The sequence below is a fragment of the Diceros bicornis genome, chromosome 34 (assembly GCF_020826845.1).
Source record: "Diceros bicornis minor isolate mBicDic1 chromosome 34, mDicBic1.mat.cur, whole genome shotgun sequence".
Taxonomy (NCBI): domain Eukaryota; kingdom Metazoa; phylum Chordata; class Mammalia; order Perissodactyla; family Rhinocerotidae; genus Diceros; species Diceros bicornis.
In genome coordinates, this window is record NC_080773.1 from 853,410 (window position 1) to 925,498 (window position 72,089).

Sequence of the window (72,089 nt, forward strand, 5' to 3'; positions counted from 1 at the left end):
AACAAGTCATGTTAACAATTTAAAGTTGAATGTTTGAATAGACACTACTCTCTCTGTTCAGAGGAAGAATGACTTTTTCTTGTCTAGAAAACATCTGACTCCAGGGGCTCTCAGTTGTGCTTCAGAGAGGGTAAGATATTGGTGTTGTATCTGTTTCTCTTCAGCTGTAGGCTGCATCTTCTAAAGATCATAGAATTGAACATGGTCCAATAAATGTATATGATTTGGGTCAAAAATTCAAAGTAATGAACCCAAGATAGGAATCCATAACTTTGGTTCTTAATAAAGAATTTCCTTTGATATCCTCAAGTCTCTGTGATTACTGTGTATACATGAATGAAGTATCCCTCTGTCCATTTCTTAAGTTGTTTCCATTGACTTTATGGATTTATCCCCTAATCCAGATTCTAAGTGTGAAAGAACATCTTGGTCCTTCAAAGAAAAGAAGCCATTGAAATTTGATTTTCTTTTAGCTCGCCATCCTACAAGTTTGAGGAATAAATTATCATGTAATGGTACAATGATTCTGAAATCTAATTTTTAATTAGAGGGGTGTAAGGTATGAATGAATGGTGGTTCATCCCCATGGTCAAGGGTATTGTATACGTGGACGTGTAAACAAGATTCAGGAAGCTGCTTCAGCCCTGTGACATCCCTGAGAACCACAGTGCAGGAGGATCTAGGCACACAGCCATCTGCCTAGATCTCCTGGGTTACATGTAGATCCAGGGGTCTTGAGAGTGGTGTCAGAGCAGCTAGCTTTTATCTATTTCTCCCCTTCCTTCTCTCCAGCTTATCTCAAACAGTCCTGACTATCATATTTTAAAGACCAATTATAGTTATTTACATGAGCTGCTTGTTCATTACTGCAGAGTAATAATCAGGCATACCATTAAATATCATTTAATCTACCTAATTAAATTTGTTGTACCTTTTGATTGATTAGAACACTAAAGTTAATTCAGAGTTTGATATTCACCAAATGTGTTAATCTGCTTACAACTGCCATGTGCCTCATTCCTCTTAGAAGTGTATCTTTGGCCCATCACAAGATTTTAATGAATCAAATCATCATAAATTAAGATAATGTACTGTCTTTTGGATGATCGGGAGGCATATGGGTCCATTTTGGAAATATGCCCATCTGTCTTTGCTCCCCATGGGAAGTTTCTGGTCACTAGGTCTCCAGGTGGCTTGCACAAGCCCTAGGTCTATAAAGCTTGGTGCCTCTCCTTCTAATTGAGGTAGAAATAAAAGAGGTCAGAGAGACTTATTAAAGTTTTGGTTGTATGAAGTCTTCAATGAAGACCATCCATGCATATTGTTCTGGATAGCTCTCTGTTCCTAAGACTACTAGCTACTTTAAGGGCTTGTCTGGAACTGTCAATGGTCTGATATTTTACCTTACCTGCAAACGAATAAGTTAGCTACCATGGTCTTACAGATGCTGGCAAAAGATACGAGACCCATGGGTCAGAGACACAGGACTTAATGACACAACAATGGCAGTGGCCAGAGTATCAACATTTGCACTGGTTCACTAAATCCCACTTCCTGCAGGATGATACACAGTGGGTCAGGAGACATGCAGAGGGTTGCAAGAACTCAGAGCTTAAGGAACTCAAATCTTCAATAAGAGGCAGGAAATCTGCTGACCTTTGGTTTGGGGAAGGGTGTTATTTTTATTATACTGGGGAGTAAGCAAGCCTGCCTTTTGCTCCAGAGGAGGCCACTATTTCTATCTTCCAAGGTTGTCAGCTCTACACACATTCTTGAAAAGATAACCTGGTTTTACTGGCTTTCAAAGGTAAGCTTGAATGAGACTTCATCATCATTCCGTTCTTCTGTTACCTTTATTGAGATTGTCCAAATATGCTTTTTTCTCTGTAAAGTTCACTAACTTTATTCATACATAAGGGTTGCTTTTGGTTTTATTTATTAAGTTAAAATTTTCTTATTAGAGCAAATGAGGAAACTATTATGGGTTGGATCTGAAGGTATGCTTTTCCAGGAAAAATGTGAAAGAAGATCGGTGCTCACAGAACTTTGCCACAAGGAGTTGATATCAACTTAAATGATTTTGATTTGAATAGTGTTTTGTACAACTTTCTTCCATCTTACTTCATCCTCTCTGCTTCCTGTAACTCTCATATGGGAATGAGGCAGTTTCAGGGATTCACTGAACTCATTTACAATATTAAAATGGTTTTTTCTGTTGTTTTTTTTTTTTTTATTGAGGTAAAGTTAACATACAACATTAAATTAGTTTCAGCGGTACAACACAATAATTCAGTGTTTGTATAAATGTTGAAATGATCACCACAATAAGTCCAGTTAACATATGTCCCCATACATAGTTACAAATTTTTTTCTCTTGTGATGAGGACACGGCGTACTTCAAGGTGCAGAAGAATCAATGATGATGTCATACTTTTCCATATACAACTTGATGAATTTGGACATAAGTATACACCCTTGAGACTGTCACCACCATCAAGGCCACAAACATATCCATCACCTCCCAAAGTTTTCTCTCACCTCCTTTATTACTATTATTGTGTAGTAAGAACTCTTAGTATCTACACTATTAGCAAATGTGATGTACGCAATACAGTCTCGTTAGCTGTAAGCACTATGCCATATCCTAGATCTCCAGAACTTATTTATCTTGATTACTGAAACTCTGTATCCTTTGATCATCAGCTCCCCATTTCTCCATCCCCTTAACCCCTGGCAACCACCATTCTAACCTCTGCTTGTATAAGTTTGACTATTTAAGATTCCACATATAAATGAGTATTTGCCTTTGTCTGTCTGCCTTATTTCACTTAGCATAACGTCTTCTAGGTCCATCCATGTTGTCAAAAATGGCAGGAACTCCTTCTTTTTTCAAGGTTGACTAATATTCCATTTCTTTATCCATTCATCCGTCAGTGACATTTAGGTTACTTCCATATCTTGGCTATCGTGAATTAGCTACAATGAACATTAGAGTGCAGGTATTTCTTTGAGACCCTGAGTTCAATCCTGTGGGCATATACCAGAAGTGGGATTGCTGGATCATATGCTAGTTTTCATTTTTGGAGTAAGCTCCATACTGTTTTCCATAATGGTTTTACTAGTTTACATTCCCACAAGGGTTCCTTTTCTCCACATTCTCAAAAACATTTGCCATCTTTAGTTTTTTTGATAATCGCAGTCTTAACAGGTGTGAAGTGATAGCTCATTGTGGTTTTGATTTGCATTCCCTGATGATTAGTGATGCTGAACACCTTTTCATACACCTGTTGGCCACTTGTATGTCTTCATTAGGAAAAGTCTACTCTGGTCCTTTGCCCATTTTTTAAATTGATTTATCGTCTTGTTATTGAGCCAACACGAAAAAAGAGAACAAGATTTCCAGGCATTATGGATGCTTCCCAGTTGATACAGATGGTTTTGTATTTACAGTGGTACCAAAAGATCATGTTTCATGCTTTTTCTTCAGCTTGTTATAAGACCAGCAGTAGCTGCGGCATGGCAGATAATTGGGATCTTCTGGGTTTGGAGGTTTACAACATAAATGAGTGGTAAGGAATTTTTTATTATTCCAAGGAAATTATTGAGATCATAGTCCGTGGAATTCAGGATTGATAGGTGTAGGAGGAAATTAAGGTGAGGATCGGTGATCTGGCACTACTTCTGATCATGAGGCACAGGTATCTACTGTATGAGTGTTTGAATAAAAATATTAGAGATCAGGAATTTGTGGTGGGTGAATATGTTTTCTGAATTATTTACTTTTGAACATAACCATTTGGATTATGTGAACATCTGGGATATGGGAGTAAGTCGTTAACAGGGGGTGGTTGATAATATCACTATTGATTTAACTTCTATGAACACCAAGTGGTCAATGGATTAAGCAAATGAGTAATCAGAAAACACAGAAATGGTAGGATTTGGGATTTAGTAAAGGACTGGGGACCGACTGTCCTGAGAGAGAGTGCCAGGACTTATGAGGTTGAGAGTGACAAGGACAAGAAAAGAATAGAAACACACTCAAACAAGGAGGGGGTGTTAACAGGATGGGGGAGGAGAAATGATCTGGAGTAGCCTTGAGTTTTGACCTTGAGCTTTCTGTTCTTGATGCAAATCTGCCTGATGACATCCCGGGACACAGGTCAGATCTATTCCCAGAGGATAGAGGGAGGGTGGAAGTACAAAACAGCCAGGATAATTGTCCTAAAAAGGCAGGCTTCCTTTATCATTTGTCTCAATTTCATTATTTACTTTTGTAGGGTAAGAGGAAAAGAAGGATGATAGCCACGTCTTCACAGAGGAAGCAGCATAACTGTGGGATCCAGTCCAAACCAAAGCCTGGTTTAAACATCTCCATCCCTATAAGGATGTCCAGTGACATATTCAAGAGGCTGGGTACTAGAATTCCATCCCATCCTGGCAATGAAGGGTCTCTGGGAGGACACCTTGGACCAGCCCCACCAGGTCTGCTGGCCAGAGAGACTGCAAGGACTCCAGGCCTGCAGCAATGCAGGACAACTGGTAACTCCTTTCAAGCTTGCCAAAGGGTTGCAAAACCTAGCACCTAGTCACACAGGTGAATCCCTGCCAGGTGTGCTCGCAGGTGGTCTGCACTTCAGGTCCCATGCCCACTCCTGCCGGTCTTCAGATTTGGCAGGGATGATTCCAGGAGCTGATCTGGGCATTCCACAGCTCCACTGCCAACAATTTCTGGCGACTGAGGAAGGTATCAGGAAGGAGGAAAGGGCAGTGAAGAGCACAGGAGAGAGACTGGTGATAGCACTGATGGCGGACAGACTTGCTAGTGAGGCAGAGAAAGTGAGGGGCCAAGAAGGCCGTCTTGACAGCAGATGAAATGGAGCAGGCACCTCAGTGAGGTCTCTTGGTAGCATCCCAAATGTTTTTGTGCTTTGAGCTCTTGAAACTTTGAAATATAACAATACGTTTCTTTTATTAAACTCTGCTGCGTGAAATAGAAAATATAGACAGTGGTTTCTTTCTGAGGTGAGAGGTTGAGTTGCAGGTGAGGAGAGAAAGATCTTCCTTTTTCATGCTGTTCTCTCATTTTCCTTTACTATGTACTTTATTTATTTGTACTTTCAAGTCAGCAGCGAGTTATCAACGTCACAGGATGATTCAGTTTTTCCCCATACAGTCACAGTAAAACCTACTTAAAGTGGATTATTCTTTTTGTGTAATATTCCAATAGATTCCAAAATATTATTTCCAAAGCACTTCGATGTCTATGTTCTCAAATTAGATATTTACTTCTAGGTCTCCATTTTTGTGTTCCTTCTTGCATGCTACTTCAGAGTTGCATCTAAGGAAATACCAGATTTCCCTCAGTTTTTTAGATCCATATGTGTTGGAAATTTGATTCATGAAGATGGACATGGCAGCTGGGGGATTATGCTATTATCAAGAGACCATTTTTCGGCATCAGTAATCTGACAAGAACTCACTGCTTGTTGAGATTTAATTGACTATTTGAGGAATCAAGCTTTCACTATTGGTACTTCTCTTTCTCTTTGGAGGGGAAGTATTGCCTTCATAGTCTTTCCATTACCAAACCACTTTCCTGGGTGGCTGTGCCCTGTCAGGAAGGGCCTGGGATGCCGGGAACCAGGATTCATCCTCAGCTTCTGCCTGTCCTGAGAAGGCTTCCCTGGCAGAGTCCAGCCTGTGTGTCTGGGTGACACTTGCAGCCATCAGAAAGGAGGCGATAACTCACAAGTGCCAAGCGATTCATCTGGCTCTTGTCTTACAGGGTGTTTCCAAGGGATGAGGTTCAAAATGCCACTTGGTAACCCCTTGAAAGCTCCTGGTCACGGGGTGGGTTCTCGGTGTGAGGTCAGAGCAGTGTCTATTCACCACCAGATGGGAAGCATTTCAGTATTTTAATTGCTAAGTCTGTGTTCATGCACGACCATGGATCATCTGTTCCGTGGCATTTCCTGCTGGACCACCCCACACCCCTGTCATGCCTCATCTTTCAAAGCTCCAAACAGGGTTCACAACCCATCAGGTGGTTGTAATGTAACCACAGCGCAAGACAGGGGAAAAAAACACAACCACCCAAGGGTGACACACTTTAATGGTTCGGGCCAAATTGCCCCATTTGGACAAGTTGGCAACATCAACACTGAGTATGTAAACTGGAGGACTGTCTAAGACCATGGACCTCAGAATGACACGGCCTCAGATGTCACCTGGACAGCAAGGGACAGTGTGGGGTCACTCACTGGCCAGGATTATGGTCCTTATCCTGGTAAAGCAGAGCTCACCCGGGATCCATCAGACCAAGCCAGGGAGGAGGCTGGGGGCCTTCTAGGGAATTTCTGCCCTAAAGTGAATGGCATAAGGAAGGCAGAGGTGCTGGAAATCCTGGTTCACAGAGAGCGGTCGGTCGTGTTTATGGAATGAGGCCCAGTGGTAGACTTAAAGCTGCGTCACAGATCTTTCCCATTGGATACAAAACAGCAGGAAACAGATTTCACAGTCCTGGACATGGACCCCAGCAGGATTCAATTCTAGGTCAGTGGTGAACATGGAGGCACTAGAGGGGTATCAGGAGGGAAAGTCCTGTCTGCCTTTAGTCCATTTGCAAATCACCTTTGCGGGCCTTGTCCTCTCCACATGCATGTTTTGATCTTTTTACATTGTTTTCCCCACTTACAGCTGATGCAATTCCAGAGATTGAACTAGAAAACTACAAGTTCCTAAAATTTGGTCAAAAGAAACCTCAACAGGAGAAGCAGAAAACATTCCTTCTTCCTCCAGAATGTAGAAAGGCACCCCCTGCCTATGGCACGACCTGGTCCTGGGTAGTGCTGTTTTAAAGACATCCACATTTCAGTGGTTGTTGCTTTGCCTGTGAAAGTACCATTAACCTTTAAATCCCAGGAGAACTGGCCGGGGACCGTGTCCGCCCCTGGAGCGGCTGAATGATACTGAAATGAACTTGTTCTCGGAGTTAGGGGGAATTGGGAGTGATGTCACTAGCCAAAAAGGGGGCTGGCCTTTCTCCCTTCTCCAACATACAATAAGTTGATGACTCAGAAGAGTTCTTTTTTTTTTTTTATAATTTTATTTATTTATTTTTTTCCCCCAAAGCCCCAGTAGATAGTTGTATGTCATAGTTGCATATCCTTCTAGTTGCTGTATGTGGGACGTGGCCTCAGCATCGCCGGAGAAGCGGTGCATCGGTGTGCGCCCGGGATCCGAACCCAGGCCGGCAGCAGCGGAGCGTGCGCACTTAACCACTAAGCCACGGGGCCGGCCCAGAAGAGTTCTTGATTCAAGGAGAAATGTGAGATTCTGTGTCTCACTCACATGCCTACAGAAAGCGACAGAACCACACCACAACTCCCAAGCTGTAAAGGGAACAGGACTTTAATATAATATTCAAATATGTCATTTATTATTTACAACAAATAACCACTGTCTCTCCCCAATGGGTGAGTAGGTGCTGAGGTAGAGATGTCAGGGAGCTGGGATGGGGTCATCCCTTCTCTCTTGGGCTTCAGGGGACCCCAGGAATCAGCTTACAATGCTCCCCTTCCCATCAAATGGGAGGAGCTGACCCTGTGCATCGCAAGCATCCCAGCTGTGTCCCCGCTGCTGAGGATGGGGCTGTGATCGGCCACTGGTATGGGGTTCGGGGTTGGGGCCTGGGGGCTGAGTAGAAGAGTCGGGTTATCTTGCGTGGCCTCCCTCAGAATCATGGCCCCCCACCATGTCCCCACTGCACTGGGTGCTCCAGACCCTGTGCTCAGTGCTGTCAGCCACCAGTACCCCATTTGTCCCTGCCACGTGAGCGATCATTTAGTATTACCTATTTCACAGAGGGGGAAACGGAGTCTCAGGAAGCTGAAGAGAGTCACCCCAGTCACAGGACTGGTCAATAGTGGAGCTGGGATCCCAGTGCCAGCTATCCGACTCCCCAAGACCACGCTTAGCCCAAAGCCTTACTGAACCCCTAGGAGTCAGTCACCCCGGCCCAGACACTCACTCACCCCTGACCTTGATGATGGCCGGTTCTTCTTGGCCTTGCGTACTCTGCAGGCCAACTAGGTCTAGCGCTCTGGCTGGCAGGACAAGGTGTAGCTACAGGACAGAGAGGCACCTGTGAGCCTACCAGGAACCACACCTCAGGGGTCCCCCCACTGCCTGCCCAGCAGCTGGAGTCTGGGTGTCCCAGAGATCACCATGTAATCAGGCCGGGGGATGAGTGGGGCACCATGGAGACAGGCTCTCTGGACTGGCCAACAGGGAGAGTCCACCCCTGCCCTCACCCAACTCCTGCCCGGCCTCACCTCTCATTCTCGTTGAGCAACTCCATGTCCTGGAACGAGGCCCCAAATGGCTCCCTCGGGCTCTAGCTTGTAATTCTTTGCAGCCTCCTGGAGCAGCAGGATCTCCCTCATGACTCGGTATTCCTGGGACCAGAGGGAAGGAGAGGATGCAGACAGGGCCTGGGTGGGGGATGCTGCAGGGGTCTTGTTGGAGGTGAGGAGTGGGGCAGGGGACCAGTCCTGGAAACCATCCTTCCCTCCAGTTCCATCCAGGATCTACCAGTTCTCAGAATGGGAATAATCAGCCCCTCCTCCAGGAAGATTTCCTTGATGCCATCCTCCCCTCAACCCACCCGCCAATTGGATGGGTCTCCCACTTCTCTGGTATCAAACTCTTCCACTCAATGTAAGATACAGCGGGTGAAGCCAAGGACTGTTCTGCCCAGAAGGTCTCTGATTTCCACCTCCTTCCTCTCCCCTGCAGGGAGTGCCACAGCTGCTCCTCAGTACTCTTCTCAAGGTTGATCCCATTCCCCTGGAAGGTAGACAGCCAGAGTACATCAGACAAAGACCCCTAGCCTGACTAGCTCCCTATGCCCACCCCTTCTCATGTTGCACTACTGCCAGATCCCCAGAGGGGGCCAGGCATGCAGAGAAAACAGGACTTGGACCTAGGCTTGCCTCTGGGCTCCAGAGGAGGAGGACATGGGGGTGTAACTGAGGGACCTGGCAGCACAACTCTCTCTGATGACAGACTTGGAGGCTGAGGCTTCAGGCAGAGGGGACTGCTCAGGCACTTATGTGCTTCCTGACTTGGGGGGGGCCGACTTCTTTCTCCCTTCATGGGCAACATGGGAGTTACAGGCTGAGTCCAGCTCAGATAAAACCTCACGCAGCTCTGCCATCAGGCAACTCTGAGCTTCCCCAGCCTGGGTAACTGGAATGGGTTTCTCTGGCAGAAACTCTGTTCACTCATCGCTAAAATAGGCCTGATGCCCCAGCTGCCAGCGGTGGCTGCAAGGCTTTCATGAGAGGAGAAGTGCCAAGTGCTGAGAACTCAGAGCTCAGTTCGGGGGCTCCCGCATCCCAAGGCTCAGAATCCTGGTCCTTCCTGCCTAGACCTCAGGTGCACCCACCTCGAAATAGTCACCCATCACCAGGTGCAGCATCAGCAGGTCACTGAGCAGAGTTCCAAGATAGGGGACAACACCTTGTGACATCGGGGTGTGGGTGGGATGAACCTTTGCTCTCAAGTCGACCCCATGTAGACCCTCTCCTGAAAAGTCCCCACACTCAGCCACCTGGCCCACCCCAGGGTTCCCACGAGGAGCAGCCTAGGACCCTCAGCAGCCTCCCGTCAATTCCTACTCCCTTCACACCCCAAGAACACCACACTCCTCCTCCTCACCTCCCAGGGCCGGCTTCTGGCAAATCACAGGGTGTGCAGTCCCTTGCCCTCCCCAAAACACACTCATCCTGCACCAGCTCTTCCAGGCCCTCCTCTTGGTCACTTCTACTGGGGGATTCAGACACTGTGGCACCAAGATGAAGGGCCCTCATCTTTTGATTTCAGGCCTCCAGCTGGGAGCACAGAGCCCCTCCCCCACAGGCACACTAACCTGCCGCTGCTGCTGCTTCTCCTGCACTCTCTGGGGGTTGCTCTCTGGGGGAGCAAACGTGGAGGGCCCCTCCTGCCAGGGTCGAGGACAGTGTCAGTGAGGCCATACTCCCCTCACCCCATTTCTCTCCAGCACCACTGGCCTCCGACACTGGACATCTGACTTGAGTCAACTGGTACCAATGTCATTCCATCCTCCAAGGTCTTGTGATTCCAGAACAAGCCCAGCTCCAACTCTCACTCTGGGTGTGAGCTTGGGCTTGTGGCCTGGCCTCCTTGAGCCTGTTTCCTCATCTGGAAAGTGTGAGAACTCCGGCTACCACACAGGTTCTCATGAGGACTCAGTGTCACAAGACTGTCATCATTGTTCTGGCCCTCACCCCTCCAGGTGGAGTAGGCAGAAAGCTCCCACATTCCTTTCCTCCCTCTTACCTCAACACCACCCTGTGAGGCCTGCACCACACAATCACCATCCCTCCATTTCCCTGATGAGGAGACAGAGACCCAAACATAGGCAGTGTGTTGCTCAGGGGCCCACAGAAGAGAGGCCGCTTGCCCCTCTCAGTCAGAGGCCCTGTTCCAACATCCTTGCCTAACCCCCAGCCCCACCACTGACAAGAGTCCTGTCCCTTGAGCTCTCAAAGCTTGGTCCTGGGCTGAGTCATGGATGGAGAGGACGGGGTGTCTTGGGAGTCTGGTTGAGTGGCTCCTGCCTGCCCCAGTCCCGTGGAGTGTCTGGGCCCCAGGCTGGGCCAGAGGCCAAGCCAAAGCCTTCTCCTCCCCAAGGAACGCCTCAGGACATTCCCCTGCACTGAATCCTTTTTTTTTTTTTGTGAGGAGATCAGCCTTGTGCTAACATCTGCCAATCCTCCTCTTTTTTTGCTGAGGAAGACTGGCCCTGGGCTAACATCCATGCCCATCTTCCTCCACTTTATATGGGACGTTGCCACATCATAGGTCGACAAGCGGTGCGTCGGTGCGCACCCGGGATCCGAACCGGCGAACCCTGAGCCGCCGCAGCGGAGTGCGCGCACTTAACCGCTTGCGCCACAGGGACGGCCCCTGAACTCTTTCTTTATCCACTCAAGAACTGGACCTCCAAGGTGCCACCTCTGATCAACAGAGAAGGGGATGACAGGACATTTTGATTCCCCGTTTACATGAAGCTCCTAAGGTCCTTTCAGCAGGATCCACTAAGAATCCATCAGTTGCCTAGACGCTTCTCATAAGCCACTGGGGGCATATGTCATTGCCAACCAGGCACTCAGGTTAGACTCCTGTGGTTGATTCAAGTGAAGTGACTGCTCTAGGGGTCCAGTGGGGAGTCCCAGAATGCACACACATCTCTCACCTGAGGATGAGCAGCCTGTTTTTCCACCTGGGCCATGGGAATCCTCTGCCACGCACATCCCTGGGGCAGGCAGGATGCAGCCCCTTGGAGATGTGGTGAAGATAGAAGGAGCAGCAGGGTCCTGGCTTCCTGAGGATAGGTTTAGGCTGAGGGCTAAACCCACCCCAACCACCCAACAGCCTGGAAGAAGCTACATCCAGCAGGATGGACATACATGGAAGCCAGAGACCTGTTGATGGCGCCAGCTCGGCAACTCCTCCTGGAACAGCCCAGCCAACACCATTGTGTCTCATGACCAGGGCCTCCCGCCCACAAATGGCACCCCACCTTCCCATGGGCAGAACAGATCCCTCTGCTTGTTAATCTGGATGAGATAGACGGGAATGTTTCAGAGAAAGTTCAAGGGAGAAACTATCAAAACCACAGCCTGCCCAGTGCCCCTCCTCCGCACCCCTCCTCTCTTTCCAGACCCCCAGCCTCCACTCTACCTTGATCATCAGTTCTCTGCTCAAGGACTTGTCTTGACTATTGAGTTCCTTAAGATTTTCAGAGCTCTCTCTCAGGGGAGGGGAAAGAACGAGGGATAAATTTAGGAATAATGTGAGGGGTCTGAATGCAAATCCCTTTTCTTTGCAAACCCAAGAGATTCAAACTGCCTGAAGGAGTGTTCTCACTGGGCTCCTCTGAGCGCTAAGGTCTCATGGTACTGGGAGGGGGCTCTCCTGTTGGTCACTGGGGTCTCCACTCCCCAGTTCTACAGAACAGCTCTGTTTTGACTGCTTTGAGTTTCAACTGGGCATGGGGTTCTGTTGCTATAAACACTTGAAAATCTCCAATTTGGCTCAACTTAGTACCTGACACTTAGGGAAGCCGAGTCCTAAAGCAGAACTGGTGCATTAAGGACCCCGGAAGGTTTAGAGACCCCCTGCCGAGGCCCAGGCCCTGTCCCCAGCATTTGCTGCCTCCCAGGAGTTCCCAGCTGACTGAGGGGCCAATGGCAGACATACAAGAGATCCCCCATCCACCCTGGTCCTCCTATGGAGAGAGGCCTACCCACCGGGAAACTTCCCCCGTGTGTTCTTCAGGTGGCTTGTGAAGGTTTTCTGCAGAGCAGAGTTGACAGTGCAGGACGAGAAGAAGTTCTTCAGGATCTCGAACTCCTGGGGAAGGGAAGAGAATGAGCTGTGAGGTGGGGCACTGTAGCCCAGCTTGCTCTAGCTTCAGTACCCTTCTATTTAAATCTCCCCTCCTGGATGAGACAGATGCTCAGGGAGTCCCAGAAGGGCACATTTAGGACCCAAAGAGTAACACTCACAGGGAGCAGGATTTTAGCTCAACCCAGGGAAGGAGCCAGGTAGGAAGTGAGCATCCTCTCACTGGGACCTGGAGTTAAAGTCAGCGGGCCCCTGGCAGGAAGGTCCTAGGGACTGTGCAGGGGCTTAGACCACACACTGCAATCCTGGGAGCTGATAAATGTGGAGAGGCAGTTCCCAAGGCTTCAGAGAGGGGCTCCACTGGGCCTCCCACAGCATACCTGGGCCACCTGGATCCAGCGCTCCACCACCCTCACCCTGTCCTGGGCTGTCTTGCTCGGGTCCCCGAGGCAGGGGATGATGACGAAGCTGGCCACCCTTCTGACGTGGTCGACGGTGGCCTGGACGTTGGGTGTCTGGTGCTCATTGCCGGGCTTGTTCCTCTTGCCCCAGGTGGAGCCCAGACACGGAGAGGACACCACCTTCTGGAAGAGCTCCTGGAGAACAGGGGGAGTGTCACCGAGCCCTGCCACACCCCAAGTCTGTGCCTACAGCCCCCAAAGTCCCACACAGGAGTCACAGTTTAGAGCTGGAGCTCAGAAAGCTCAGGATGTGGCCTGAGCCTTGTGACAGTCCCTGGCTTTTCTTCTCTGTCCACTGAGGACACCCAGCACAGGATGACCCAGGACCCAATACTGGCAGGGAAGGGAGAGGGGCATTTGAACCCAGCCCGTGCTGGCTAACTCCAAGCTCCAGATGGTGGCTCAACTAGGCTCATCCCAAGGGGGCATCTTCCAATACCCTGATCCCCCCTCTGGTCCCACTCCACATTCTGATGCACATCCCCGCGTGGCAGCTACACCCACAGGCCTTGTCTATCTCCCTTGTAGTGGAGTACACATCAGGCGTCTAATAAGTCCTGAGGCTGTTGAGACTCCTGAGCAGACGGTTGGGCCACCAGGGTCCAGGCTGTACACAGTGAGCCCTTCCCTGCACAGATGGGCCAGGGCCCACCCAGCTTTCCATCTCTTCTACCTCATGGAGTTGGCACAGTCACTCTGTGCAACAGGTCCTCTTAATGTCCACCTCCACGGTCTGCAGGTGGACAGCAAAGGCTTGGGTGTTCAGAAAGTTGCCCAGGTCTTATGATTGGTAAAGGGTGGAGCCTGGATTTGGGCCCAGATCATAGGAGTCTGGATCAGGTCTGGGGCAACGATAGCAGAGGGAAGGCCTGCCCCACACCACCCTGAAAGCCCAGCTGCTCACCGCATCCATCATGGTAAACTGCTCCACCACCAGCTTAGGAGGGAAGGCCATGAGATTAAGCTTCTCACGCTCCTTAAGAGCCACAGGTGGAGATAGACTTCTCACTAGAAATGATGGTCCAGGTGACTCTAGCTAAGCAGCTCCTACTCCTGCTGGAGCCCATGTTGGCCCTTGCTCCACCTCCAACACTGCTGGTGGAGGGGACACTGGCTCCAGTGCTAGAGGGGGTGGTGTCAACGGAGCTGGAGCCAGCTCTACCTCCACCACTGCCCACTGCTCTTCTTCTGCCGCTGGCTGGAGCTCAGCAGCTGACGCTGGAGTGGGATAAAAACAAAGATTCACCCACATAGCTGACTTTCCATGTGACCTTCTAAACACAAGAAAGATCCCACTCCCTTCCAGGAATACCCAGCCTGCAGTCCCCCTTACCATCTGGCTCTGCCTCAGTGGCCTCCAGAAGCTCACACCGGACAAGGGTAAGAGGGTCACGGCAGCTCATCTCCTAGCCAGGCAAGGTGACATTCATGTACATCCCCTTTAGCTTCAAAAAGGGACAGCCTGAGTCTGGTCCCTCCCTAGTTCTAGTCCAACCTCATCATCTCAAGCTCCTGAGTGTGGAGACCCTCTGCTCCTGCTCTCATCTCAGAGCAGCACTGGAAAGTGTGGGTGGCCTCATGTACCTGCCCCTTGTCTAGTGAGTTTGTGGAGTTGAAACCATTGGGCAGTTACTCGACAACCTAATGAGTGGAGTTCTGCAAAGACTGCCTGGGAACTGGGCCAGAAGAAATCAGGGGCTGCCTGCACACTGCCACTGGGGCCAACCACCAAGAGAATATCTGTTCCTCAGTTCAGGCACAGAGGGGCATCTCTGCAAAGAACTCTGGTCAGGGAGGGAAGGAGATGAATCCTCTAGTGCTCGGTAACAATATGAGTAGAGGTGCTCACCTTCTCATGCTGCCAGGCATGGCCTGAAGTATGAACATGACCTAGCTGTTAGGTTTCCGACACCTAACAACCAGCACCTGCTCAGGAATGACCCGCCCCTTATGTCCTGCCTTCTCTCCTCCTCACAGACACATGCACACACACACACACACACAAAGAGGGGCAAGGGGTGTGGGGCTGATCAGGTGGGATCACAGCTGTGCCCTGGCCTGCACTAGCCTCCCCTGGGCTGCCCCGTGTTACCTTTCACAGCCTCCTGCCAGATGCCCAGAGGCGTCAAGAATTAAGGCTGAGCCAACATCGCCAACTACCAAAAAGATTCTCTTTCTGGGATTTTTTGAGCCCAGATCCTCCAAAAGTTGGGAAACAACAACAAAACATCTTTGCCTGTTGACTGTCTCCAATCAAGTGAGGTGGATGGGGCAATGTGGGTGCCTGGTTACCAGAGTTCTAAGATCTGTTGAGGTCTATGACCCCACGTCATCTCTTGAACTGTACACAATGAGACCACATAGCCCTACCCACAGGTCCCTGGAAACCTAACTAGGGACCTAGTTTTGAGGAGACAGAGATGAATGCAGACCTCCTTTTCCTTACTATTTCTTCATCCTGGGATAGTCCCTGTGCCTCTCAGGTCCTCCCCAGTCTCTAAACCTGCACCATGGGAATCAAGCTAGAATCTACTTCCTAGGGACATCACCCGGTGTATATGAGATAATATCTATTACCCCTGTGGGCTGGTGTCACATGTACCTAAGGCACAAACTTAGAGATGGAAGAATAACAAGGAGGGGTGGGATGTAGTACAGAACACCACTCAAAACAGGCCTGGGCTCCAAGAATGTGATATTGGGACAGTCACTTCCAACTTGGCCTCATTTTCAGGTCAACACCATGAGGGGGTTGCAACTAATGGAAATTCAGATATTGCCATCTGTGGCATAAAACCATTCAATTGTTTCCTGTTTTATGGAGAATGAGACCGAAGTGCCTCATCTTGGCCTATGAGGTGGGCAGCCTCCACAGTGGTACCCAGTAAGCCCCACCCATGTTATACACTTCCCCGTGGAACCACAAAGAGGTTAGTAACTGGCTTCTGAACATAATAAGAGCCAAAGTGATGGGATGTCTTGTCTAAATTTTAACTAAAAATGTCTCTCACTTCCTCTTACTCCCTCTCTCATGTGCCATCTCTCTCTCTCTCACTCTGTCAAATCCCTGGAAGTGAGGAATCAAATACCGGTGTATTGGGGCTGCCCAATGTGGAGGCACATTGAAGAGAGAAGCAAGGGAGTGCCTGGGCCAACAGACAGAAAGGAACTCAGGCTCTCAATACAAAATGAATTCTGAAGGCTGAGAGTGAACTTGTGGGCCAGTCCTCCCCTAGTCGAGCCTCAGTTGAGGCCACAGCCCCAATCTGTTAAACTCACTGAGACAGAGGCACCCAGCTAAAACATGCCTGATTGCTGATCCACACAAATTGTGAGATTGTCAACATTTGTTGTTTTGAAATGCAAGGTTAGGGGCAATGAAGTCAGAGAGGGAAAGGTAACGAACACAGCCTACCAGGCCCTGGCCCTACCTTCCACCCTAGCTCCTGTTCTCTTCTCCCAGCCTCCCTCCAGTTGCATTGGCCACCTTTCTAACCTCCTCTGGCCAAACTCACTTCTGCCTGTGAGACTCAGGACCAGTGGTGCCATCTCCCTGACACACTGCTCCCAGACTTGTGCAAGGCTGACTCCCTCTTGTCATTCCGGTCCCAGAAAATGTCACCCTAGAGAGGTCTTTCAGACCCTCCTACCCAGTGACGCCCAGCCCTCCCTCACAGCCCCCTGATGTGTTTCTCTACAGCACTTGCTCTTTTCTTTCTCATGTCTTTGCTTTTGTCCATTTCCCCTCTAGACTGTGAGCTCCCGGCAGGCAGGGACCACTTGGTCATTTTCATCCTGCACTTCAGCCCACCAGGGCACCTGGCACAGGGTGAGTGCTCAGGACACAGCTGCTGAATGAGTATATGGGTAGATCTTGCACCCCGCCCCCTGCTTTTGACCAACTTTCATTGTGGAGATGAACACTAGTAATAGGAGGTACAAGTTGTTTCTGAGGCAGGGGGACAGCCAGAAAGACCTCTGGTTGACTCTTCGCTGCTCCAGGAGCTCAAGAATAGTTCAGTGGACACCAAGTAAATTCCAGGATTACAGCAGAATGACTTGATATATATATATATTATGTAATGGTTACCAAAATAAGTTTAGTTAACATCAATCACCAAACAGAAAAAAAGATTGTTTCCTGATGATGAGACTTTTTAGGATCTACTCTCTTAGCAAGTTTCAAATATACCACACAGCAATGTTAACTTAGTGCTGTATATCAAGTATACCTCAATACAACTGAAAAAAAATAAAAGCAAAAACTCACTGGCCACCACTGACACAAGAGGCTGCCCGCCCCCTCGTGGCCAGAACTAGCACTGCTGCCCAGGCAGGAACTCCAAACAGAAAGGAATCTTTCTTCAGGTGTCCTCAAGGCAGATGCTCTCCAGGGTCCCAGGGGTAAAGCAGCAGGACCTGTCAGCTTCGAGGGAGTGGGAGGAATCTCGGGAGCCTACCGTGCACCTCTCTTGCTTTTCCCCACCAGGTGTCCTCTTCACTCCTAAGGCATCCTAACTGCAGCCATGACAATGATTTCCCCTACTTCCAGATGAGGACCGCAAGGGTCCAACAAGGATTAGTCTTCTCCCTGGACTCTGGACTTGGTGTCCAGTGCTCTGGCATCTTCTTCCTTATCCTCAGTTCTCATCCACCCAAGCCCCCTAGCCTCGTCAGTTCTAAAGGATCTCCAGGGGCTGGAAATCATTTTCTCAGGGTTTCAGAGCACAGTAGGTCATCAACAGAGAACCTAGTCCAACAGACATGTAGTGAGTGCATGGAACACTTGGAGTCACTCGCTGGATGCACTCCACTTTATACAGGAGGACCCTCACTGAGATCTTCTCTCCTGTTCCCAATGCCTACACAAAGGGAGGATGGGCTCATCCCAGTTTTGGGTGCCCACAGAGGTGGACTGCAGGACCCCAGTCCTGTGATCCCCAGGCTGGGCCAGGGATGGATCTGGAACAGGTAGACACCTAGGAACCTTAGGGATTCCTCTTCCCATCTCTGGGCCCCTGTGCACGAATCTAGGAGAACGGATGCTACTGCCCCGTGGGAGAGCTGCCTCCAACCTCTCTCCCTCCTGCCTCTTGTCACTTCCCCGGTGTCAGCTCTTTCTTGACTGCACCTCAGTGTTCTCCATATGAGAAGTCAAGTGTGACGGAGTGTGCCTGTGCAGGTGTGATGATGAGGAGAGGAAAATGACCCCATATGGAAAAGGGTGCGCAGCAATCCTCTAGGATCTTAAAGCCACTCATTGCCAAAGGAAACCTGAGGGAAGAGGTGGAGCCTTGGCCAAGTAAGCTGGAGCTCTCTCTAGTCTTCAGGACTCTGACGACCTCCTGTGGTCTGGGACAGTACCTGCCTCTTTCTAGGCCAGTTTCCCAACTGCACAGTGAGGGGTAAGATGTGCAACAGCACAAGCATGTGCTCGGCCAGGACAAGTCATCAGGCCCCATAGATACATTAAGTATGTTTTAATGTGTATTGAAGTGTATTGAAGACATTAATATTGCTGTGCAATCATCACCACGATCCATCTTCAGAACACTTCTCATTTTACAAAACTGAAACTCTATACCCATTCATGAATAATCCCCCATTCCCCCTCCTCCCACCCACTGGCAAACACCATTCTACTTTCTGTCTCTCTGAATCTGGTGATTTCAGGAAGCTCTAGAAGGGAAATCACACAAGGTTGTATTTTTGTGACTAGCTTATTTCATTTAGAGTAATATCTTGAAGGTTCATCCATGGTGTGCCGTATATTAGACTTTCCTTCATTTTTCAAGGATGAATAATATACCATTGTATGTATATAGCACATTTTGCTCATCCATACATCCCTGGACAGATACCATAGCAAGGCCCACAACCAAGCCCAAAATAAAATGGGGCCCCAGCCAGATTTTTCTCAACAGTACCCTGGAGACTACTTTTTTAAGCCATATCCCATATGATATTTACTAAGGATTTAATCTTGGGCCGAGAGTTGCTTTTCAGAAACTCCATTTCTCTTCCTTAAGCAAGTTTCAACTACTTTGAACCAATGAGACAACAAGACGGCTTGCAAGACTCAAACTGCAACTGCATAAGTGACTGGAGGATGAACTGGGGGACCAAGAACTCCCCTGCCAATCATGTTAAGGACACCGTCTTTTGAACGTGGGATGTGTGACAGAACATGAAAATCTGTGCTTGCACAAAATAAGTGACTGGAGGATGAACTGGGGGACCAAGAACTCCCCTGCCAATCATGTTAAGGACACCATCTTTTGAACGTGGGATGTGTGACAGAACATGAAAATCTGTGCTTGCACAAAATGCCTAGGACTGCTCCCAAACTTACTGCACCCGCTCCTTTGCCCTTTTCAAGCCCTTTTCAACAGCCCATTGGGGAGAAAGATTTAACCTTCGTCTCTTTGCTGGCCAACCTCGTAATAAAGCTTTTTCCCCTTCTACAAGAGCGGGTATCCTGTTTGGCTAATGGGTGCATTGGGCTGTAAGCCCTTCCTTGATTACAATACTTGTGTGGCTTCCATGTTTTAGCTATTATGAATAATGATGCCATGAACATGAGTGTTGAAATATGTCTTTGAGAACATGCTTTCAACTCCTTGGTGGGGTATACACCCAGAATAGGAATTGCTGGGTCCTATATAATTATATTTTTAATTTTTTTTAGGAATTGTTATACTGATTTCTACAGCAACTATATATTCCCACCACAATACACAAGGGTTCCAACTTCTCCACATCTTGGCCAACAGTGGTTCTATTCTTTTTCTTCTTCTTTTTTTTTTCTTTTTGATAGATGCCATCCTAATGAATGTGAGGTGGTCTCTCACTGTGTATCTGATTTGCATTTCCCTAATGATTACTGATGATGAGCATCTTTTCATATGCTTATTGGTTATTTGCATATCTTCTTTGAGCAAATGTCTACTCATATACTTTGTTCAAATTTGATTTGAGTTGTTTGTTTTTTGTTGTTGAATTTAGGAGTTCTCTAACTATTCTGGATATTAAGCCTTTGTCAGATACATGGTTTGCAAATATGGTCGCCCATCCTATGGGTTGTGCTTTTACTCTGTTGATAATGGCTTTTGAGGCACAAAACTTTTTAATATCCATGAAGTCCAGCATATGTATTTTCCTATTTTATTGGCTGCTCTTGGGTGTCAGAACCATGAAATCATTACCAAATCCTATCTTGTCAAGTTTTGCCTTATGTTTTCTTCTAAGGGTATTATAGCATTAGCTCTTACACTTAGGTATTTGATTCACTGGGAATCAAGTTATGTATACAGTGTTAGGTAAATGTCCAAGTTGATTCCTTTGCATGTAGATATCCACTATTTCCAGCACAACTTGTTGAAAAGACTTTTCCCCATTTAATAATCTTGGCACCCTTGTCAAACATCATTTGATCACATGGGTGAGGGTTAATTTCTGGGCTCTCAATTCTGTTTCCATTGCTCAATATGGCTGTCTTTATGCCATGACAATGCTGTTTTGATACTGTAGATTTATAGTAAGTTTTCAATCAGGAAGAATCAGTCCTCCAACTTAGTATCTCCTTTCAAGATTATTTTTGGTATCTGGGCTTATTTGAGATTCCATAAGAATCTTAGGATGGGTTTTTTTCTATTTCAGCACAAAATGCCCTTGGGATTTTGATAAGGACTGCACTGCATTTGTTGATCTCTTTGGATAATGTTGACACCGTCACAATAAGGAGTGTTCCAATCCACGGTGATCGGATGTCTTTCATTTCTAATAGTGCCGGATGGCTGTTCAGGTGGGGGGGGGGCCCTCCTCGAGGTAGTCGTGAAGAAACCCACAGTTCCTCCTCACTGTGCCTTCACCATTTCCTTAGAACCCATCAACAGTCAACAGAGGTCAAAATGCATGTAAAATGCACGCAGGAAGTTTTCAAAGATTGGATGTGCATGGAGCACACATTTCTTCCACTCCTCTCCATTAGCAAGAACCACGGACTGAAGCAGCAGACCCTAACACATGGAGACTGCAGACTCACCCAGCAGACCCCAACAAACGGGGACTGTGGACTAACTAAGGGCCAGGGACTCGGGTTCCTGGCAGAACCATCTGGCAGCTCAAGCTGAACCACTAAGCCTTTGCCTGGCACTGCTGACTAACCAAGTGCTAAGACTGATGCTCTCTTAGAGCATCCTGTCAGTCTAGACTGACCCACTGACCCTGGACTGGAAAGCCAGGTAGATCAGGAGGTCAAGGCAAACAGAGTGGATCTCAGATCCAAGAGAAACTTACCCACAGCCCTCAGAAACAGTGAAAAAGATGGAGAACTCAAAGGTTTTGCTGGTACCAATGACTGTTTCTCATCCTCGAAGCCATCAGGCGTCTCCTTTGGATCCCACTGCTGCCACCAAACTGGTACAAAACAAAATAAAATTCAGTAAATTTTAAACATCTTATTGGCTTTATTCAACAGTTCATGAATCAGGCAGCATCCAGTCTAGCAGAGAGAAAGGACCTCCAAGGAGTTCTACAAAATGAAGGAATTTATAGGCAGAAGGGAGCAAGAACAAGGAAGTTACACTAGATAAAAAAGCGGGTTGGTTACTGCAAGGTTACTTTCCTTTAGAGGATGGCAGGGTTCTATCAGGAAGATGACCTACCTGCTGCGCATGAGGTGATTCCTGATTGACTGGTTTAAGATTCTATTCCTGGGCCAAAAGTCTAATTAAGTCTCGACTTGTTTATGTGAGGCATAGCCTAAGCGGCTCCATTTGGGTCTGGTGTCTTGTTTTAAACACATGACTTCTGCTGGTCCCTGCTTTCCCCAGTTACCCCCCGGCTGTCCCTTCACTGACCATTGTTGGTCACACACCCACTGCACCTGCCTCCAGTCCTTCCCCTTCAACACCGTAATCTCACATACAGCTCCTCCCGACACTATCATGACGTCTCCCACCACACGTCGCCTATACTTTCCACACTGCCATCAAGATGCTTCACAAACACCACCACCATTTATGTCCAATGGGCTGAGAGGCCTGCCCGTGCACTGGGAATCAGGAGCCGCAGGGTCTGTCACTTGGCCTCCAATCACCTATTGTACCCCAGCTGAAGGGCTTACCCTGCGGAGACACTCAGTTTTACCCAACTCAATCGCACAACATCTTTGCCCCAGGCTTCCTTCAAAATGCTCCACCCACTTTCTGCCCCAACTGCTCCTTGAGGAGTCATTTTGGGGTAGCCTTCGAGACCACCTTGGTGATTTTGTGCTCAGGCCCAAACAGATCTTGGCCGACAAACACTTTAACCATACCCCCTGAAATCATATAGCATAGGTAACTAGTGAATGGGTGCAAATTACTGGTTTTACTTCCAAAGGCCGTAATGAATATTTCACACCAGGAACATCCACTTTTGGGTTTTACTGTAGGCTGATATCACAAGGCTCTCACACAGTGAGGCTCTCTCTTCCCCAGCCCTCTGAGCAGATTTCTCCAAGCTATATTCTGCAATACATCATTGTTTCTATCTCAGCCTGCTTCCCTCAGGTTGCAGGTCCCCTGAGGTTCCTGCCCTGACTGGCTACCACCAACCCATAGAGACACTGTCAGTCCTATAGGACTGGGTGTTCAGTTCTACTAGGACTGACTGACTGGACTGGACACAGGTGCGGTGGCCCTACCCACGCAAAATCAGGTAACTGAGGCAACCAAGAAGTATCAAAAACCTTAACCCAACATCGAGAACAACTCCATAAGACCCTATCCTAGCCCTTGTGGAACAGTCTCATGAGTCTCTTGCCTAAATGGTTTTAGAGAATGGCCTGGCCCTAGATTGTCTATACCAACCAACGAAGGAGGGGTTTTTGCCTTTCTTAGAACCACTTGCTGAATGTACATCAACACACAAGTTCAAACCTACATCCACCAGATGGCCCAAGAGGTTAAAATATTGCGTAATGTTACCTAAATCTTTTAAAAGATACCCAAGGCCCCCGAGATCACTGACCTATTTTCATGGCTGGTCTTTCCAAGTTGGCGACAATGGAAACAGACTGGATTTTAGACTGTTGCTTGTACAATTTTAGGATCTGTTACTATAGCCATCATCGGATATTTACTCTCTTGGCTACAATGTGCCCTATCCCTAATAACTCTATTAATTACCCTTATTAACTATCCCAACCAACTTTAAATTAACTAAATTAAAATTAATCAATACCCTGATTAATTTAAAAAATTCAAAATTTTTATGGAGAATCTACTTAACACAGAATACACTGTTGTAAGCATTTAAAGTATACAGTTCAGTGCCATTTAGTACAATGATTATGTCGTGTGGTTATCACCACTAACTAATTCCAGAACATTTTCAACACCCCCAAACAAACCCATACTCATTCACACTATTTTCTCCTAACCCAAGCCCATGAAAACAACTCATCTGTTTTCTCTCCCTATTGATTTGCCTATTCTGGACAGTTCATTCAAATGGCATCATGCTATCTGTGGCCTTTGTGGACGACTTCAGTGAGCACACATGTTTCAAGGTTCATCCATGGCCGAGCATGTAGCAGTAGCTTATTCCTTTTTATGGCTCCATAATGTCCTATATTATGAATAGGGCACATTTGGTTTATGCAGTCATAACTGGATAGAAATTTGGGTTTGTTCCACTTTTGGACCACTGTGAATAATGTTGCTTTGAATATCCATGGAAAAGTTTTTCTTTGAACATATGTTTCCAATGGTCTTTTGGACATACCAACCTTGTGACTCTCCTGGTCCATGGTAATTCTAGGTTTAAGATTTTTAAAAATGGCAAACTGTTTTCTGCAGTGGATGCATCAAATTACTTTCCCACCAGTAATGTATGTGGGTTTCCCATTCTCCATATCTTTACTAACACTTGTTACTTTCCATTATGTGGAGTATAGCCTTCATTTTGAGTGTGAAATAGTATCACACTATGCTTTGAATTTGCATTTTCTTAATGATTTATGATACTGAGCATCTATCTAGTGCTTATTGGCCATCTGTGTTTCACCTGGAGACATGTCCATTGCAGCTAGTTACCCATTTTCATTGGGTAACCAATGAAAATGGTTTCATTTCAAATTTCTTTGAATGAAGTTTCATTTCAAACTTCTTTGTTTTTTATAATTGAGTTCTAAGAGATCTACCCCAGGTAGATTCCATGGCTCCAGGCTCCCCGGGGGCTACTAGGAACTCAGGCCCGTGGCTTAGCACACCACCTGCCAGTTCCAGCAGCCATAGACAGCTCTCATGGAACCAGGCTTCTGACAGGCTTCTGCAGAACCAAGCCCCCAGCCCACCCAGGTGCTTGCTGACTCAGGCGGCCCCAGGCAGCTCCCATGGCACCAGGCACTGGCAGGTTCCCATGAACCCAGTCTTCCATCTTGACCCAGCGCCTGCTGGCTCCTGCAATCTCAGGTAGCTCCTGTGGCCCCAGGCTACCAGGAATCCAGACTTCTGGCCCACACCAGCACAAACTGTCTCTCATGGCACAGGCTTCTGGCAGGCTCCCGTGAGCCAAGACTCTCAGATCATCCCAGCTCTGGCCAACTCTCATGGCCCTGGATGACTCCTGTGGTCACAGGCTCTCAATGAGGACCTGCCAAACCAGGGTCCAGTGGGGTTACTCGTGAACTCAGGGTCCCAGCTGTGCCCAGGGCCAGACACAATACCGTGGACCCAAGCTTTCCACTCACCCCAGTACCAGGCTGCTCAAGGACTCCAGCAACAAGCCTGCCCCTGGACACCACCAGATGGCCTACCCAGGACCCCTAGATGGGCTGAATGTGAAGGCTTTGGTTTACTAAAGCCAGTCTGTAATAAGTGGAAGAAATGCCTACTTCCTCAAATTTGCAGACACCAATGGAAGGTCACAAGGATCATGAATAATCAAAGATCCATGACACCACCAAAGAAAAAGAATAAAACTCCAATGACCGACAAAGAAATGGAGATATAGGAACTATGTGACAAAGACTTCAGAACAATGCTCTTTGAGAAATTCATAAAACTCTAAGGAAACAAAGATAGACTACTAAATAAAATAAGGAAATAGTGCATGAACAAGTGAGAAGTTCAACATAGAAACAGAAATCGTTAAGGAAAAATAAACAGAAATCCTAGAGTTGAAGAACACAATGACTGAACTGAAGAATTCAATAGAGACCTTCTAAATCAGATTCAACCATGTACAAGAAATAATTAGTGCACTAGAAGATGTGTCATCTGAAATCATCGAGTCAAAGGAGCAAAAAGAAAAAAAAGGAACAGATAAGATTGGGGAAAGGCAGTGTGAATTATGGGATACCTTGAAAAGAAATAGATAAGCATTATTAAAATACCAGAGGAGAAGACAGGGAGAAAGGAAAAGAAAGTTGACTTAAAAAAGTAGCAGCTGACACCTTCCCAAATCTGGGGAGAGATGTAGACATCCAAGGTCCTGAAGCCGATCAGTCACCCTAAAATTTCAAACTAAAACATTCTTCTCCAAGACACATTGTAACAAAACTATCTAAACTCAAAAAAAGGATCAAACAACATGATCAAGTTCAACATGATGCAAATCAATGAATGTGATGCACCACATTGATAGAATGAAAGATAAAAATCCTAAAATAATCTCTCAAATCAGAAAAAGCAGTTTGACAAATTCAACGCCCCTTCATGATAAAAACTCTCAAGAAAGGGTTACAGAAGGAACATACCTGAACATAATAAAAGGTTTACATGACAAACCCACAGCTAACATCATATTGAACAGTGAAAGGTTGAAAGCTTTCTTGCTAAGACAAAGAACAAGACAAGGGAGCCCAGTCTCAACACCACTCTTCAACATACTGCTGCAAGTCTTAACCAGAGACATTTGGCCAGAGAAAGAAATATAAAGCATCTAAATTGGAAATGAAGAAACAAAGTGGTCTCTGTTTGCAGATATGATTTTATGTAGAGAAATACTTAAAGACTCCTCCCCAAACTGTTAGGACTAATAAACAAATTCACTCAAGCTGCAGGAGACAAAATCAACATATAGAAATCTCTTGCCTTTCTCTACACTAACAATGAACTATTTAAAAATGATATAAAGGGCCGGCCCCGTGGCTTAGCGGTAAAGTGTGCGAGCTCCACTGCTGGCGGCCGGGGTTCGGATCCTGGGCGCGCACTGACGCACCACGTCTCCGGCCATGCTGAGGCCGAGTCCCACATACAGCAACTAGAAGGACGTGGAGCTATGACATACAACTATCTACTGGGGCTTTGGGGGAACAAATAAATAAATAAAAATTATTAAAAAAAATGATATAAAGAAAAAAATCCTATTTACAATGCCATCAAAAATAGTAAAATACTCATGAATAAATTTAACCAAGAAGGTGAAAGATCTAGAAACTAACAACTATAAGACACAGAGGAAAGAAATCAAAGACACAAAGAAATGAAAAGATATCTTATGCTCATGGATCAGAAGAATTAGTATTGTTAAAATGTTCATGCTATTCAATGCCATCTCAAGATTCTCTGCAATTCCTATTAAAATTCCCATGGCATTTTTCAGAGAAATAGAACAGATAATCCTAATATTCATGTGGATCCACAAAAGACCTCCAATAACCAAAGGAACCCCGAGAAAGAAAAAGCTGAAGGCATCACAATTTCTGATTTCAAATTTTATTACAAATCTATAGTAATAAAAACAGTATGATACAGGTATAAAATGAGACACCTAGACCAATAGAACAGAATCAAGGACCCAGAAATAAAACCACACACATACAGTTTGCTAACAGTTGACAAGTCAGCTAAGAAGACTCCATGGGGAATGGATAGTTTCTACAACAAATGCTGTTGGGAAAACTGGATAACCACATGCAGAAAACTGAAATTGGACCCCTATTTTACACCACTCTAAAAATGATCCCAAATTGAATTAAAGACTTAAAGGTAAGACACCAAATATAAAACAACTAGAAGAAAATATAGAGAAAAAAGCCCCATGAAACTGGTCTTGACATCGAGTTTTTTGGATATAATATCAAAAGTGCAAGCAACAAATGCAAAACTTAACAAGTGGGATGACATCAATCTAAAAAGCTTCTGCATAGCAAATGAAAAAATCGGCAAACTAAAGGGGTTAATATCCACAGTATATAAGAAACTCTTACAACTCAACAGCAAAGAAACCAACAAAACAATATGAAAATGGTCAAAGGACCTGAATAGATACTTTTCCAAAGAAGACATAAAAATGGTCAACAGGTACATGAAAAGATGCTCGTAATCACTCATCATCAGGGAAATGAAATCAAAACTACAATGAGATATCACCTCACACCTGCTAGAATGGTTATTCTCAAAGAGACAACAGACAACAAGTGTTGGCGAGGCTGTATAGAAGAGAGAACCCTGTGCACTGATGGTATGAATGTAAATTGCTACAGTCACTATGGAAAAAATATGGAATTTTCTCAAAAAAATAAAAATAGAAATATATATAAATGAGCAATTCCACTTCTGCTTGTATATCCAAAGGAAATGAAGTCACTATTCTGAAGAGATATCTGCACCCCCATGTTCATTTCAACATTATTCACAAACAGAGAACATGGACACAATCCAGGTGTCCCTCAATGGATAAATAGATAAAGAAAATGTGAGATATATGTATACATGTAATATATAATGGGATATTATTCAGCCATGCAGGAGAATGAAATCCTGCATTTTGAGATACCATGGATGGACCTTGAGGCATTGCGCTAAGTGATATAAGTCAGACGGAGAAAGACAAATACTATATATTCTCACTCATATGTGAAATCGAAAAAAGCCCAACTCAAAGGAATAGAGACAAGAATGGGTTTCCCAGGGTCCCGGGGTTAGGGGAAATGGGGAGATGTGAGTCAAATTGCACAAATTTCTAGCTGTAAAATGAACAAGTTTTGGGGATCTAATGTACAGCATGGTGATCATAATTAACAATACTATATTATAGACTTGAAATTTGTTAAGAGAGTAGATCTTGAAAGTGATCACTAGAAAAAACAAGTTAATTATGTGAGGGAATGGAGGTGTTAACTCAGGGTATTGTGGTAATCCTTTCACAAATCACCATCTTGAACACCTAAAACTTACATATGTTATATGTCACTAATATTTAAAGAAATCTAAAAAAAAAATCTCTCAACAAAGTAAAACCCAGGACCAGATGACTGCACTGGTGAATTCTACCAAAACATTTAAAGAAGTATTAAAAACAAGATTTCTTACACTCTGTCAAATATTGAAAAAGAGGGAACACTTCCAAGCTCACTTTACGAGGCCAGCATTACCCTGATACCAACACTAGACAAGGACACTAAAAGAAAATAAAATTACAGACCATTATCCCTGATGAACATAGATGCAAAAATCCTCAACAAAATACTAGCCAATTAAAAATGAATTCAATAGCATATTAAAAGAGTTATACACTACCACCAAGTGAAATTTATTCCTGGTATACAAAAATCGATCAATGTAATAAGCCACATCCAGAAAATGAAGGGGAAAAAAATGACCAACTCAATTGATGCAGAAAACCAATTGGCAAAATTCAACGCCCTTTCATGATAAAACACTCAACAAACTAGGAATAGAAGGAAAGTGCCTCAACATAACATAAGCCATATATGAAAAACACACAGCAAACATATTACTGAATGATGGAAGACTGAAAGCTTTTCCTCTAAGATCAGGAACAAGGCAAGGATGCTCACTTGCACCACTTCTATTCAACACAGTATTGAAAGTTCAAGCCAGAACCATGAGGCAATAAAAATAAATAAATAAATAAAAGGCATCTAAATTGGAAAGAAATAAGTAAAATGGTCTCTGTTTGAAGATGATATCATGTCGTATGTAGAAAAATCCAAAAGACTCCACAAAAAAGCCGTTTGATCTAACAAATGAATTCAGAAAAGTAGCAGGATACAAAGTCAACACACAAAAATCGGCAGCATTTCTATACACGAACCATGAGCTCTCTGGAAAGGAAATTACAAAAACAATTCATTTATAATAGTATCAGAAAGAATAACATGCTTAGGAATTAACTTAACCAAGGAGGTGAAAGGCTTACACCATAAAAACTACAAAACATTTCAGAAAGAAATTAAAGAAGACGTTCATAAATGGACACACATCCCATGTTCATGGATTGGAAGGCTTACTATTGTTAAAGTGTCAGTATTACCCAAAGCAATCTACAGATTCAATGTATTCCCTATCCAAATCCTAATGATATTTTTTGCAGAAATAGAAAAACCCGTCCTAAAATTCACATGGAATCTCAAGGGACTCAGAACAGCCAACAACAATCTTGCAAAAGAAGAACAAAACTGGAGGACTCACACTTCCTGATTTCAAAACTTACTACAAAGCTACAGTAATCAATAGTATGGTATTGTCATAAAGACAAACATAGAGATCAATGGCATAGAATAGCAAGCCCAGAAACAAACCCTCACATATATGGTCAAGTGATTTTTGACAAGGGTGCCAAGACCATGGAATGGAGAAAGGTTTCTTTTCAACAAATGGTGCTGGGAAAACTGGATATCCCCATGCAAAATCTTGAAGCTGGACCCCATCCAACACTAGATACAAAAATTAACTCAAAATGGATCAAGGACATAAATGTAAGACCTCAAACAAGAAAATTCTTAGAAGAAAACATGAGATTAAATCTTCATGACACCAGACTTGGCAATGATTTCTTGGATATGACACCAAAGGCACAGGTAACAAAAGAAAAACAATGGAAAAATTGAACTCCATGAAAATTTTATAAGTTGGTACATCAAGAGGCACCCACAGAGTGGGACAAAATATTCGCAAATCATATTTCTGACAAGAGACTGGTATCCAGAATATACAGAGAAGTCCTAAATTAAACAAATAAAAAACAAGCCAATTCAAAAATGGGCATGGATTTGAAGACTCCGTTGCGAAAGAAGACTTAGAAATGGCATATAAGCACATGAAAAGATGCTCAACACCACTAATCATTAGGGAAATGCACATCAAAACCACAAAACCACCTCACACCCACTAAGTTGAGTGCTATCGAAAAGACAAAACAGCAAGTGTTGGCCAAGATGCGGTGAAATGGGAACCCTTGTACACTGTTGATAGGAACGTAAAATGGTGCAGCTGCTATGGAAAACAGTGTAGATGTTCCTCCAAAAAATTGAACATAGAATTATCATGTGATCCAGCAATTCCACTTCTGCATATACACCCAAAAGATTTGAAAGCAGAGCCTTGAAGAGATATTTGTACACCCATGTTCATAGCAGTATTATTTACAATAGCTAAAACGTGGAAGCAACCCAAGTGTTTATTGACACATGAGTGGATACACAAAATGTAGTATATCCATACAATGGAATATTATTCAGTCTTAAAAAGGAAGCAAATTCTCCAATATGCTATACATGGATTAACCTTGGAGACATTATGCTAACTGAAATAAGCCAGTCACAAAAAGACAAATACTGTATGAACTGAGAGTAGTCAAATCATAGAGAGAGTAAGTAGAATGGTGGCTGCCAAGGGCTGGGGGAGGGGAGAAGGGAGGGTTATTGTTTAATAGGTATAGAGTTTCAGATTTACAAGAGTTATGTGGATGAATAGTGGTGGTGACTGTACAACTGTGGAAATGTATTTAACGCCATTGAAGTATACACTTAAAAATGGTTAAGATGAAACACTTTTTGTTATGTATATTTTGACTCAATATACAAAAAGGAAAAAAAAAGAAATGAGCTATCAAGTCACAAAAAGACATAGTGGACACTTAAATACATACTGCTAAGTGAAAGAAGCCAACCGGAAAAGGCTATATACACTGTTCCATAGTTTTCATATATTCCAATTACACGACATTCCAGAAAAGGCAAAACTAGAGAAACAGTATAAAGATCAGTGTTGCCAGGAGTTGGGGGGCAAGGGACGAAGAGGTAAAGCACAGGGATTTTAGGGCAATCCAACTCTTCCGTAGGATACTGTCATGGTGGATACATGAGATTATGCATTTGTCAAAATCCAAGTACATGACAGCAAGACAATGAACTTTAATGTAAACTACGGACTTGGTTATGAACGCTCTATGAGCATCAGCTCCTCACTTGTAAGGAATGGACTGCACTAACACAGGTGGTCAAGCAAGATGTTAACCGTAGGGGAAACTGTGGGGGAGGAGGGAGAAATGCTCTGCACTCTCTGCTGAATTTCTCTGTCCATCTAAAACTTTCCTAAAAAACAATCTATTAATTAAAAAATAATCAATGGAAGGTAGGGAGTGGGTAGAAATATAGACGAAACAGGAATATTAGAATATTAATAAATGTTGAAGCTGGGTAATAGAAACATGGGGGGCTATCACACTTTTCTGTTTAATTTGTGTATGTTCAAGGTTTTCCACAATAAAACATTTTTAAAGCTCCAGATTAAATCTAGATTATATGTACAAGGAATCAAAGAATGTGAAGAAAACAGATATTTTTGAAGCAAGTACACTGAGGGAACGTGCAATCACACTGGATAGAGAGTGAACGTCCTGGTTCTACCAGGAAAGTTCAGAGCTCAGTGAGCAAGGCAGGTGACAGCACAGTCAGGGAAGTGACAGATAATGATCACAGAAAAATGTTTGCCCTCACTAATCACAGAAATGCCAACCATGGGCCCTGACAGAACTGCCCCAGGATTTATAATGTCATGACACCCAGAATTAGAGCGGGCTCAGGGACAGAGCACCACGTCCTGTGAGAATACCAACCAGCATCGGCTTTCTGGAGGGCAAATCTCCCTAACCCTGGAACCTGCAGGCCACTGGCTCGGCTGCTCTGTTGTATGGAATCTGTCCAAAAACAAAGGGATTGGGTACAGATGATGGACTGAATAAACACATGTAGAGCCCCTTTGACATAGAATCCCTTAAAAATGACCCAAAGATTCCTTCATTGATGAACAAATTCATAATAGCCTTGGGAACCATCAAGAGAGCCGACATTTTGATGAAAACATCAAAGAGAGTCAACAGTTGGTGATCGGAGATCCCAGTGGGGAGCTCCATGTGAGCCATGAAGACCAAGCCACAGTGTCCTCTCTCCCTCTCCCTCCTCCCCCTGCCGTTCACCTAACACCTTCTGCATCGCCCCTCCACTCCCAACCACTGCCCACCTCACGCTCCAGGAATACAGGAGCAGAGGCACAGGGCGCCCTTTCCACGACCACATCTGTCCTCTTGCTCTCTGCCCGTCACCAGGCAGCGGAGCTCTCTTGACATTAGTACAGCCATGTTTGGCCGCTCCATTGACCTACAGCCACCAGCACAAAAAGAAATATAAAAGCTGCTTTCTGCATGGTGGGAACTGGCCCTTCTCCCATGGAGATGGTTGCAATGTGTAAAAAATTCAAGGCCCCTCAAGCGCCGCAGCCTGGGGCAGACTGGCCATCTGAGCTGGGCTGGGAGGATAAGCAGGGTAAACAATGCACGTACACAACTACTGGGCTGGGACAATAGCCAGAGGGTGGGGCTCAGTGCTAGTACGCCACTGATAACCATTTGTGCATGGGAACATTGAATGCTCTCTCTGTAAACTCTGTAACTGCTTATATAAACTGCTGGAGACTGAGACACGGTGAGAGTTCCACCTGTGGAAGAGACGCCTTGCCCAGGACTGTGATTCCCGCCCAGCAGTGTCAATTGACAGGACTCTCCCAGCAGTGGGGCATGGATGTTGTGAGTAATTGATTTATTGTGAAGTAATTGATCTGATGTGTTCTCTTTTCAGTCAACCTGGTGTTTCTCTTTCTGGTTGATTTGTGTCATTTCACTTCAGTCGATCTGGTGTTTCCTTATCCGATAGATCTGATGTTTTTCCCTCTTATTATATGACCTATTCAAATGTGCTGCTATCTCAGCCGATGGGGATGTTTTCCCTTTCCAGTCGAGCTGGTGTTTTTTCCCTCTTATTATTTGACCTATTCAGATCTGTTTGCGGACTATCACCTTTACCATCCTCTCTATAATAAAATATACCTTCAGTCCATTTGTTTGGAGTGGAAAGTTTCTTTTACCTCTCCAATCGAATCCCCAAACCTCTCATAACAGGAGCCCAGCCCGGCACCTCTTCAGGGCCCAGCAGACTCCTCCTCCCTATCTGGTCCTACCTGCAGCACAGACACCTTGTAGCTAATCTCCGCCTTACAAACAAAACTCTCCCTTGGACCCATGCTCCCTTTTGGTTATTGTCCACTTTCCCAACTCCCCTTCATGGCTAAACCTCTTAAATAAAGTGCCTCATACCTACTGCCCTCCCATGGCTTCCCTTCCCCCACTCTAGACCCAGCTTTATTCTCACCCTCTCAAGGAGACTGAGGTCACCAGTGATCCCATGTGGCCGAGTCCAGCCATCTTTTCTCCATTCTGATCAGAGCTGTATCCCATCCAGCTGAGCACCCTTCCTTTCTGCAATACCCTTTCCCCTCATGGTTCCTGCAACTTCATGCTCCACCATTTCAGGCCCCTTTCCTGGACCCTCTTCAGCTACACCTCTGCAAACACTGCCTGCTCCTAGGCTGGGCCCAGGGCCCTTCCACAGCTACAGTGTCTCCAGGAAACCTCATTCAATTCCACGTTTTTAAATATCTCTGACCTCATCCCGACTCTGCTGACACACCAATGCAACTTTAAGAGGTTAGGTGCTAGCTCCCCAGCATCAGTACCTAAGGACTATCTCAGACTCGATTCGTCTCAAAATTTCACTGTCATATGAGTTCCAAAATAGCATCAAATCTTTCCAAAAGGAGGAAAAATTTGGATACAATAAACAGTTGTGAACAAAGTAACCAATAAAACGTATACTTACATCCAATCCTGGTTGCTTGATGGGGAAAATAAGAACACAGAACTAAGATCAGATATTCTCAAGCCGGGGACCGGAAGGTGATGAGTTGGGAGTGTAAAACACAGGAACTGATCAACTCTAAGCATTTACAGAAAGAGAGGCAGAAATGGTTGTTCCTAAAAGCTGAAAGACACCCACTAAAGGAATAGAAAAATCATGAGAAAACCTAACAAATTAAAAATTAAATTAAATGGTAGACTCACATTCCAATTTATCAATAATCACAATTGTAAATAGATCAAATTGCTCTATAAAAACATGAAGGTTCTCAAGTTGTGTTAAAATATTGTTATAAAATAAAGGGATATAATATGGTTGAAAATAAGGAGATAAAGAAATAAGACTTTAAATGGGACAAAAAGGGGTTCTCTGTGTTGATAACTGTCAGGGACACTTATGCACCTAACAATATGGTCTTGAAACATAAAGCAAAACTGGACAAACAAGAAGACACAGGCACCCCAAGGGAGGTGCCTTCCCTTTCCACAGGGAAACCTACCTTACCTCTCTTAAAAAGCCACAGGTCAAGTGATACAGTAAGTTAGGAAACAGATCTGCTGACAAACACAAAAAAGCTAGATCTAGCCTCAGCCCCAGGGACAACGTAAGCATCTAGTGGAGAGCGAACATTCTCCTCAAACCACGATGAAACAGTCACCACAATGGACTGTGTGCTAAGCCACAATGAAATCTCTAAAGAGTCCAAAAAGCAGAAATCTATAAGTGACTATATTACTGGAACTTAAAGCAATAAAAGTAAAAAATAATCACAAAATATTGGCTCCCCTCCCCCAACATAGCCACTTGAAAATCTGTCCACACCCTTCTAAATCTCTCAGGTTAAAGAGGGAATCCAGACAGACAGGAGAAACTCTTTAGAAATGAACAGCAATGAGAGCAGCATGAGGCAAATCCATGACGTGGGGACAAGGGGACGGAAGAAGGGACACAGCCTCCACTGCAGGTATCAGGGAATATCACCTGTACAGCAAGCTGAGCACTTCCCTCCAAGAGCCAGAACAACACCACAATAAAACCAATGACAGCAGAATGAAGGGAGAATTCACCAGACAGGAACAACAACATAGACCTGAGCAATGGAGTCAAGGGCTGGCTGTCTGGAAAGACCTGTAACAGTGAGAAACCTTGGGCAGTCTGACCAAGAAGAACAGACAAAGGCACCAAGAGGAACAGACAAAGGCACCAAATTGTACCATCAGGTACGAGAAACTACAGAAACAGCTTTAACGTGATAGGAGAACATAGTGGATAACTCTGACCAGGACATCAGTGGTCCTCAACTGAAGCCGTCCTTCCCATAGGATGCATCTGGAAACATGCGGGATGGGTTTTGTTTCTTGTTTTGGGTTGTCCTACTGGTTGTTGCCCTGGGGGTCCCGGAGATCCTGAATAGCCTGTCACATAGACCCGTTTCCCTCTTGAAGTGTTACTGACATCTGGGAAGACAAGCACTGATCCAGATTAAATGAGCAATGTGGTAGGAAAATGTTTTCCATGGATGTATAACAGGGAAAAGATGGTACCCTCAATATGTAAGGAATATCGAGAAACCAATGTTTACAACTACTAAACTGTAAGAGAGCAGGAAATTCAGAAACATAGCAAAGAAACACACCAAAAATATATCCAACCTATTTGTACAGGTGGAGAAATATGTAGGTAAAGCACAGGAAACAGTGGAGGAGATTACACACCAAATTTTACTACCGACAAGGAATAAAAGTTGGGAGGTAGGTGAGAAATAGGAGTTTTTACCACTTCTTAGCTTATGTATTTCTCTAGTGTTTTAATTTTTACAAAAGAGAATGTATTCTACTCAAAAAGATGTTTCAAATTTTAAAGAAATTATTAAAATGTTCAAAATGACTTCAGTTCAAGGATATTCATTAAAACATGTATGGAAAGCACCTCCCCATAATGTTAAGAGTCTCCTATAACTTTTCCAATAGTTTACTATGTCGATTTTATTTCACATTTAGATCCTAACTCATTGGAATTTACATTTGTGTGAGGGATGCAACAGAAGCTGATTTTCTCCTGTTCAAGTGGAAAACCAACTATCCAGGCACCATTCATTGAGTAGGTCTGGCTTTCCCAGCTGACCTGCAATGCCTCCTTCCCCACCTGCTAAACCCTGACAACTACCGGTGCCTCTTGAGCACCCTAGAGCGAGCGGGGTGAGCTCTGCAGCCTGGGCTCCCTGTGTGCAAGGGGCGGCTACCAGCAGAGCCTTCTCCCAAGACAGCAGCAGGCATGCTGCACACAGAGGTGCTCAGGGGCCGTCTGCTGTGGAGCAGGAAACTCCTCATGAGGAGCAGGCAGTGGGGGAGCCCTGAGCCCCAGGACTGACCTCGGCTGGGGGCAGCAGGCTGCTCAGTTAGGGAGCCCCTCCCTTCAGCTCGTCCAGCTCCTCCTGCAGCGTGTGCACCTGGCTGTCGGCAGCTGCCCCTCTTCAGCTCGCTGTCCTTCTCCACCTGCTCCTGCAGGCGGCACCCGTGCTCCTGTTCCCCCGGGACCAGAAGCAGTAGGAGTGCAGCGAGTCCAGGAGTTCTTAGGCCCCAGCGCTGACAGGATGACCCCGCTGAGGGACCTGGGGCCGGTGTTGCTGTGTTCATCCTGCACATCTTCCACGGCTGGCTCCGGGGTGACATCTGTTGGAGGGTGAAGGGGCTCTGGGAGAGTTTCTGAGGCATCATTGTGAATGATGAACGTGGGGGCTCTGGGCCAAGCTCTCATCAGGCCCAAGGCTGGCCCCACTGTAGGTGGGCTCCACATCTCTCTTCAGCCTCTTTCGGTCAACAGCCTCTCGAGGGACAGATGGCCTCTCTTGAGTGTGTGCTGAGGAGAAACTGTAAGAAGGATGCCAGCCAATAAATCTGCATGCCTCAGATCCTGAGGGATAAAGTCACCCACGGAAATGCCACTCTTATCCAGCAGGCCCTGGCTGGGAAGAGGCGGTCTCATCGCCAGCATCTACAGCAGACCTGTTTGCATCTCCCTGGCTGCCTCACGCTGTGGAGACCACACTGTCTCCTGGAGTTCCTTCCAGAGACTCTTTGCCCGCTCCTGACTGGTGGCTTCCTGGGTGGCATTGGGTTCGGGTTTGCCCTGCAGAAGGGCTCGCTTCAATTTGCGGGACCCTTCCTGGGCCCTCAGGTTTTCCCTCGAGGATGAGGATGAACCTGAAGCTCCTTTCCCATCTGCTTCACTGGCATGTTCCTCTTGTCCCTGGCAGCTATCTTGGTCTCATTTCTTCTGGGGCGGCAGTGGCCTTCAGCTCCTCCTTCTCAGTCAGGTGGAAGATGGAGGGCAAGGCCGTGGGCTTTAACATGTAGTACTGACCCTCCAGCCTGTTCAAGAGTTTTTTTTGGTGAAATGTTCACTACAGATGAAAGAATACTTAATAGGGTCCAGTCATCCCTGTGAACAACTTTTAGCAACTGGACAAGACGTTTTGAGTCCTTTATGTGGAGCCTGCAAGGATACATGAAAAAGTAATTAAAAAGAAAGAATTAAATGTCTCCCCCTAAAATAATCAATTATAAAAGCAAAACAAGTGTTTTTGGGAACACCCACACTTAGGAATTTTGCCCATTTAAAACTTTAGTAAAGTTTTAAGGAACACCTCTGCTTGCAAGTTATTACTGTAATAGAAAGATGAAAGACCCACTGTCTACCTTAAGGAGCTGACCATCTGTAGGGCAGAGAAGGAAGGAAGGTGAAGACCTTCTCCCAGGTTGTGGTAAGTGCCCTGTAGGAACAAAGATGCTCGGGCAGAGAGCACAGGATGGCACCAAGACAACACGAAAGGCTTCAGAAAGCCTCAGAAATAGTTCCTAGAAGCTCATGGCTGTCCAACCCTCCTGCTGTCCCTGGGATGCAGGACTTTGGGTGCTAAAATGGGGAGGATTGGTCCCCCTATTTCAAAGCCAGGCCAGGTGTCGGCCAGCAGAGCCTCCCAGGCACTCAGCAGGGCGCCTGGCCCCAGCTCTACTCAAGCAGCCGAGGATGCAGGACTGCCGCCAAGAGGAGGTCAGCCCCAAGAGCTGTGGTTCTGTGTTCCTCCTGTCCTTCCACTACCAGGAGGAAAACTGCTTCCTGTACCAAGCAACCAGCCCCTGAAATGTACTGACCAAGACACTTCATAATCTTTTCTCCTCATTAAGGTAAAATCTCTATTTAGAGAAAACTATGCACATGGGGAGGAAGGGGGTCTCTCTCGAGGCTTTCTTCTCCTCCTGAGTTCATCTAACCCTCATGAGGCCGAGTGGATACTAGGTCCTCAGGGAGTTCCAAGCAACCTGACCTTCTAACATTTCTCAATGCTTTGTGACAAGTTACAAAAGGACCCCCACTTCCTTTGCCCCCATACCACGTTAAACAATGACACATGCCAAGAGCAACCTTCTCTGTAGTGTTTTGCATCATTCTCAAAAACAGTAACAAAACTTTTGGGACACAGACTCTGAAGGAAACTGTCAAGAAAGCATGTTCTCTGACTTCTGAAACAAGCTCACATTACTAGTTCTTTGGATGGATTGTAACAACTTCCGACTTAAAACAAACCACTGTTAACTTTGAATAAGACTAAAGACAACAAGTGGCATTCAGGTCTTTAAATATTCAATAACAACCTGCAACATGAAACAAAAGGATCTGCCAGGAGGTTTTCAAAGTAGAATGTCTTCAGTGCACTGTTCTGGGACCTCCATTGCAGAGTCTGCAGGAAAGGACTCACTCAACTGGCTGAATTCCAGAAGCCCTCATGAAGGGAGCCAGGCCAAAGGGAAGGCAAACCCCTCATCTTGCTGTGGGATCCCAAGGAAGAAGTGAAGAGAGGAGCCCCTTCCCTGAGTCCCCAGGGTAAGCCTCCCAGTGAGGAGTGGGTTGCAACTTCCTCCACCCAGGATGCTGTCACATGCAGAATCTGCAGAGTCAGACGCCTCTCCAGGACTCACCTCCAGTGCAGAGCCACCTTTCCCTGCACTGCCAGGACCCTTCTAGCAACAGAGCATCTGAGAGGCGTGTCAATTTGGAGGTAGAAGCTGCATTTGCTCAGCCACATTCCTGATCTCAGAGATCAAGGCAGGCTCCCTGCCATCAAAAGAGCAGAAAAGTCGGGGAGAGTGACGTCAGCATCATGGCGGAGTGAGCTTTCCCGTGAATTCTTCCCCCACAAAATACAACAAAAGTAACAGCCACAGACAAACAACGGAATCCCAGACAGTCAAAAGCTGGAGCGGAGGGATCCACACTGCCGCACATCTGAGAGCGGAACGTGCTGGGCCCCCGGAGGAAGTGGGGAGAGGTAAGGAGAACTCCGCTCCCTCCCCATCAGATCAGCGATCCGGTCCGCGCGGCTCCCAGAGAGGGGGGAGGGGCGGCCCTCGGCGGGAAACTGCAGCTCTTCGGGCGCTCTCAACCAGTGGGAAACTCCCGCACAGAGGGCTCAGAGGAGCCACAGGGCTACCATCAACATCTGAGCAACCCAGAGAGCGGATAAAGAGGGGCAAACGAGAAGCCTCCCACGTCAGGGACCCAGAGGGCAAAAGAGAGAGCTCCCCCCTCCCCACAACCCGGAGTCTGCAGCTCGACCAGATCTAGCGGTCCGAGGCAGACCTGAATAAATTGGACTGGACCCGTGGATCGCAGTGGGGAAAAGAAACAAAACAAAACAAAACAAAACTGCGGATCGCAGCAGAAAAACTGGGGCAGAGCGCAGGGGGCTTAGACTACACAGCCCTTCACCACCACACAGTGGCGGCAGGTGGAAAGTGCAACCAGAGACTTCCAGGATGAGGAAAACCAAAACCAACACAGGAACCACAATGCAAAAATATATGAAATCACCAGACCAGAAACAAAATGACAAGCAACCAGAAATCAACCCCGAAGACACAGAAATCCATAAACTAAACGACAGAGATTTCAAAATAGCTATCATAAAAACACTCAACGAAATACGAGACAACACAGACAAACAATTCAATGAGATTAGGAGTTTCTTCACAAAAGAGATTGAAATCATAAAGAAAAACCTATCAGGGCTGATGGAGATGAAGAACACAATGGAGGAGATAAAGGAGAATCTGGAATCTTTAAAGAACAGAGCTGACAATATGGAGGAAAGAATTAGTACTTTAGAGGATAGGAATACAGATATACTCCAGATGGAAGAAGAGAGAGAACTAAGACTAAAAAGAAATGAAGAAAGACTCCGAGAAATATCGGACTCTATTAGAAAATGTAACATAAGAATTATAGGTATTCCTGAGGGAGAGGAGAGGGAAAGAGGAACAGAGAGCCTATTCAAGGAAATAATAGCTGAAAATTTCCCAAATCTGGGGAAGGAGCAGGAAATACCAGTAAGCGAAGCCAACAGGACTCCTATATATATTAACAGACAAAGGCCTTCACCACGACACCTACTGGTAAGGCTAGCCAGGGTCAACGACAAAGAAACAATATTAAGGGCAGCTAGACAAAAACAAAAAATAACGTACAAAGGAACTCCCATCAGGCTCTCAGCGGATTTCTCAACAGAAACTTTTCAGGCTAGAAGAGACTGGAATGATATATTCAAAATACTAAAAGACAAAAACTTTCAGCCAAGAATACTCTATCCAGCAAAAATATCCTTCAAATATGATGGAGAAATAGTAACTCTCCCAGATAAACAAAAGCTAAGGGAGTTCATGGCCACGAGACCGCCACTACAAGAAATACTCAAGAAGGCCCTCAGGCCCGAAAACAAGAAGAGAAAGGGAACACAAAGCTTGGAGTAAGGAGAAAAGTAGGCAGACAAAATCAGAGAAATAGTAGATCTTTACCGGAATAGGTTAGCAACCACTTAAATACTAAACTCAAAGATCAAAGGAAGAAATTCACCAAAAATAAATTTAACCTCATCACTGTAAACACACAGCCACAACACAAGATAGAATAAGGTATAACAAGAGCAACTTAGAAGGGGAAGAGGAAAGTGACTGAATTGACTTAGTATAAGGAAATAGGAGGCTATCAGATAATGGACTATCTCATACAGAAGATTTTTTGCCCAAACCTCAAGGTAACCACTAAACAAATAATCAAATTAAAACCACATATGATAAACAAAGAGAAAACTAGAAGAATCATAAGACAGAACAACCAAACTGAATTGGCAGTCCAAAACAAATGGGACAAGAAACAAAGGAAATGCAAAAGAACCAGAAAATAAGTGACAAAGCAGCAACATTCAACCCTCATATTTCAATAATTACCCTAAATGTAAATGGATTGAACTCTCCAATCAAAAGATACAGAGTGGCAGAATGGATTAAAAAGCAAGACCCAACAATATGCTGCCTTCAGGAAACACATTTTAGCACTAAAGACAAGCACAGGCTCAGAGTGAAAGGATGGAAGACAATACTCCAAGCTAATGGCAAACAAAAGAAAGCAGGTGTTGCCATACTCATATCAGACAAAGTAGACTTCAAGATAAAACAGGTTAAGAAAGACAAAGAAGGGAAATATATAATGATAAAAGGGACACTCCATCAAGAAGACATATCACTTATAAATATATATGCACCCAACATAGGAGCACCAATGTACATAAAACAACTATTAACAAACCTAAAAGGAGAAATCAACAACAACACAATAATAGTAGGGGATCTTAACACCCCACTTACAGCAATGGATAGATCATCCAGACAAAAAGTTAATAAAGAAATATTAGACTTAAATGAAAAACTGGACGAGATGGACCTAGTAGACATATACAGAGCACTCCACCCAAAAACAGCTGACTACACATTCTTCTCAAGCGCGCATGGAACATTCTCTAGGATAGACCATATGTTGGGAAACAAAGCAAGCCTCAATAAATTTAAGAGGATTGAAATCATAACAAGCATCTTTTCAGACCATAAGGCTATGAAACTGGAAATGAACCAGGAAAAAAAAACTGGGAAAGTGACAAAAATGTGGAGATTAAACAACATGCTACTGAACAACCAATGGATCATTGATGAAATTAAAGGAGAAATCAAAAACTATCTGGAAACAAACGAAAATGATAACATGCCATATCAAACCATATGGGATGCAGCAAAAGCGGTCCTGAGAGGGAAACTCATAGCGATACAAGCCCACCTTAACAAACAAGAAAAAGCCCTAATAGGCAACCTTAAATTACACCTAACAGAACTAGAAAAAGAAGAACAAACAAAGCCCAAAGCCAGCAGAAGGAGAGAAATAATAAAAATCAGAGCAGAAATAAATGATATTGAGACCAAAAAAACAGTAGAAAGGATTAATGAAACAAAGAGTTGGTTCTTCGAGAAGATAAACAAAATAGACAAACCCTTAGCCAGGCTAACTAAGAAAAAAAGAGAAAAGGCTCAAGTAAATAAAATTAGAAATGAAAGAGGAGAAATTACAACGGATACCATGGAAATACAGAGGATTATAAGAGAATACTATGAGAAATTATATGCCAACAAATCGGACAATCTAGAAGAAATGGATAAATTCTTAGACTTATACAACCTCCCAAAATTGAACCAAGAAGAAATGGAGAATCTGAATAGACCAATCACAAGTAAAGAGATTGAAATAGTAATCAAAAACCTCCCAAAAAATAAAAGTCCAGGACCAGATGGCTTCTCCAGTGAATTTTACCAAACATTCAAAGAAGATTTAATACCCATCCTCCTCAAACTATTCCAAAAAATAGAGGAAGATGGAACACTTCCTGAATCATTCTACGAGGCCAACATCACCCTGATACCGAAACCAGACAAAGACAATACAAAGAAAGAAAATTACAGGCCAATATCGCTGATGAACATTGATGCAAAAATCCTCAACAAAATATTGGCAAACCGAATACAACAATATATTAAAAAGATCATACACCATGATCAAGTGGGATTTATACCAGAGACGCAGGGATGGTTCAACATCCGCAAATCAATCAACGTGATACATCACATCAACAAAACAAAGAATAAAAACCACATGATCATCTCAATAGACGCAGAGAAGGCATTTGACAAGATACAACATCCATTTATGATAAAAACTCTCAATAAATTGGGAATAGAAGGAAAGTACCTCAACATAATAAAGGCCATATATGACAAACCCACAGCTAACATCATACTCAACGGGGAAAGACTGAAAGCCATTCCTCTGAGAACAGGAACGAGGCAGGGCTGCCCACTCTCACCACTCCTGTTCAACATAGTACTGGAGGTTTTGGCCAGAGCAATTAGGCAAGAAAAAGGAATAAAAGGAATCCAAATAGGTAACGAAGAAGTGAAACTCTCACTATTTGCAGATGACATGATTGTATATATAGAAAACCCTAAAGAATCTGTTGGAAAACTGTTAGAAACAATCAACAACTACAGCAAAGTTGCAGGGTACAAAATCAATCTACAAAAATCAGTTGCATTTCTATATGCTAATAATGAACTAACAGAAAGAGAGCTCAAAAAGATAATACCATTTACAATTGCATCAAAAAGAATAAAATACCTAGGAATAAATCTTACCAAGGAGGTGAAGGACCTATACAATGAGAACTACAAGACATTATTGAGGGAAATCAACGATGACATAAAGAAATGGAAAGATATCCCATGCACGTGGATTGGAAGAATAAACATAGTTAAAATGTCTATATTACCTAAAGCAATCTACAGATTCAATGCAATCCCAATCAGAATCCCAATGACATTCTTCACAGAAATAGAAAAAAGAATACTAAAATTTATATGGGGCAACAAAAGACCCCGAATAGCTAAAGAAATCCTAAAGAAAAAGAACAAAGCAGGAGGCATCACAATTCCTGACTTCAAAACATACTACAAAGCAATAGTAATCAAAACAGCATGGTACTGGTACAAAAACAGACACACAGATCAATGGAACAGAATTGAAAGCCCAGAAATAAAACCACACATATACGGACAGCTAATTTTCGACAAAGGTGCTAAGGACATGCAATGGAGAAAGGAAAGTCTCTTCAATAAATGGTGTTGGGAAAACTGGACATCCACATGCAAAAGAATGAAAGTGGACCATGTGCTATCGCCATACACAAAAATTAACTCAAAATGGATCAAAGACCTGAAGGTGAGACCTGAAACTATAAAACTCATAGAAGAAAATATAGGCAACACACTATTTGACATTGGGTTTAAAGGAATCTTTTCAGATGACATGCCTACCCAGACTAGGGAAACTAAAGAAAAAATAAACAAGTGGGACTTTATCAGACTAAAGAGCTTTTATAAGACAAATGAAATCAGAATCAAGATGAACAAACAACCAACCAGCTGGGAGAGAATATTTGCAAAACATACATCTGACAAGGGGTTGATCTCCATAATATATAAAGAACTCACACAATTGAACAACAAAAAAACAAACAACCCGATCAAAAAATGGGCAGAGGAAATGAACAGACACTTCTCCAAGGAAGATATACAGATGGCCAATAGGCACATGAAAAGATGCTCAACATCACTAATCATCAGGGAAATGCAAATCAAAACAACACTAAGATACCACCTCACGCCCGTTAGAATGGCTATAATCACCAAGACAAAAAACAACAAATGTTGGAGAGGATGTGGAGAAACAGGAACCCTCATACACAGCTGGTGGGAATGCAAATTGGTGCAGCCTCTATGGAAAACGGTATGGAGATTCCTCAAAGAATTAAAAATAGAGATGCCCTATGATCCAGCCATCCCACTACTGGGAATCTATCCAACGCACCTGAAATCAACAATCCAAAGAGGCTTATGCACCCCTATGTTCATTGCAGCATTATTCACCATAGCCAAGAAGTGGAAGCAACCTAAGTGTCCCTCGACTGACGATTGGATTAAGAAAATGTGGTATATATATACAATGGAATACTACTCAGCCATAAAAAAAGACAAAATCGTCCCATTTGCAACAACATGGATGGGCCTGGAGCGTATTATGTTAAGTGAAATAAGCCAGAAAGAGAAAGACAAACACTGTATGATCTCACTCATATGTGGAATATAAACAAACACATGGACAGAGAAAACTGGACTGTGGTTACCCGGGAAGTGGGGGTGGGGGGTGGGGGATGGGCACAAGGGGTGAAGGGAGTCATATATGGGGTGAAGGACAAACAAAAATGTACAACCCAAAATCTCACAATGTTAGAAACCATTAAAATATCAATAAAAATGTAAAAAAAAAAAAAAAAAAAAAAAAAAAAAGAGCAGAAAAGTCATGGCAAATGCAAGAAGATAGTGACCTAAGAAAGAGTGTTTCCAGAATACCCTGTTTCTTGACATTGTTGGCCCCAGCCTGAATCAGTGGAGAGCAGAGTGGCCAGGGGGTGGGGGTGACAGTGTGGTGGAGGCCATAAGGTGGGTGCCAGTGGCCATGGGATGGCCGCAGTGGCCCGAGGTGCCCAGAGCAGAGACAGTGGCACAGACCAAGGCCACATAGCGCCCGGCGCTCACTCACCTTCTGGACCGGCCCCGAGGCCCCAAGCACAGAGTGCTGCCTGCCTTGGGCTGGAACACCAGGGGTCTGACTGGGCGGCAGCAGCTGGTTACCTGTGGAATGAGATGGCTGTTTCTCCTCGTTGCCCAGTGGTGGGAGCAGTTCGTGGCAGTGCAGTGATCACCATCCCGGGCCTCAGGCTGTCATGCTGCCAGGCTCCGGCCCCCTCTTCTCCGCCCCACAGTGGGACTGCCACAAGAGTAGGGCTCAAAGCGACACTGTGCAGCAAGTGGGAGCTGGTCCCCACGCCCCGCAGGATGGCAAGATGGCGGCGCGTGCCCATCTGTCCTCCGTAAAGCAAGATGGCCACATCTGTGGGCCTAGGCAAACTGCTGCCTGATGCACCCACCCTGGGGTAGCGCTGCCAAAACGCGTCTGTTCCGCTGCCCTGATGGGTCGCTGCTGCGGTGTTCATAGCAAATGACCCAGACCGAGGGGGGAGGGAGAATGTGGCCGGCCCTCCGAGAGGGGCCCCGCCGGACGCCAAGATGGCGACCGATGCACTTCCGCCCACACTTCTGGCCCTGCCCACGTTGCTCACCTGGATTGGCCCCAGTGGTTGAGCATCACATTCTGCTCATTCTCCTGGGCAGCGGGGAGAGGGACGCGGGTAGGGGCACCTGCACCGGTCAGCATGGAAGACTGTGCTCGCCTGGACTCTTAGCCGCTGGGACTGGCTGGCATGGTTTGGGGCGGGGCCGTCGGGGGGAGCAGCTCCTCAGGTGGAGCGGGTGGGGGCAGCTCCCATAGTGAGACCGGTGCGTCTGACAACCAGGTCCCTGCGGGTCTGGACGCTCTTTCCATCCGCCCTCGGTGCTCTGGCGCTGGCCTGACAAGCCCATGGCTGTTGGGGCAGGAGGGGCAGCAGGGAGTCAGGGAGGGGAGGGGCGTGCTGGGCGGGGCTGGGGCAATGGTTCTTGGGAGGCTTTTTCCTTCCCCACCAGGATTAAGAAGTCCCTTCTCTGGAACTGGCTTCGGATCCAACCACACAATCCCTGTCTGTGTGCAGAACTCTTGCCCTGGTCTCACGCCTGGCAAAGATTTCTTGCTTTGACCAAACTTTAGTCAGGCTCCTGAACCTTCTTGTAGGCCTGTCTGTACACTTCCTTGTAAAATCCAGTTTTAGCAAGAACCTTGCTAATTCAGTTTAACCAGAACACCCACCCGTATGTCTGATCACCATCGAGATCTGCTCAGGCTCCTCCTCCTCCTCCACCACCCCTCAGGTGGTGTCTGATCACTCTGGCCTCTCTTTGGTAAGAATCCTGTTAGGTCAGGTTAGCCAGAAACCCCAACACTTGTTTTTTCTCTTAGTAATTTTCCATCCTGTGACCCCCACCATGCTGCCTGGCCATGAATTCCCACTTGCCCATGCTGCATTCAGAGTAGAGTCCAATCTCATTTCTCCCCCGCTGTGAATCCCATCACGGTGGTCCCTACGTATCACAGTGGTTCTGAATAAAATATGCCTTACCATCTTTGACAGGTGTCATTAAATAATTTTTCTTTAAAACCTCCAACCACAACAAAAACCCAGACCAGGCTCCTTTCCTTGCTCCCTCAAGCCATTTCAGAGCTACTTCAGATTCTGGCCCTGCTCTCCTCAGAGACCTCTATTATGCGAGTCATAAGACTTTTCCTAACTTTGGTGCGTGTGTGGAGGGGGGCACACACCAACATCAGTCTCTCCATGGGAACCCCAGCACTTGCCAGTGAGCAGTCATATTTTGAAAGGAATCTCTTTCTCTGAGTGGTAGGTCTCAACAGTGGACTCAAAATATTCAGTGAACCATGTTGTAAACAGATGTGCTGTCACATCCTTGTTGTTCAATTTGAGCATTGACTTTAACTTCAAGTCAGCAGATGCATTATGTCTAACAAGAGAGTGAGCCTGTACAAAGGCCCTAGGATGTGGATCGGAGGGAGAGGGGAGAGAACAGGATCAGTTAGAGGACCAGAGGTCAGAATGTGAGACAGGATTTGGAGAAGGAGCCAGAGCAGTCAGTAACAGCACAGCAGCCAGGTCAATGCCCCGCACACCATATCTGGGAGTCAGGACCATCTCCTAATTGCAGTCAGTGGCAGAGCCCCATTTCTGGTTGGATCTCTTGGGGGACAAGAAGGCAGTGTCTTACCACATCTGTCTGTCCACGTCTACCAGACCCTGGCCAGGGAGTGTGAAGAGCTGATGCAGAAGTACCTGCACCTGCTGCAGATCATGGAGACGAGAAGACAGTAGCCAAGCAGCTACGGCAGCAGATCGAGGATGGGGAGATCAATATCGAGTGGCTGAAGGCAGAGGTGACTGCTGGCTAGGGGTGCAGAGGAGGCTGGCCAGGGGGCCCAGGGCACAGGCCAAACACCTCACACTCTGGGCTCCTGCAAGATCGGGGGGGCACATGATGGGCAGGGGGACCAGCTTCCAGCCACAGCTATGCCAGCCTAGAAACTTAAATTTAGTGATGCTGGCAGAGTGGGAAGGGCCTTAGCCAGATCTGAGTTCAGATCCTACCTCTGCCACTTGACGGTTGCAACCTAGAGTACATCCCCCCATCATCTGTGCCTCAATTCCTTCATCTATAAAGCAGCCTTTTTATACTTGCCTGATAAAGTTGTGAGGATTGAGTGAGGTTATTTATGGGCGAGTTTTTAATTACTCTGCTGATGACCACATTGACTAAGCATTCCCACATTATCAGCTGAAGTGTCCGGGGACACAGAGTTACTGGTGAGTCATCACAGTGTGGGCTGCTGGCTAAGTTCTAAGCAGTCGTTCCCTCTGCCTGTCATAAGAGCTCCTACAGGGGCTTGCCGGGCATCAGTCTGGAGGCCACGCTGTTCCTAGGTTAAGGCTTCTAGAACTTCACTACTCAAAATGTGGTCCATGAAGCAAGAGCATGTTAGAAATGCAGAATCTCAGGCCCTGCACAGACCTCCAGAATCAGAATCTGCACTTTCACAACATCCCAGTCGATTGCCATTTACATTAAAGCTTGGGAGGCGCTGGCTCTCTGTCCCTTAGATGCCCCTCACCAGCTGTCTACCCCAGCGCCGAATGATGTGATTGCCTCTCCCCCCCTCATCTCACCAGTGCGCATCAGATGCTCAGAGCAATTTGGCCACATCACATAAGGACCGTGGACTCTGAGCTGAGGATGGGAAAATGGAAACAGATTCTAACCAGGGTTGGCTGCATGATTTGTAGGGCCTGATGCAAGGGAAAAATGCAAGGCCCTGGGTGGAGTCGGGGAAGTCGACCTCCCCTTCTCACAGCCCACCAACCCACCCATGGCAGACAGGCAACCCCCCAATATCAACCTTCAACCTCCTCTAAACTCTGTGCCATGATACACTTGGTACCTAGATGAGGGGTGGGCAAGATGCCCCTGCTGAGTCACCCACCTAGTGCCCAGGCATTGTCTCCTTGCCTTGCCCTGAGACAGGATCGGGTGTTCACTGCACCCGCCATTTCTGCACCTACCCCAAGGCCCCTGCAGAAGGTGGAGGGTGACTCACTGTGGAATGTGAGTCTTCCTGGCTGACTCCACCCATTTGCTCCCAGACAGAGGATAGAGGAGGTCATGGGTTCTGGGGGTGCCGGCATGTGAGGAGCAAGCAGCTGAGACACCATCCCAGGGAGGCAACAGTAGGCAGGAACACATGAGGGCTGAGGCTCCAAGCCCCTGGGGTGTGCTCCATTGTTCCATCAGATGTTTCTCATGAAAACAAATTCAAAGAGAAATAATAACTTCAAGGTTGCAACTGCAGAACTTGAAGCCCCAAGCATGGGGCCTTCTGAGCACAGGACTCCATCACACGCCCTTGAAGCCAGCTCTGCCTAGAATGTTCAACGCTCTGAAGTTGCTAATTCCACCTTATGGTGCCGCTGTCAAGCTCTGAACTAATGATCACATCAGCTTGAAACTTGAGCTTGAACAAAAGTTTCAGATTCCACACACCTCCTCTACACTGCAGCAGGCACTGTCAGAGATGCTTTCTTAGTCAGTCCCCATAACCATCCTCATAGGTTGGAACGAGGAAGCAGGCTCAGAGAACTCAAGGCACCTGACCAAGCTCACACAGCTGGGAGGTGGCAGAGCCAGGACTAGAACCCAGGTCTGTGTGTCTGCTTGCCAGTCTTGCCACTCTACTTGTGGGTCCTGGGATCGGGGCTTGTCCCATGTCTAAACCATCTAGTTCATTCTGAGATCTATCCTAGCCCTACACATAGCCCTGAAACCAAGCTGAGTCCTTGCTAAGGACGAAGGAATAGGTCTAAGGACCAGTACCAGGTTACTGGCTTCATGATCAAGGGGGTCATTCACTCACTCACTCATTCTCTAACTGCCTAAAATCTGCTGACCACTGCCTCATCCTCTTCCCCAGGCTCCTCTTACCCCATCACTCGGGGCTCCAGCCAGTGTCCCCGGTCATGAGCTGTGCACACCTTGGCCTTTGCATATGCTGGGGCTTCTGTATGGAGTGCCCCTTCCACCCCCACGCTTCCCTGCCTGGTGGAATCCTACCAAGCTCAAAGCCTCCTCCTGGGGACTCTCATCCCAGAATGTGCTCCATGACCCCTGCTGCCACAGCTTTCCCACCCTCAGCATGCCATGGCAGAGCCGGCTCCTCAGGTGTCTGTCCCTCACCTGGTCTGGTGGGACTTCCTTGAAGGCAGGGGTGTCCTTTATCACTCTGTCCCTTCTGCCTCGCACATAGTAGGTACTCTGTAAGGACTTGATGAATGAATGGACATCAGGTTCTGTGGGAGGCAGCAAAGAGATGGAAGCTTCTAGCCTTAAGGTCTGATTGTGGTAGAGTGTGATGGGCACCATAATATAGTTTGCAGTGTGAACCCAGGTAGAAAACGAGTCATTTTATGGCCAAAGAAGGTATGGGTTCATATCGCATATGGCCTTGAAAGTTTTCGGGGGTTGGTAGGCCAGAGAAGGGGTGGGTGCAAAGGGCAGGGCCCTCTCTGGTGCTGGAGAGCACAAAACTGGTCAGTTTTGGTGAAAGTGTGTGTGTGTGTGTTTGTGTCAGCGTGGCAGCAGAGGCCTTTGTGGTGAGAATTAGGAGCAACGTTTCCAACTGAGTATATTACTCTCCAGGGAAAACGATATTTTAAAGTAAGGCTTTTTTTGTGTGTGTGTGAGGAAGATAAGCCCTGAGCTAACATTCATGCCAATCTTCCTCTTTTTGCTGAGGAAGACCGGCTGTGAGCTAACATATATTGCCAGTCCTCCTTTTTCTCCCTAAAGCCCCAGTACATAAGTGTATATCACAGTTGCACATCCATCTAGTTGTCGTATGTGGGACGCCGCCTCATCATGGCTGGACGAACGGTGCGTCAGTGCGCACCCGGGATCCGAACCCGGGCCACCAGTAGCGCAGCGGGTGCACTTAACCACTAAGCCATGTAGCCGGCCCCTAAGTAAGACTTTGCAAGATCAGCTTGGTAAACCTTTCTGGCTGTAGTCTTTCTCTCTCTCTCTCTCTCTCTCACTCCCTCACTCACTCACTCTCACTCTCTCTCTCTCTCTCTCTCACACACAAACACACACACACACACACACGCACACCCTGCAGAGCAGAGGGCACTTGTATGTTCTGGAGGGGCTCCAGGAAGTTGAAACAGAGCCCATTTCCCAGGAAGTAGGCCATCAGGTAGGCAGGAGGTGCTGAGGAGCCAAGTAAGTGATGAATGATGCCCGTGACAAAGACAGAGGGTCATAGAATGTCAGAGCTGGGAGGGATCTGAGAACTGAGAGGTCCACAGAAGAGGAAAGGACTTATCCAAGGTCACTCCAAGGTCACTTCCAGCGCTGGAATCCAGGCTTAACTTTGGGTCTCCTGGCTGTAGATCCTTGACCTGTGCCTGCCACACACGTTATTCCTTCCTTGCTGGGGAGACGGGCCATATAAAATGTGCATATTCAGGAAACACTGTGTCACCTGATAGCCAGAAAACTTCCTCAAGCCCCATCCCACGTATTCCTGAGGATTTTCAGGGTCTTCCATTTTCCTGGCCACATCTGGCTTCCAATTCTGCTCTCCTGGCTTCTTGTATCACTTCTCACAGTGCCAGTCTCCACTCAGTCTTGACTGCTCCTTACCCCCTTGTGGTCGCTCCATGTGTCCGTCAGGTGGAGCTAGATTCTGCTGCAATTACAAACAGCCCCCAAGTCTCAGAGGCTTAAAACAACAAAGAATGCTTTCTCTCTCACACTGTGTGTCCATTGTGTGTTCTGCTCCACAAAATTCTCACTCAGAGTCAGGGACACAGGCTGACGGGGCTCCCACCATCAGGAAATTCACCAGTCCCAGGGCAGGGGAAGGAATGTGGCAAATGATGCCTGACAACTCTGCTCAAGTTTTATTGGACACAGCGAGTCACATGACCGCACCCGACTTCAGGGCCCTGGGCAGTACAGTCCTGCCCTGACCCAGGAGGAGAACCAGAGTATCCAGGAAAGCCCTAATGACACCCAGCTGGCTCCTCCTTCACTCCCCAAGCCCTCAACATGGGCCAAGTATGGACCAGACTTTCTGAAAGGCTTAGATGCACTCGAGGGGGTTTCCAGTACTGAAACAGAAAACAGCTGAAAGCTGAATAGAAGACATCCTTGCCCTCCTGTCGCTCAGCCTTTCCTGCTACAGGGATTTCTTGCTGACCTCCTCTCCTCACGCTGGCCTCTCTCCACACTCTCCCAACTGTCATTTTGGTGGTGGTGGGGGTGTTCATAATCCCTTTATCTGCCAAGACCCTCGCCTTACATCCAGTGATGTGCTGGAGCTGGCTCACACCAACTTGCAAGTCGGTTGTGAAATTTTCAAGAATCTTGCAAGCTTGTTATTCACTCTTTGGTAGCTTAAAATGGGCCAAGGTAGGAATGTTTACAGCATGGAAATTGGCCAGTGCTACCAGTCAGAGTTTTTCTTTCAGAGAGCTGGTCATTAATCCTTTACCAATATACCCTTGTCTACACCTTTTTTCAGGATCAGCTAAATACTTTGCTGGGCCCAGTGCAAATTGAAAATGCAGGGCTCTTAAGAATTTCAAGGCAACAACAGCAGAGCCTTAAACCAGGCATTAGACCCTTCTTAGCAGGCTGTGCACAGGTCAGACATCGAGGACACTGGCCCTGTCTCTACTCCCTCTATACCCTCTACACTCAGAGCCCCCACCAGCAGCCAACTCTCCCTAGAGGTAACGGGAGATCACACCCAAACAAAAGCAAAGTTATTAAGCAAAACTGTCCAGCTCTGCTCAGTCTCTTCTCTCCCATCTAAAGAGTCCTCTTGGGCTTCATCTTTTGTAACCAAAAAGCTACAAGGACCATCTAAAACAAAGGGAACATCCTCTTCTGAGAAAAATCCTTCCCTCCTCTAGAATCCTCAGTTTGGCACCATTTCATTGTTTTAATAGTTATTTTTCTCCCATTTATGATTGGAAGTAAGTTGGGACGGCTCAGGCAGCCCAAAGGGAAGGGTAGGAATTTAGAGGTGGTCATGGTATTTTCCTGGCTTGGGAGCACTCAGAATCCTGGAAGGCTGACTCTGCAAGAAACTGCACAGATCTTCAGTTCAGGGTTTGTGGTAAAACTGTAGCCTTGGGATCATGTTTACAAACCAACTTTGACATGGAGAGGGCCACCTTGACCCTCCCCAGGCAGCCTCTCTGCAGGGCCCACTCCATGCCTTGAGTCCTGTTTCCCATGTTCCTCCTGCCATCCCCACCCCTGCTGCCCTGAACTCAACACCCTGTTGTACTCTGCATCTTTGTTCACATCATCCCTTCTGCTCCAATTCCTTCTATACTCTAGCACACATGTTGAGTTTCTTTTTTTTTTTTTTGTGAGGAAGGTCAGCCCTGAGCTAACATCCATGCCAATCTTCCACTTTTTGCTGAGAAAGACTGGCCATGGGATAATATCTGTGCCCATTTTCCTCCACTTTTATATGGGACACAACCACAGCATGGCATGACAAGCGGTGCATCAGTTTGGATCCCGGGCCACCAGCAGCGGAGCTCATGCACTTAACTACCACAGCACGGGGCCAGCCCAATTGGGCTCCTGTTTTGTCCTTCAAAACCTCTGAGTAGCACTTGTGGATTCCATGGTGAGACCCTCCCACTGCATTAGGGGCCCACCTCTGTTCTGGCCTCACCTTGTTGGAGTATAAGTTACCTCTGTGGGTTTCTGACCCTTTTCTTAGGCTGGAAACTCCTCCAGTGAAGGGATCTGACTTATCCCCCTCTGGCTGTCTCACCCATGCCCAGCATGGTGCCACCACACGAACTCCATCAGGACATGCTGACAGGATTGGCACAAAAGGAGACAGAGATGGGCATCTCTTAGGCTTGGAAGAGGCCAGAGGGAATGGAGAAGGAAGGAGAGAGAACTGAGTTGTGTGGCAGCTGTTTGAAAAACAGGAAGTACAGAGATCTTTAGCAAAACCTTGACTGCTAACAAAAGAGAGAAAACCATGGACTAATTCCTCCATCAATGACTGCACCGACTAAATGCATTCTGGATTAAAGACACTGTCTCCAGAGAGGGGACTGTGGTGGGGCAGGAGCGAACGAGCAGTGCCGCCGAGGGATGCGGCAAATGAGGGTTTGCCTCTGATGGGCCAAGGCCAGACTGTGGGATGGCAAGTGGGCAGGGCTCAGCTGAGACGCCCGACATTGAGCCAGGTTGGGTAGCCAGAGCTGGACTCTAGCCAGCGAGTTGGGATAATAAGCCGAATTCCCAACTCTCCGTGGTCATCATTGACAAAGGTCAACTGAGCAGGCCTTGGACGTCAGCCAAGCCAACCTGGATCCAAAGCAAATGCATCCTCAGAAGGAACCTTCAGGATAAGAGAAAGGCTGTCTCTGTGATCTCAGAGGGGCTGGGGTTCCTGCGGCCATCCTGACATTGGCTCCTAGCAGGGGTGGGCCGTGGCCCAAGGCTTCTGCAAGGTCTCCAAGCTCACAGCTCTCCAGAGCATTGCCCACCCAGCACAATCCTTAAATCAGACTCCCAGACTGCCAGTGTTGCCTGTGCAGGCAGCAGAGCATCTGACCTGACTGCATCTGGTTTTTGCTCTGGTCCCAGGGGAGTAGATGTCCTGTAGATGCCTCTGAGAAGAGCGCCATCAGTTTTACGTACAGACTACATTTACCCACACACCCACACCCACACGCATACCCCACAATCCTAAAGAGAAAAGGCTACCACGTGCAAATCCCAGAACTGGCAAAGAGAGCAGACTGGCATGGGGGTGATGAAATCAGGGCAGTGAGGGTGCTGGTTGGGCATCCACGTGTCTCTGAGCTCTCCATGAGCCTGTGTGTGAGTCCCTTAGTTCTTTAGAGTTCAGATCCAAGAACAGCCATTATTTCATGTGCCTAGGTTCTCAGAGAATGGAAAAAATAGAAAAGCTTGCATTGACACTGAATATTTCTCCATTAGATATTTTCAGCCGCTCTTCAAGCACAGGCTGGTGTAGTTTTAGCAACCCGGAAGTGGAGAGTGGCTAACTGTCCCATTTTGCTTTCAAAGTGCTCCATTCCGTCAATTGTCAGAGCCCATTCATCCTGTGCTTCAGCAAGTGGCCTTGAGGGGACAAAGCCACATGCCCTGGAAAGGGAGGGGAGCTGGCTCTGTGGCATGTTTGTGATTTCCTGAGCTACTATCTTTGGACGTGTGCCACACAGCTCAAGTGTGTCTCTGTGCCCACTAAGCACGTTCCACCCCTGCTCTTGTTGTACTGAGAGAGTGAGACCCCAAGGTGGGGGTTTGCCCTCAGGGCACAAACTGCTGGGAGAGGAGACAGCCCCGTGGCAGCTCACAGAAGAGGAAAGCACCAGGGGACTCCAACACCCAAAGTGCTGGGTCATCATAGAGGGAGGGAGCAGAGAGCACACGTGGAGAATGGGACTAGGGAGGGGCATCTGATGTGGCAGAGAAAGACAGAGACCACTGCAGGGATATGAGGACAGGCTCCTACGCTGGGGCTGCCCTGACTCCCGGGGGCTTCACGCTTTCTCTCTGGGTCTGTTTTCCTGTCTACAAATGGGGTGCACGACAGAGTCCCTTTGGCTTCCCCTCTGTCGTTCAGCTCAAACACCAGACACATTGGGGTGGTTCCCAGGTCTCCAGGGTGGTAGGAGCTGAGGGTGATGAACAAGAACAGAGGAGGAACAGTTGGGAGGGGAGGGGGCTGCAGGAAGTCTCTCTGGTATCCTTACAGCTCATCCTGAGGGAGGAGACTCGGGCTGTGTTCTGGAGCTGGCTGGCTGGGGAGCATGGGCGGGGAAGAGGGTGCTGGGAGGGGAGCCACGGCAAATGTGGCTGCCAGGGGTGCTCAGAGGCCCATTACCCAACCTGGTGCTAAGCTGCCAGTGAGAAGGCATGATACCCAGGGATCTTTAGGTGGTGACAGGGCATGTGCTTGGGAGAATCTGGGTGTTTTTGCTTTTCTAAGTTGTCCCCACAAAAGGGGGTGGTCGAGAGGTAGTCTTTACTGAGCAACTTCTCTGTACCAGGCCCTCAAATTGTCCCATTACTTACAGGAGTGACATCATTTCACCTTCATATTTTACAGGAAAGACCTGAGGTTCAGAGATATTAGGCATCTTGCTGGAGGTCACACAGCTGAGAAGCAGGATAAGGTGGATTTGAGCCTGATCTGTGTGGGTCTCAAGCCCTAGCTCTTTTCACATCATCAGTGGCATTTCCTCTGAATTCTCCAGAGCCCTGAGTTCCTCTAAGATCCCTTGGGGTCACCGCAGCAGGTGGACACTGAGGGTGCCAGGAAGGCTGGCAGCGAGAGCAGCTCCCGTCCTCTGCCAGCTTCTGGGGCGTGTGATCCATGTTTAGAAAAGTCTATGTTTGGTTTAGTGCTCTGCTGTCACCATCTTGAAATTTTGTCATTTTTTAAGAAGGGGTCCTGCATATTTTCTCTGCAGTGGGCCACAAGTTACATAGTCCATCCCGCTGATGGTGTTTTCACATAAGGTGTCACTTGAGAAAGGCTGCTCGAGTCCCACCGGTGGTGGCAGCCCCTGCCCTCTCCCTAGTCCCCTCAGCTCTGCTGGACTTGTGGGCGAGGTCTTGGAGGGGCAGGAACTCCGTGGCCGGAGCTTACCCTGTGGTTCCTCTGTCAGTGAGGCCATCGTGTGTTTGCACCAGATCTTGACCAAGGCCTGAAGACCTGCATCTCCAGCTGGCCCTCTGGGATCTGGGTGAGGAGGCAGCCCTGGTAGAGGTCCCCAGCCCCACCTGCACCAAAATCCACCTGAGAAGTCCCTCTCCAGGGCCCACTCCTCCAGGCTGGCAGCTCTTCCATCCTCCCGGGGTGTAAAACACACCTTAAAACACACAGAATCCCTCAGAGGGAGCAGAAGAGGAAAGACAAGTTGGCAAAAGCTGTTTTTCTAGGAGGAAGTGATATATTTTTAGTTCCTTATCTACTTTTCCCTTTTAAAAATTATGTATATGAACCCATTTGAGAAAATTTGACAATCTAGAGAATCAGAAAATGTTCAAAGCTATACCAACCATAGTTCTCCTTCCCAAAGATAACCACTGTAAACACTTTGTTGTGTTTTCTTCAAATTTTTTTCTATGCACAGACCTTGGGATGTTCCCCCCGCTTTATTTACATAATATCACATATATGAATGTTGAATTTGAATCTTGATGTGTTTGTTTTTTTACTTAACATTATAGCACAAGTGTTTTCTCATGCTGAAAGTATGCTTTTTGATGGCTGTATGATCCTCCAGTACCTGTGAGCATGCCATCATCCATGCAGCCATCTCCCATCATTGGTTCTTAAAGTTGTTGCAAATTTTTGTTACTAGAAACACTCATCTCTGCAACTGAAATGTTCCTATGAGAGAGCGTCTCCTTGGGACAGGTTTCCAAAAGTAGAATGACTGAAACAAAAGGTAGAAGCACGGTCAAGGCTCCCACTCCTTCCACCCTGCGTCACTGCTCTCTGAGCTGACTGCAACGCCCTGACGGCCCCGAGGGCTGCACAGTAGGACCACCTGCATCGCGCCTCTCCCACACTGAGTGTGACATTTTCTTGTTCACTTCCCTAAGTCAGAGAGCCCCGCTTTTCCCCCAAGGTCACAATGGGAAGAGGCCCTAGAAAGACGAGGTCTGCACTTCCTGTAGTTGTGTGGGTGATGGTGCCGTCCCATGGGTAGTGGAATGCCCTGTGTAAGCTCCCACTTACAGTTTATTGCAAAGGAGGCATGTTTTTCTTTAATGGAGTTTATAAGCAGAGGTTTCAGTGGACCCATCCCTGCCAATCAAGTACTGAAGGGCAGGTTTGGGGAGATTGGCTGGGCTTTCGGGAGCTGGAAGGCAGGGTATTGTGTTTCCAAGAGGTTGGGACAGAGCAGGCCAGCAGCAGACCCAAGTTGCTGAGCCTGGGGAGGTGTGGAAGGACAGGGACAAATGGATAAAGGGACAGACAGCTGAAGGGACGTGACTCGGGAGGGCATGTCTTGTGGAGGGAAGCCCTGGAATGGAGGACTCAGGAGACCTGGTTCCAGGCCAGCTACTGACTCACCTTATGACCTCGGATGAGTCACTTCTGTCACTGGTGGGGCACACTGGGAGGGAGGCCTCTTGGGGGAGCCAGGGCTGAGGGGGATGTGGAGCTGCAATTCAGTGACCACGGAGGCCTCAGCTGAACCCCCAAAACTCCGGAGCTGGGTAGCCCTTCAGACCCTTCAGGCGGCGAGGCACACCACAGCACCCACAACAGCCCTCTCCGACCTTCCAATACACAGGTGTCAGACAAGATGGGGCCCCATCTCTATAAAGATCTGTGACTCTGATGGTGTCCTGATGCCTGGGGCCAACTATCTGGCCCTGGATAGGGCAGTGGTGCCAGAATCATCCTCAAAGTCAAGGGTGTCTCTGGGTGGGAGCTCTGAACTATGTCTCAACCTCTGTGGGTGGGGTTGGGTGACCAAGGGCTTGTGGAGCCACTCCTCGTGCAGACCCATTAGACATCCTGCTGCCCATGGTCAATTTCTATCAGGAGTTGGTCTCCAGCTACCAGTACAGCCTGCAGATCCTGGCCCACTGCAAGCAGAACAGTGACTTTGACAAGCTGCTGAAGCACTATGAGGCCAAACTGACTGCAAGGAGAGAGTTCTGGAGATCTTCCTCACTGACCCCATGTTCCAGCTGACACCTAGCCCTGTCCTTGAGGGCACATGCCTTGGGAGCCTTCTGGGGGTCCATGGCAGTGAGGGCCCCAGCTGGGAACAAGCCACAGCTGGGGGCACCATGGAGCCATGGCCGGGAGAGCCCAGACCCTAACAGGCCCCAGCTCTGAGCTGCCTGGAGAATGGGGTTAGGGCCAGCCCTTGACCCAGCAGACCGCAGGGTTGTCCAGCTCCGCAGAGCATGCAGTGTGGGAAGGTGAGCGGGAGCTCCTGGTACTGAGCCCACCTCCAGGCCCTTTCTCCTGCTGGCTTAGAGCATCAAGATCTGGGCTCTTGCCCCAAACAAGACCCTGGAAGATCCTCCACATTAGAGTTGAGATCAGAAGTGCTGTGGGTGTCCGTCCTCATCCCTGCTCATGAGAGTGCTGGTTGCTGAGAGAACCATTCTCCGTCCACTTGGTCACTCTCTCTCCCTCTCTACATTGCTGTTTTCTCTCTGACTTACTTCATCACTGTCTCTCTCCTTGCCTCTGTCCCTGTCCCCCTGCCTCTCCCTGCCGCAGATTCCCAGGCACATTCTGACACTGCATGAGCTCCTGGCCCACTTTTCACGAGCACATAGAGCCAACAGACTGGACGATGCCAGGGCTAAACTGGGGGAGCTGTCTGGGTGAGCCCGGCTCCGGGGTGCCCCCATCAGTGGAAAGGCCAGGGCTAAGGATGCTCCCCAGCAGGAGTTTCCTGAGCCCCAGATGCTAAAATATCATGTTCAGGTTAGGATCCCAAGCGGTGGTGGTTGGGGCACCCCCAGCTTGCCCCACCTGGAAGCAGGGTCTCCGGAGCAATCTGAGGAGTTCACAGCTCAAGCTCAGGGGGCAGTTGGTGGGATGGTGTGGGTGGTGTGCTGTCCCTGGCACAGATGGGGTTTGAGGAAGGGCCCTGGGCACTCACGTGGGCCCATCTGCCAGAACAGGGATCCGCCCAGGGACTCGCAGACACTCTGCCAACTTCCCCTGTTCTCCAGTGTCAGTGTCTCACAACCTGTGGTATAGGAGCCCCAGAGGGAGTCCTGGCTGATGGGCCTTCATGTGCCCAAGGGTGCAGTCACAGCAGGCAGTGTCATGGATGGACAAACGCCTGACTTTTCCAGTGTCAGAGGCCCCAGCCCTCTGGTCAAGGCCCCTCCGCTGCCCCTCATTCAGTCTCCAAAGCCCAGGGGGATCCTTCCTCTGCCGGGGCAGAAGCAGAGAGACCAGGGAGGAGGCGCCTACAACAGCCCAGGCAGCAGTTGACGGTGGCCTGCACCAGGTGGTGGCAGTGGAGGTGAGGAGGAGGTTCAGATTCGGGGTGTGTTTTGAAGATGGAACCAACAGGAGTTTCTGATGCATTAGATGTGGGGAGAGAGAAGATGGGAGGCAAGAGTGATTCGACAGTTTTTGGCTGAGCAAGCAGAAGGTTGGAGTTGCTGCTAACCAAGATGGAAAAACTGGCAGGATGGGCAGGTGTGGAGGGGAAATCTTTCTTGCTTCACTGGATCTTGACTGGGGGCATGTTGAGCTTGAGATGGACAACAGTGGTGGAGGGGACAAGATGGAGGAGGGCGTTTGAGTCTGAAGTGTAAGGGAGTGAGCCATTCAGGAGCCATCAGCTCGAGATGGTATTTAAAGTCACAAGACTGGTGAGATCACCAAGGGAGTAGGTTTAGGCAGGAACGAGGTGCGTACCAAGAGCTGAGCCCTGGGGTCTGCACCTTATGGAGGCTAAGAGATGATGAGCAGCCTTGTACTCAACGATGGGCTGCCAGAATCTGCAAAGGAGGGTCGGTCTGCAGCATGTAGGATCCAGTACCCAGCCCTGCCAACCACTCAGTGCCCTAAATGGCTTCCCGAGCCCAGCAAAAGGCAGCCAGTAGGGCCACGTCTCCCAGCTGGGCAGAGGGAGGACCAGGCTGGACTAGGGCAGGGCACAGGCCGCGGAGTGGGGGTTCATTCAGGGAGCAGATGTAATCAGAGTGTGTTTGTAGACTAACAAAAACCATTGTGGGGTGGAGACCCCAGTCCTCTCATGACCCAAGGAGCCAAATCCTGCACACTTCCCCAAGGAGAAGACTTGGGACTCCAACGAGGCTCCTCATCCCTGTGGCATGCCCTGTACCGGTGCGGGCCATAGCAAGGAAGGCACATGAGTGCCAAGGCATTTATCCTAAGATCCCGATCCCCTTTCCCGAAGCCTACTCATCTGATCACCTGATCCCCTGCATCTGGCCTGAACACACCCCTAGTGGCACAGAGGAGGGTTTTCCTATAGCCCTGACAGCAGCCCTTTCATCCTCCTCTCTCTCTCCCTTGGGGGACTGAGGAAAGCTCCCAGCCCTGCAGGAAGCCATCAGATAACAAACCCTCCCTGGCTGTGCTCAGAAACACTCCTGCCCTGGGGCTGACTCTCTCCTACCTCTGGCCTTTGTCCCGCTTTTTCTCCTGAACCTCATCTCTTGGGCTCACTGTAACCCAGGTTGTCAATTCCAGCTGCCCCGGTAGACTGCGGCCCTGGGAACTCCTCCCCAGCTGCGTGGACGGTGTGGCTTTCAGCACAAAACCCAGCCGGGGCTGGCAGGGGTCCTGAGCAGCTGCAGCTGGCACTTGTCTAACAGTGAAACTAGTGTTGCTACTGTGGGATCGCCCCCTTGTTTGTAGCAAATACAGCCCTCCTCAGCAAAATCTCCACCATCGTCAAAAGAAATGGTTCTGTTTACCTTTGCTAACTTCCAAAAATGAATCCCTATCCAGGGAACTAGCATATCCTTGAATGGTGCCTCCCTGTGCCCCGACCCTTCCAGAAGAGGGCTAGGGACTGGGCTGCTGAGAAGAGCATTGCTGGGAGGGAGGGACTGAGGATTCTAAGGAAGAGACTCCATCTCCATGCCACAGTCTGATAGCCAGAAAACAACGGGTAATAATAGTTGGATAATAACACCTTTGCAACCAGTGATACTAGCAACAGTGATCACGGCCCTTTACTCAAGCACCTGCCGTGTGTGCTGGGCCTGAGGTCAGCACGTGAAATGCATTCTTTTCCATCCTCACTCCGACATTCTACAGGTGAGCACACTGAGGGTCAGAGGGGCCCAGTAATTGGCTCATCGCTGAGTTCGTTAATCACCGATCCAGCTCGACCAGTGTCATCTCTCTTTGCTGGGAGGGTTAAATTGGACAGTGTCTACTAGAGAACTTTGGAAGCCATGTATATTAAGCAGCCCTCTTGGTGATCTGGTCGTGGTTGTAGAATTTGAGGCATCAGCAGACAAATAAGACATTTGTGCTTTTCTTGGAGTAAGTGGGGTACTTTCTCCAGATGCTCATCCCCACAAAATTACTATCTTCCTAAGACTTCTGAAAACCCACCAAGGCTCTTAACAAAGTTGGCAACTCACAGGCCTCTTTTCCAACGAATGCTATTTGTTTGTGTGTGAGGAAGATCAGCCCTGAGCTAACATCCACGCTAATCCTTTTGTTTTTTTTTTTTGGCTGAGGAAGACCGGCTCTGAGCTAACATCTATTGTCAATCCTCCTCCTTTTTTTCCCCAAAGCCCCAGTAGATAGTTGTGTGTCATAGTTGCACATCCTTCTAGTTGCTGTATGTGGGACGTGGCCTCAGCATGGCCGGAGAAGCAGCGTGTCGGTGCGCGCCCGGGATCCGAACCCGGGCCGCCAGTAACGGAGCGTGCACACTTAACCGCTAAGCCACGGGGCCGGCCCCACCACCAATGCTATTTTTAAAAAGCAGTTAAATGGCGCCACCTCCTGGAGGAGGGGTGTTGCGGCAGTCAGAACAGGACAAATAGGAGAGTTGTCCTTATTCTCACATTAAGGGACAAGGTGTGTCTTGCTCCCACCAAACATGCTGGAGCCTACGGGAGTCAGACTTTCATTGAGCCAGCTGGATTGCCAGGTGCTCCAAAACTAAGCCATTCCAGGACCTGAACATTAAGGAAGCAGCTATATAACATGCATTGAGGGAGGGGTGGAGACAGTAAATGCAAAGGCCCTGAGGAAGGATGGGTGGGTGGAGTTCTATGGATGGAGATAAGGCCAGTAGTGGTGTGGGGGGCAGAGTAATGAAGAAAGGTTGTTTCCTATACTCCTGTCCTCCCAGTTTTGCCGTCTCAGTTCCACGTGGTTCAAACTTTTAAATCAGACCTGCTTTCTAGCTGTTAATCTCCATTTCCATTTCCAACACCTGTCTCCTTGGGCTATGAGAAGGATGATGTGATACCATGCCCATAGAGTGCCCGGCAGAGCGGGCATTCAATATGCATGCTCTCTCCCCCTTTGTGACCACAGGCTCCACCTGAGAATCCTGGGTGCCAGGCCTTCTTCCTAGGTCTGGCCAGACGCCCGGCATTCCCTTCTCCCTGAGAGACGGGGGCAGCCTGTCTCTGACATTTTCTGTCCTGACAGGATAATGTACAATGAAGTAAACAAGACAAAGAGCATCCAGGAAAACATAGGCATGGAGGGCATGATTGTCGAAGGCTGTGAGACCCTCCTGGACACCAGCCAGACTTTTGTGAGATGGGGCATGGCACCCTGCCTCCCCCAAATCTCAAGGTAGACCCCAGCAGTGGTGGCACTTGGGGACACCACCAGTTCGTTTGGCTACTATGTGCCAAAACCTGCCAGCATGATTGTGGAGTATTCCAGGGCTGCTGGAAGAATGTGACAGCTGTATGTAGATGTCGGTATCTGCACACATGGATGCAGATATTACTGGTTTTCACAGTTCCCTTCTCTCCAGATGTACACATGATTCTTCCCAGATGCCCTTGATGTGTCTTTGGATGTCATAGTAAACACTGACATGTCCTTTTGGGGAGAGAGGAGTGGAGGAGAAGGACAGATACTGATTGGCCTGGTGAATCACAAGCATGTTCAGCATCCGAGGGGAAGTCATGTGGGTCAGTCCCTCTGTCCCTTGCTCATCATCCTTAGCCCCTTGTGGGAGGCCGTGATCACAGCGGTTCTCACGGGTAGGAGGATGCCTTCACCCTCAGCCTCCACTCTCCTTGGGAGCGGTGTTTGTGAGGCACAACCCTGTGAGGGGGCAGCTAGAGGCTGTGACTGAGGGGACTGACTTCCAACTCAGAGACGTTAGTGCCGCAAGGAGTTTGAGGGTCACCTCTTCAGATTCCACTTGCTGTGGGACCCTCAGCTTCTGCTTGCATGCCCCCGAGGTGACCTGCACCTCAGATGGGCCTCCTGAGTTCCTTCTATCCAGCCCTGGGACTCTCGGAGCAGATGAAAAGCTCGCCAGCACTTCCTGTGGCCTGTGCAGCTGCCTTTGGCCCCTGCTGCCCTTAGCAAGGGTATCATCGACTTGGAGTTTTGTCCCGAGCCCCTCTGTGTGGCCCCCTGTAACTTTTCCCTAAGCCGACGCTGTGATCTGCTGGGCCCAGAGCCAGCCTCCCTGTGTCCTGGCTCCAGCTGAGCTGCAATGGGCCAAAGCTGGAAAAGGCCCAAAGAATGACCTCTCCTGGGGTGGGCAGTGTCACCACAGTCCAGGAATCTGCTCCATTGTCCTGAGCCTAAGAATTTCCTTCCCACCTGAGGGGCTGGGGTACACGTGAAGACCAGAGAATGGGGCCCAGCAAGGTTCCAGGCAGTGACAGATGTGGGCAGGAGGCAGAGTGGTGGCCCAGAGCAGGCCTAGGGAGATGGAGCGTCAGGGAGGGCTTCCTGAGGAGGCATCACTGGAGTCGAGTCTTGAAGGGTAAGTAGGCATGCACAGGGTGGATGACGTGAAGGAAGGCCCTTCCAGGCCAAGGAGCATCACTCAGGAGCCACAGGTAACTTGCCCTGGAACTAGAGTGGGAGCAGAGAGGGGAGGCGATGGTAAGGAAGGAGAAGTGCTGGAGCAGCCTGCTGGCGGGCCTTGAAGGCCTGAGTCCCGAGGACAGTGAGGAGCTGGCGGAGTAAGTGGGGAAAGGAGGCCTGGAGCACGTCTTAGGGGAGCTGGGATGGCAAATGGGTTCATCACTGCCCCCTGCTCTGCCCGGGAGTGGCTTCCGTGTGCAACTTGTTGAGGACTGGTGGGCTCTCTGGGCTCTGCAGCCCAGCATGTCGTGACTGATTGGTGATGTCTGCTGTGGCTGTGTGTGGCAGCAGGTGTCCTGTGTCTCTTGCTCATCCCTCTGGGCCAGAGCCAGCTCCACACTTGTCCAGCCTCCTGCCTTCCCCAGACTCAGCTCTAAAGAGGTACAGCCTTTTAGATACAGGATACAACCTTCCTTAGAGAGGGAGTACAAACAATACACTAGTTGGCCTAAATTCAGCCACCAATTAAGAAAGCCTTCAGGTGCAACAATATACTTATCTTAATTTCAATCTCAGAAACTAACTCCTAATCTAATACTGCATTAATCTATTAATTCATAGAAGTAGTACTGTTACTATGAGGAACAAGAATTATTTCTCCTTGCATAATCTTAGAACAGATAGATAATCACCGAAAGTTAACAATAAAATAAATTCAACCCAATAATTATTTATTACATTAACTGTTAACTCAACACAGGTAGGCATTCAAGCAAAGATTTAAAAAAGTAAAAGAAACTCGGCAAACACAACCCCCACCTGTTTACCAAAAGCATCTCCTCTGGCATTTCTGGTGTTACAGGCACTGCTTGCCCAGTGACACGGTGTAAAGGCCACAGTGACTGGACCCTGCAAAGGCAGCATCATCATTTGTTGTCTAAATGAGGACTTGTATGAACGGCCACTCAAGGGTTTTACTCTCTCTTACTTTTAATCAGTGAAATTGACCTTTCCCTGAAGAGGCGGGAATGACAAAGACGAGAAGACCCTATGGAGCTCCAATTAATTAAAAAAAATCAAAGGTAAGCCAAATCAAGGGCTAACAAAACTTAAAGGGACTAACAATTTTGGTTGGGGTGACCTCAGAGAATAAAATAACCTCTGAGTGATTAAAATCTAGACCAGCTAGTCAAAATATTTTATCACTTATTGATCCAAAATATTGATCAACAGAACAAGTTACCCTCGGGAAAACAGCACAGTCCTATTTTACTGTCCATATCCACTATAGGGTGTATGACCGCGATGTTGGATCAGGAGATCCCAGTGGTGTAGCCGCCATTAATCGCTCATTTGTTAAACGATTCAAGCCCTACATGATCTGAGTTCAGACCAGAGTAATCCAGTCAGTTTCTAGCTATTCCATATTTCTCCCAGTACGAAAGGGCAAGAGAAACAAGGCATACTTTACAAAAGCACATTCAAACTAATAGGTGACATAATCTTAATCTAATATATATATGTATATAGACCTGCCTATAAACAGGGTTTGTTAGGGCGGCTGATTAATTGCATAAAAAGTAAACCTTTATACCCAGAGGTTCAATTTTTCTCCCTAACAGCATGTTCATAATCAATCATCTTTTGTTAATTGTCACCAATCTACCTTCCATAGAATTCCTTACACTAATAGGATGAAAAGTATTAGGTTATATATGACTATGTAAAGGACCACACATCATTGGCCCCATGATCTGTGGAGACACCAGTATTTATATCAGTGTCACAAGGCCATCAGCTGGAGTTCACATTGGAAAACGTACCCGGGAAGACACCCTACGGAGGACCCATTAGCACACAACTGAACAAGTAATGTGGACTTTTGTCGATGATCATTTGAAAACGTAACTGGGAAGACACCCTACAAAGGATCCACTAGCACACAACTGAACAAGTCATGTGGACTTTTGTCAATTACCTAGTATTTAAAACGGGAGGATAGGGCTGGCCCCATGGCTGAGTGGTAAGTGCGAGAGCTACGCTGCTGGTGGCCCGGATTCGGATCCTAGGCGCACACCGACACACCGCTTCTCCGGCCATGCTGAGGCCAAGTCCCACATACAGCAACTAGAAGGATGTGCAGCTATGACACACAACTATCTACTGGGGCTTTGCGGGAAAAAATAAATAAATAAAAATTATAACAAAAAAAATAAAATGGTAGGATAAAGATGCAGGATTCTAATGGGTTCATGGAAATTCTGAATGCACAATTCGGAAACAAGGAATAATCGACAAGGTAAACCAACTCCAATAGATTTATAATTGCTTACTTGTACACAGAGTTTTTGCTGAACAATTAAGTATTCATGTATTTGTCTTGATGAAAACATGAAACTTTATGTTGAATAAAAATGGACCATTTTCCTGTATTAGTACATTACTACTCATCATTTAGTCATTTCTATAGTTAATGGAGTTATAAACATAATTACAAATGCATGCTTCCATCAGAAAACAACTATGAGTGAATCTGGAAATTGTAGGGCCAAAAATAATGTTTTCAATATTATGTATTAGAACATGTATATACATAACAAGGATGAGAGAAAACTCTGATTAAAGGAGATTAAAATGTAATCTAATCTTAAAAGAATAAAAAGAGTGTCAGTCCTGGGAGACTGGGGATAGGCAGTAAAATTTCACAGAATTCTGAGACTGGAAATGGGCCATTCCCTACCTTCATTTTTTTATTGTCGTTGCCAAGGGAATTTTTCCACCAAGAACAGAGAGATGGAGGGGAAAGAGGACATGGAAGGATATGGCAGACATGGGAAGGGTTCCATTTTCAGGACACATTAGAGCAGTCAGGTGTCCATATTCTAGGTCATGTAACCACAAAGAATTTCCCCTGGGAGATGCCTTCTGTAGCTCTTCCCTCCAAATTTCCACTCATTCCTCCTGGTGAGATCATCCTAAATGAGAACAGGCTGGGAGAAACACAGAGCTGCCTGGAAAAAAGCCTATCTTGTAAATTGACCCTGCCCTGGAGCTGACTGGGCAGAGGGCAGGAGCTGCACGATGGATACCGACTCCTCTTCAGTCCAGGGACTTTCCTTTATTGCCCTTTGGGGAATACACTGACTGTAACACTGAGGTTCACTGAAGGCCAATAAGATCTAGTGTGAGACTAAGTTGTCAATAAAGCACTTGACGCAACATGTTTTCATGTGTATCAATATGTGCATAACTAGGGAGAAGGGTCTTAACATCTTTATGATCCTTAAGGGAAATTTGACTCACATCAATTTAGGAATGATTGACAATAACGTGTCATGTAGAAGAAGGATCGTCAATCTAAATGAACTTATTCACACAGTCAGTGTCCTAGTCAGTATGGGATGCTGTAACAAAAATATCATAGACTGGGCACTTTATTTATTTATATTTTTCTGAGGAAGATTCACCATGAGCTAACATCCTTGCCAGTCTTCCTCTATTTTGTATATGGGTCATGCCCACAGCATGGCTGCTGGTGAGTGGTATAGGTCTGTGTCCAGGAACCGAACTCAGGCCACCGAAGAGGAGCTCATTGAACTTAAACATTAGGCCATGGGGCAGACCCCTAGACTGGGCATCTTTGGCTTTTGTGTGTGTGTGTGTGTGTGTGTGTGTGTGTGTGTGTGTGTGTGTGTTTGTGTGTGTGTGTGTGTGTGAGGAAGATCAGCCCTGAGCTAACATCTGATGCCAATCCTCCTCTTTTTTGCTGAGGAAGATTGGCCCTGAGCTAACGTATTTGCCCATCTTCCTCTACTTTTTATATGGGACGCTGCCACATCATGGTTTGAGAAGAAGTGCATCAGTGCATGCCCGGGATCTGAACCTATGAACCCTGGGGCCACGAAGCAGAGCACCCGCACTTAGCCACTGCACCACCGGGCCATCCCTAGACTGGGCACTCTTAACAAGAGAAGTGCATTCCTCACAGTTCTGAAGACTGGGATGTTCAAGATCTAGGTTCAAGCTGAGTGGCTTTTGGTGATAGCTCTCTTCCTGTTTTGCAGAAGGACAGCTTCTTGCTCTACCCTCATCTGGCAGAGAGAGCTCTGGCCCTCCATCTCCTTGTAAGGGCACTAATCTCATCATGGGGGCATTACACTCATGGCCTCATCTAAGCTAATTAACTCACAAAGGCCCCACTTCCAAATACCATCACGTCGGGGATTAGGATTTTAACTTATGAAATTGGATTACATAGACATTCAGTCCATAGCATTCATGAAACCAACAATTAACAAATATTTATAGAAGTCATACAGCCCAAACTGAAGAATGTTCTGGAGATCATGTGGCAAATGATACAATGTCTTTCCCTACATAGAGTCTCCTAGTGGAGGCAGTAAAAATTAACAGTCAAAGAAAACTTGTGCTATTTAAAAGCTAACATAGATCAATTCTGACAGACTGTACTTACAATTGTCTTTTGGTAAGACAGGTCTGATTATCAGAGTCCAGATTAAGCAAATTCCCCCGGGTGAGGGCATGTCTGGCAATCTCACCTAAAAAGGCTCTTTCCTTTTTGAAATTTTATTTCATCTAGTCCTGTTTGCTTCCACATCCCTTTGGTGTTTTCAAACATATAGTATTTATTAAATCAATGTTTAACTGTTGCTCTGCCTTTACCACATCTGACTGGAAGCAGAAGTTACTGGACTTGGCTGGAACCAAATTTCAGTTCATTTTTCCTCCTCTTTCTGCTCAGACTCTCTTCTCTCACCACTGAAATAGCAAATGCCTTAGGGGAGAAGCCGCATGGAGCTGGTGCTCACAATCTTGTGTTTCCTTTGTCTCAGAGATTGTAGACCCCCAAGTCCTGTTTGCACAGGATGTTCTACAACCCTCCAAACAGCTGTTGTGTGCTTTGTCCAGCTCTTATAGCTGCCCAAGAAAAGCTACTCAATAAAAGTGGAACCTGGGGCCGGCCCCGTGGCTTAGTAGTTAGGTGCATGTGCTCCGCTGCTGGCAGCCCGGGTTCGGATCCCGGGCGCGCATCACTTCTCCGGCTATGCTGGGGCCGCGTCCCACATACAGCAACTGGAAGGATGTGCAGCTATGACATACAACTATCTACTGGGGCTTTGGGGGGAAAAAATAAATAAATAAAATCTTTAAAAAAAAAAAAGTGGAACCTGCAGTAATTTTATCCTGAAATGTTTTAAATATTTTAAACCAATGAATATTTGTCATTTTTCAAGGAATATTTCTATAATTTTATAAGAAACATTTAAATAGGAATTTTAACAGCAATAATGGCTGTTCTTTGGCCAGAATTCCATGTCATTCATTGTTTGGAATTATATCTAAGCTTTGATGCACTCTCTTCAGTGCCTTTTAAAATATCACTGTTCCTTACATTTAAATATCTTGTGATGGGTTTGTATCAGTCACCTTTTTTGTACCATTTCAGATCCTTTTGGGTCCTCATACCCTTGAGTCATATGTCATTTAGCAACCAGCTTTGTAGGTATCATATGTGCTTTATGCAAGTGCCTCCTGACAGCTCCCCACATTTTTTCCCTGTGCCCTCTGCCCCTCTCTCTCGCCCTGGGGTGTCCATGTTGATGCTGAGGTGTGAAAAACCTCTTGATCAAGCCCACTCGTGCACAACCACGTTCCTTGTTGTGTGGATGTGTGTGTGTTCAGCAATTCTGTATGGTCACAGGGTGCATGGCTATTATGGCATCTATGTGAAAGTGTGTTTTGTTGATGTGTGTGTGTTTAGAGAGTTCAAGTCACTGTGGTCTCTGAGACAGTGAGTGGTCTGTATGTGTCTGTGTGTGTCTTCTGAGTATCAGTGTTCATTATCGTGTAGTTTACAGTGTGAATGCTGCTGGTCATTTGCAAATAGTGTGTATGTGGGTGTGGGTGTGTGTTGTCAGCATTTCCACATGTTCAGAGGATGTCTGTCATTGTGGGAATGTGTGGAATAAGTAAGTTGTTAGAGATCAGTGTGGGCACCAACATTGTTTGCCTGTTACTAGTTCAACACTCAACACCCCTGAAGAAACATTGAGTCCAGACATTCACAGGCTCCATCAGGCCCACAGAGATCCTACTCAGCTGTTTTCTTCCCATCACAAACATATGAACAGGTAGCCAAGGACCACTTGATATTTGAGGAATTTCTCTAGCATGAAAGATGGAGCAAAAAACACATACACTGAAGTGAGGGACTAAAGGAGCAGCAAGGAAATCCAGAGATCATAGTGAAACTTCAACTGCATATCTAGTAACATCTTCAAAACAATTAGAGATGGGCCAGTTCCATGGCCTAGTGGTTAAGTTCAGAGAACTTCACTTCAGTGGTCCAGGTGCAGTTCCTGGGCGTGGACCTACACCACCCATCAGTGGCCAGGCTGTGGTGGCAACCCACATACAAAATAGAGGAAGGCTGGCACAGATGTGAGCTCAGGGTGAATCTTCCTCAGCAAAAAGAAGAAGATTGGCAACAGATGTTAGCTCAGGGTGAATCCTCCTCAGCAAAGAAAATAAAAAAGAGAAAACAACCAGTAAGTGTATATATATGTATTGATGTTACTGCACAATATTGGGGTTCTTTTGCCCAATGCACATTAAAAAAGCCAATTATTCTGGCATCAGCTTTTGGGAAATGAAGTGTAGCTTTATTTTGTGAGATTGATCTGCAAGGAGACAGAGGGCATGTGTCTGTCTCAGATCTCAAGCCCTGATCCAGGGCTTGGGGCACAATTTATGGGATGAAGGGCAGGGTGGTCTGACATGTGGAGGTACATGATTGGAAGTAAGGAGAAGTGAGGGAATTGATGATCTGCACAAGCAAAGTCAAGCTTCATGGCTCTTCATCGGATGTGTGTTCACAAATTGGCAGTGTTACCATGATCGGAGAATGGAGTTTTTAGCTCCTTGATGTCAAAAACGTCACATATAAAGCATTTGTGAACTCCCAGTTGATGAGTTGGTGGTCCCAACTGGTCTGAACTGGACGAGGGGTCTCAGTTCCTGAAAGAAAACTCTTAAATACTCTGTTGATAAGATGGGGTCAGTTTAACTGGTCCTGGAGGGCCCAAGGTTGTGTTTGTATATGCGTGTGTATGCATATGCATGGGATTATCTGTATGTGTGTTAAATGTACAGTATACACAAAGCCAGGCTCTAGTTAAAGTGGTCAGGACAGATTTTAATCAGGCATATACCACTGCAATAGGGAAGAAGGAACAGGATGAACTGAATTCAATTTGATTTGTACAGAGGTGACTGGGCATTTGAAAGGGAGAATGAGGAAGCAGGCAGAGGAGTGAGCAGGGGCTCAGTAGAGTCAGGGAGGGGAAAGTTACAGAGTGTTGGTCAGTGCAATGTGATCTGGCCAGTTGTGTCTGCTAGTTGGAAATGATCAAAGTTTCACTTCTCTGCTCTCACAGAGTCTGGGAGACAGACACCCTGTCCTCCAATGGCTCTCAGGACCTTGAGAAATGCACTCCTGAGTTATAGGAGACACACATACAACTCAAAAGGACAGAGGAAAGATTCACAGTTGTAAGCACTTTTGGGTAAATGCTCTAAGAAAGGAATGTCAGGGTCCAATGATCGAGTGTTGGCCA

The 72,089-nt window shown here is 46.9% G+C and overlaps 1 long non-coding RNA gene across 2 annotated transcripts; it reads right to left on the minus strand.

Annotated features, from left to right (window-relative positions):
• Positions 1-13,934: 13,934 nt before the first annotated feature.
• On the minus strand, positions 13,935-36,276 carry LOC131396705 (uncharacterized). 2 transcript variants are annotated; one of them, XR_009216657.1, is made up of 3 exons: positions 36,260-36,276; positions 21,198-21,317; positions 13,935-14,117 (listed from the first exon to the last, which is right to left on the minus strand). It is a non-coding gene; the product is annotated as an uncharacterized LOC131396705 (long non-coding RNA). The 2 variants fall into 2 exon arrangements; XR_009216656.1 differs by lacking the exon at positions 13,935-14,117 and adding an exon at positions 14,134-14,305.
• Between the last annotated feature and the right edge of the window lie 35,813 nt (positions 36,277-72,089).